Source organism: Coffea arabica, chromosome 1c (assembly GCF_036785885.1).
Source record: "Coffea arabica cultivar ET-39 chromosome 1c, Coffea Arabica ET-39 HiFi, whole genome shotgun sequence".
Taxonomy (NCBI): domain Eukaryota; kingdom Viridiplantae; phylum Streptophyta; class Magnoliopsida; order Gentianales; family Rubiaceae; genus Coffea; species Coffea arabica.
This window is the reverse complement of record NC_092310.1, coordinates 599,799-661,047: the sequence shown is the minus strand read 5'-3', so window position 1 is coordinate 661,047 and position 61,249 is coordinate 599,799. Positions and strand designations below refer to the sequence as shown.

The window sequence follows — 61,249 nt, the reverse complement described above, 5'->3', positions numbered from 1 at the left end:
ATTACACTAGCAGAAGAAAGGTCCTTGGAATCAGATTATACTCAGATAATACTGCTTGAATAATTGAGCTACAATCACCTTCAAGAAGTACTCGAGAACTCCTAATACCAGCAACAAATGAAAAGGCTTCTTTACATGCAAGTGCCTTCGCGATAACTGGACAGCTATAACCAGGAATCAACTAGAAGAACCCACAAGAAATACACCCAAGTGATCGTGAATGACAACATCCAAACCTACAGCATTCAACTCTTTGAAAACTGCTCCATCAAAATTAACTTTGATGAAGCCCTATGAAGGAGGTTGCCAGTGTGCTAGAAAACTACGAGTATGGGATCCTTGAGTTATTAACCTAATCAGTCATAGCTAAAAGGAAACATCGTTTCTCCTCCTCTCATCCAAAAATACATCTCCTACCAAGTTAAATTTCAATAACTTTCAATAATTTCTACTATTTTAATTTTTAATATATATATTTTTTATTTTTTAAAATTAGACTTGTAATTATCACTACTTTTCAAATTCTGGGTTCAAGTTCTTAAGACATACCATGTTGGACTTGATATGCCTTCGAATCTCTTCACATATCAAGTTCTTAAGAACAGCATAAAGGAAGGCAATGGCTTTCTATTGAGAATAGCAGTCCGAGTGGAGTCAAACTCGTCAAGTAAGGCCATAAGAAACAAAATAACGCAATGAGAATCACGGTAGGTATAGAATTTTTTTGCTTTATTGGGGTAGTTCCAGCAGGGTTCTGATTCAGCAATCTCATCCCAAAAACAGACCATGTCGAAGTAGATATCCTAAACAGATTGACCAAACTGTTGTTTCATGGCTTGCAATCGAAGGAAAAGTTGGTACTATCGAGAGAGATCGATAGCAGTGTAACGATCAGTTAAGAAGTCCCAAACTACCTTTGCAATATCAAATCGCTGAAAAAGGCGATTAATGGCAGGCACAGAGGTATTGGTAAGTCAAGTGATAATTTTATGATTATCACTGTCCCATTCTTTGAAACGAGTGTTAAATTTTTTAGAAGATTCTCCTTCAACAGCAACAAGGATAGTGATATCACCAGTGATATATTTCCAAAGTTTACGATCACGGAGAAAATATAAATAGGTTGAGAAACATCATCTTGAGCCATTGGAGATGACAAATAACCAAAAATATACACAAAGGAGTGGACAAATAACAGTATAGTACTGATGAACTAGATAAAGCGAACTAGATTTGGTCAAATGACGATGACGTCAACAGATACAATTTGCAAGGTGTGGACCTGAGCAATACACGAACCGGAGCAAAAGAGTATTGATGTACAAGAACTAGAGATGCAATTAAACATCCAAGGACTAAATTGGCTTGTGGACCAGATTATCACAAGCACTATACTGATTAGAGAACTAAATTGACTTCAAAAGCAAAACATGAACATGCTTGGCATATGATAGAGATTGACAGACTGTGCATGCAAGATTGAAAAATTCTTGAAAAGCACTTGTTTATTGCTTATTTAAGTTAAAAATTTCTAACATTCTACTATTCAAATAAAAAAAATAAGTTAAAACCCAACAAGGTGTTATGGTAAATGTATGTTAGTTTACCTTGACAAATTCAACACCTGGAATAATCAACTGTTAGCAGAAGCGCATCATGAATCTCTCTTATTTTTGGGTGGAAATGTATAGTCCATTGTCCAATTGTGAAAGACATTGCATGATCTAGCGGCAGTGCTTCCTTGAACCTTTGAACGAGGGCTTAGAAACCCTTGCATGTGAATACATATTCTTGCAGCACATAATCTTTGAATTTCTGCCATCCCACTACATGCTTTGCTTTTGCTTTCCCAATGACTGTTACTGCTATCTTCAACATCTAGCTTCCATCATCAAATCTTCTCTTCTTCTTAACCAAATTACATTTCCAGAAGATAGATAAAGAAAAAAAAAAATCGAAACAGGCTAACAAAAAGTTTAGCCAAATCATTACCTTCATTTCTGCATTCCGAGCACTACAGAACCATAACACTTTCAGTTTTTCTACATGATGTTTGAGAAGCCTCCATCAATGCTAGTGCAAATTAATGAGCAAAATAACTATAATTGATGACCATCTTCATCTGCGAAACTTGCCTGCCGAGTGACAGTAATTTCTTCCTTTTGACATTCTCACAAAAACGACAGGGAACCATGTTGTTCTTTTTCCAACGAGATGATGTCTGCTTCCTAAATAGATTCAGGAAAAAAACACCACCATGTTAGCCACGTTGAACCATCAAAACTTATGAAGAATGTATTACAAAAATTTCTAAAGAGCAAATATTAAGCAGAATTACATCGATTCAGCCATAAAAAAACGCATACTAAATTCAGAGCATAGCTTTTGTATGTGATTCATTTGAAGTTAAGGCAACAGCAACAGAAACATTGTAGGCCTTCAAATTTAATTCATTGAGACTACATACCTCTTCATCTACTCTGTCACCTATTGCTTCCTAGAAGATTGATCTTCACTCCTTAAGAGAACAATTGTCTACCACATCACCATCCATACATTTTTGCTTGGAAATCACTGCTTTGTACATGTGCCAACATAGCCCATGAGACATTTGTCTAAAATGCTAAAATAGATATTTCTATAAATATTTTATCATGAGCAAGTCCTTATGCAAGTACGATGGAAAAATCACCAATCTACTAGATAACCAAAAATGAAAGGCTAAAAAACAGAGCATTAACAAACCCAGAAGGAAGTAATGGTAGCAAAAGTCAATCGAATTTGCATAAATTGTCCTTGTGATTCTTTCTGAAAAGAAAGTGATTATCAAAGCTAAATGTTTAACTAAATGTTAAAGGAAGAGTAAGATGATAATCTTTCGTCTCTTTCTAAAATGACGTTCTAAACTAGAGTTTGGCAAACTAATCTGAAGAACAAAAATGCAAAATTTATATTCATGTACTAGCATTCATAAATTCTCTTATTAACTTCTTTTAGCTTGACTGATTTCTCCTGACCGACTAAAATCTTTGGGCCAAACAAAAATCAGAAAAGGATAACCGTTTTCAGAAAGAAATGGGTAATGGATGTCAATAGCTTTTCAGTGTTGGGAAGTTGTTTCCTTCTTCCTTGAATTCTTAAGAGTAATTTATCAACTTCCATTGAATGGGCATGCTGAAACATGCTCATTTAACCTAACAAGCAGATACTTTATGGTAGAGTACCTCTAATTAGGTGAAACCATGTTGGAGAACTTCACGTGAAACATTTATCATTGATCTCCCACCTTCATTAGTCTTCTGAAATGTTACATATTCCAAGTGGTTTCTTAATAATTATAAATTATTTTTAGATTTGCTAGTCTTTCTTGGCTAAAACATAACAGATAGAATGCTACAATAACAAAACCTGTTTATTGATCATTCAAACTGCAATTTTTTGGATTGTGACTATTTATCTTGAAGTAGACATGTCAAAATAATTAAGTTAAGAACCAAGAAGGTACTTAGGGTACGTTATTTTACTAAAACAAATTCAACATTGAGCCTGGTACCTGGAATGACTAACTGTCAGCACAGTTGTATAATGAGTCTCTGTTGTTCTTGAGTGGAAAGGTATAACCTATTGTCCAATTTACAAAGGCCTTGCAAGATCTGGCGGGAACCTTTGAACGAGGATGTAGAAATTCTTGCCGCTGCAATTGCAGCACCAAAACTTTGAACTATTTCCATCCAAATGAACGACTGACACTGCAATCGCATGCTTCGTTTATGTCATCCAAACGATCACCAATGCTGTCTACAATGTCTAACTTCTTTCCATCAAATCTTGTCACCTCTGAAACTAAAGTATTAGCACGTCCAGTTTTCTTCAAGCAAGTCTTGTACCTTGATAACTCTCCAGTACCAGCTACCATGCTCTTCTCTAATTCTTCTCAATCCATACTGCTTTCTACAAGCCTGGCACAAGCCACTCTGTTTTCAGCATGCTACAATGAGAAAAGGTTCAACATTTGATTTATTTTGTTAAATACTTCCAGAAAATAGATAAAAAAAAAAACAAAAACGAAAAGCCATTGAAACAGGCCAATAGACATGCAGTCAACATTTTTTACCTTCATTTCCACATTCTGAGCAATATATGGCATTCTAGTGGGAAAAATCACAGATAACTACCTTCCATCTTCAAAACCTGACAGATAAGTGAAAATAACTCCTCCCTCCTGACATTCTCATAAGAACAACACGGGAACGTTGGTGTTCTTTGTCCAAAAAACATGTACTCTGCTTCCTAAACAAATTCTGGAAAAAAAATAACAATATTACATCACAGTTCTGCTTCAGTTATGACATTAAGCAGAAATATGAGCCATAGAAAGGTTGGGTCTGGTAACTCGTGCAACAATTTATCACTCAAAATCCTAAAGAGCAAAAATCAAGTTATATTCCATTGATTAAGCCATAAAGAACACTTACTAGTGCAGATACCAACCTGCATTTAGGCACAATTCCATGTCTCAAACATACTTGCAAACTTGGACCAATTCCCTTGTACTTCTAGTAAGTTGGGTGGAGAAATTTCCAAACCACATACCTCCTCATCTTTCTTCAAAAATGATTGGAAACCACAGCCTGATGATAAGAAAATCCAATTCACAAAATAGAAAAGTAGCTAGTTATAGTATCTGAATTTTAAAAATTTTAAAAGATGATAAGAATTTATAGTTTTAGCAGCAGCCTAATTTAATGGCAATCATAATGCAGAGTCTTACAGAGAGATAACAGTGAATATTAAGAACATATCCATCTATTAAATGCCAGCGGTAAAAACAAAAATTGTAATGTTCTCCCCAAATTGCTATTTCATTGGTTTTAATGTTGTTTGGAAATATCAGTGACAAAAAAAATAATAACATACCCCATTGAAGCTGAATGTTTACCAAGTTCATCCTTCGGATGGTTCAGAAAAGCAGATGAAATCCACAATTTTGTTATCTTTCAATTTGCTCGTAACTCTACTTTGTTAATGACATGAAAGAGAGAGTAATCTTTTGCCAGAAGAAGTAGAGGAATAGATATTTATGGAGAAAGAGAGTGAGGGACAAATACGGGGTAGAATAAGATGATCCAATAATGAGAAGGAATTAATTAAAATTTTGAGATGAGATCTTACCACATCAATTTCACGCTCCGGAATATTAGAGATCTTGGGCCACTCGGAGCCGCTTCGAGGAGTGCATCTTCGTTCTAATAGAGGACACCACCAAATTTTCAGACGTCTTAATTTGAGGCGTTCCATGGCATCTACGGAGGGTAAATATTCAAGCTTTGGGCAATTGAATAGGATTAGCTCATCAAGAGACGCAAGGTTCCCAAGCCAATCTGGTAAGGCTTCGATTGCTCCAAAGTAAAGTAGAGATAGTGATGTGATGGTAGTCGAGTCTTGAAGCTGATGTGGCAGAGATTTCGTGTCATGCATTCCATACAAAGACACGTGTTGCAGTGATGATGAAGATGCTAATCCAGCCCAATCAAATTCGATTATTGAGTCATCTGAGAAGGGACCAATCAGCACTTTCCCTAAGCTGGTAAGATAGCCAAATCCACTAGGCATCTCAGCAATCAAGTTGGGACACCACCATAACGAGAAGCTCTCGAGAGAAGGGGTCCGTCGCAAATCAAGGGGAAAGGAGACCAGACTGCGGCAATTGGACAAATTCAGCTCTCGGAGGGACGTACACGACTCGAACATCTCCACTGGTAACCTTGTTAATGCATGGCACCCTTCGACAGTAAGTCGCTCAAGAGACTTGAGGAGGCTTTTCTGTCCAAATGAATTTTAGGATTTGGATATCCAAATGAATCAATTCTTGGGCAAACCCGTATGCTCAAGTCCTCTAAAGCTTGAAATTGATAGAGATCTTCTGGCAACTCCCGTAAATTCTCACAATGACCGACTTCCAATCTCTCAAGACAAGCGGCGCAACTCATTCCTCTTAATGTTGTTACATTAGCGGCATCCCTCAATTCTACACGCTGAAGAGTTGGAAAAAGACAGAGTCGCTCAAGCATGTCAGTGGGTAGACTGTTACAGCCATCAATACTCAAGCTGCTCTCTGGTCGTCTCACTAATTTTAGAGACTCGATGCGTTGACCAAGACCACCACTTAATTTAAGGGACGAGAGATTGGCTATATTGGTCAAAACCTTTTCTGCCAGCAAAACGTGGCAATTCCTTGTTATTTGCAATACATCAAGACTTGGGAAACGACTTGGAGTTGGAATGGTGGTCAGTTGGGGGCAATCACTAATAGACAACTTTTCAAGCACGGGAAATGCATCCATCACATGTACTTCACCTGCGGTTGACCTCATTTCGCGTGCGTCCTTCCACTCTTCCAAGTTTTGCATGCTTTTAAGAGAGAGTTTTTTAAGGGCTGGAAAGAATGTGTCTGAACCTCCTGATCTGCCGTCCTCCTCAGCACTTGTACTGTAGAATGAAAGCCCAATGCTTCTTATGTTTTCCAATCCAGTCAAATAGAGGCTCTTGAGGAATGGCAGCTGTCCAAGTGCTGGGAGTTTTCTGCATCTTGTGCAATCCTTCACCTGCAACTCCACCAGTGATGGCAATGTCAAATTCATGAACCATTGTGGAAACTGATCACCCATGAACTTCAAAATTTGTAACTCTTTTAAATTTGGGTGAGGTTGGAGGCCTTCCAACACATTTTCATCGCATTTATTACTTTCCCGATCCCTATTGCCCCACTCAAATACCAACCGATGCAGATTTGGCTTTTTAGATAGGTTTGCCAGTTCAGCATCATCTTTGCCATTTACTAATTCAAGATTTCTGATCTCCAAGGAGCCTTTAAGATCTTCCAAGGTTCCAAGCTCTTGGATACCACGACCTTCCTCTTGACGACCTATATTAAAGAACTCTAATGTTTGAAGACAAGTCCATCGTCCAATCCCGGATGGCATTTGGATTTTGCGTCTTGTATCATCATGAAAATAGTGAAGATGTCTCATGCTAATCAAATTGCTCATCTCCTTTGGAAAACCTTCTTCAAGCTTGCCAATTCTCAGTGTTTGCAAACAGTAAAGTTTGCAAAGAGATTCTGGCAAAGTTGTAATACAAGAACGTGAAATGTCAAGTAAGTGTAAATGTATTAGTTTGCCAACGGATTTCGGCAGCTTTTTGGCATCTGCTCCAAACAATTTTAGGACGTGCAAGTATTTGAACTTTGATAACATTTCATCAGCTATGCCACCCTCCAGAAATAATGTGCGAAGTGATGCTGATTTTTTTTCGTTCATGTTTTCTACCATTCTTTCAGATGCCGCAAGGTAACGGTCCTGATTGCTGCTGTTACGATTCAAAATTGATTTTGCAAAATCATGCACAAGATCATGCATTTTATACCTTGTTCTCCTCCAATCTCTTACTTCTTCCAATAAGGAAGTTTGCAGCAAAATTCTGAAATACTCATATCCCATTCCCTCCATCGTTTGATTTTGGGAATCCGGTTGAAGAAAGCCTTCAGCCATCCAAAGCTCAACTAGTCGATCTTGTTCCAATTCAGTATCTTGATCAAAAATTGAGCAATATGCGAAGCATTTCTTAACCGGTGCAGGTGACAGATGATCAAAACTCACCTTAACCATTTGCTCGATCCCACCCTGACCTTGATTCAAGAGGCTCTCCTCCAAAATAGATAGCCACTCCTCTTTTCTCTTTTTAGATAACAATCCTCCAATTAACTTTGCTGCCAGAGGTAGACCATCACATCTTCTTAAAACTCGCTCCTTTTTGTCTTTTGGTACTTCTTCCCCTACATTTACCCATTTATTAATGATGGACCAGCAATCATTATCGCATAGCTTTCCCAGCTCATGGCGAGTAAAATTGATCTGCGGATGTCTAGACAGAACAATTGCCACTTCTTGCAGACGAGTGGTAACCAGACACCAGCTCCCTTTCTTCGGTTTGAGTGCCTTCAATGTGGTGAAAAAGTCATCCAACAATCCTTCTTGATCATTCCACAAATCGTCGAGAACAAGCAAATATCTTTTTTCCTTAAGTTCATTTTCAATTCCTTGAACTATTACTTGCCTATTATCCACTTCAGCCTTTTTTCCTGTTGACGATTCTAGAATCATTTGGAAGACCTTCTCGATTTTATCTACTTCTTCAGCCACACAAACCCAAATTTTTTTGTTAAAATGATTGTCAAATTGTGGAGTGTTGAAAACGGCTTTAGCTAGAGTTGTTTTGCCTAATCCTGGCGGGCCAGTTATGGAAATAACTGAAATACGATCACTTTCAGATTCGGCCAACAACTTCTTAACTATTTCTGATTCATCCTTATCTCTTCCAAGGACATCTCTTCGATCAATGGTAGAGTCGGTCTGTCGGCTTGTTGTGGCTCCAGGTGCTATAGTAGGGAATGCTTCTTCAACTTGGTGCTTGTAGGCCAGTCCCAAACCTTCTGCATCCCGATGGATCCTTTGAAGGTTCATGTTGATCTCCCTGATCATTGAACCCAACCTCCAACGAAAACCAATTTTATTAAAGAATGAAAAGCAGAAGAATACCTTCTTTTTCGTGAGTTGATTTTGATACTTCACCTTCCGACGAAGATTTTCATAGTTGAGCTCGTCCAGCACATTGTCGGCTTTGAAAACCTCTTCTTCCAGCTGCTCGAGCCAAATTTGCACCACTGGGCTATGCATTTGCTCGTCGGCACCAGCCAAGAAGCCTCCGATCATTTCAGCAGAATCGTTGAGTTTCTTCAGCTCCTCTGGGAATTCACGAGCCAGATTAACATGATCAGCGGCAAGGGAAACAACCGCCTGCAACGCAACCTGAATGGTAGCACTAACAGCAGCATCAGCCATTTTTTCTCGCTTGGGATTGGAATTAGGATGAAAGTGTTCTGCAACGGTGATGGGGGGATGCTTTCTGCGATGAGACAAGGAAGGATATGGTTCAACTTTGGCAACTAAGGGCAGCAAAATCTGTGGAGGCTAAAACTTGCGGGAATGAAAATTTTTCCACACAACTTTTTGCACTTCCAAAATTTTCCACTTTTTGCAATTTGCCCCCCGGCTTCACTCTGCAAAGCTACACTCCAAAGACGTCACCAACGAACTTTTCTTTTACCGCTTTACCCTGACTTCCTGAAAGTTGCCGACAATTCGTAGCCACACCTTCTTGCCGACAAATTGTCGCATCTGCAGCATATGGCCAACCTGCAACTTGCAGCTAAAACAGTGGGTGGAATAAAGCAGGTCTAACTCGTCATCTGCTTCTTACTGGCTTAATTATCGTCTAACTCATCATCTTGTAGTTTCTCTTTTATTCGTTTTATTTTTTTTTTACTCCTTCCCGATTTACTTTTTTATTTTAAAATGTCTTAAAATATTTATTATTTTATTAAACTCAAATTTACTTTTAATCACCTTTTTTCAATGCTATTTCCACATTAATCAATATTTGGCACTAAATTCAAGTTTAAAATTTTGAATTTTTGAAGATAATTTTAGAAACAAATTCACTAACATCACCGTCAAGTTATTTAATATTTTAAAAAAAATTTAATCTTGAAATGAAACAAATAATTTGAAGTGGAATGAAAGGTTCAACTTCAGCAGCTATCATAGGGAATGAAATTTGCAAGTCGACTTTGAAAATTGTCCGCCTTTGCAATATGCCGGGCTCCACTGCACACTCTAAAGACACAGCTTTAGACTCTAAAGACACAATGGACCACAGCGCCACTCTAAAGACACATAAAAGCTGTCCTGTTATCAAAGGAAGTTGCCGACAATTGCATGTGTGAGCCAGCCTGCAACTTGACTCTTCGGTCACATTTCTTATTGGCTCTCTGATTCCTCCTTATCACAATGCAGTAAGAGAGCAAATTGGCTTAACGTCTAACTCATCGTCTTGTAGTTTCTCTCTTATTCGTTTTATTTTTTTCACTCCTTCCCGATTTACTTTTTTATTTTAAAATGTCTTAAAATATTTATTATTTTATTAAACTCAAATTTACTTTTAATCTCTTTCTTTTTTCAATGTTATTTTCACATTAATCAATATTTGGCACTAAATCCAAGTTTAAAATTTTGAATTTTCGAGGATAATTTTGAAAACAAATCCACTAAAATCACCGTCAAATTACTTACTATTCTTTAAAAAATTTGAATCCTGAAATGAGACAAATAATTTGAAGCCGAGGGAGTATTATTTTAATTTCCACCAGTTTTGCATGTATACTTAAATATAATGATGATTTCTCCATAGAATTTTGGTACCTTGTATTGCATTTTGTTATTTTAAAATTAAAACACGTAGTTCTTTTCAACATTAAAAACTTTTGAAAGGTTTTTTTACTTTCATAATAGATTACTGCAAAATCATCACTGATTATTTCCCCCCACAAACTCAATAGTGCAAAATAGTCCTATTGAATTTTTATAATGAACAAAAAGGATTAATCACTAGAGGGAAAATTTTGTACAAAAGAACAATTACTAACAGCTAATGATATAAATACACACCAATTAACAAATGGCAAGTAATATGGACTTGACTCAATTAAAATACTCCCTTCGTTTTTCAGGTGGCCATGCGTTTTTGAATGATAATCACAAGATTGTGACAAAATATGTGGGACCCAAAAGCTTGAAATTTCTCCAAACCACTTTTGAGGGCTGTGGCTTGTTGGCATTTTCACTTGAAATGCCTTTGTTGCTGGGGCCTTCATGTTCTCTGATTCTCTGATTCTCTGATTGAATGTTTGCGCGGGCACTAATAGATCTCACACACGTTACAAATAATATATTATTTTTTATGTTATATATATTTAAAAGAATACCATCGTACTCTTTTTTAAAAAATTATTTCAAATAATCTACCATCTAAACACGTTCATAATATCCATCCAAGAGTGATAAGAAATTGCTTTTGTCTCCTCGCAATCAAATTGAAATAAAGCAAAGGGTCAGTTAGCACTAATCTCCAATGTAATTAGGGATAAGGTGCACTTTGCCCACTTGAATTTATTTTATCATCACTAAACAGAAACACACCTCTTCTTTTAAGGTTAGCTATTTCGCATCTTGGTTCAAAATAGAGACGCACAGTTATAGTCTCCTTAGCGTCTCAATAATCAAGCTCGTGATCTCAAATTAATTGAACTTTTATTTTTTGAAATAGATAATAATCATTGAATTATTAAAACTTCTACTCCCTCTTTCCATTGCTCATGTTATGTTTTTATGGATAATTTCAGAAACCTCCCTTGAGGTTTTTGACAATTTGATAGGGTGTAAATTGTTGGGTATTTTATTGTTAATTTCCCCTTTTATCCTTGCCAAATATTGTTTTAATTATTAATATTTACTTATATTTGGTATTGGACCCAATTTCAGGGATTGAAGCAGAAAATTACCAAAAAGGAGGGACTTGTATGAAAAAATGCAGACTTCTAAGGACTTCAACCTTTGGGTCCTTGAATTGGTGGGGACCACAAGCTAGTGCAAAGCATTTAGTCATTTGGGCTTTTCAAAGAAAGCAACGTAGGGAGACTTGGAACAACAAGTACTTTGGAGGTTTTGTCCACATGTGCGGGGACCACGGATAAGAAGCATGAGTCATTTGGACTCTAGGAAAAGAAACGTACAAGACTTTGAATTTGGTGTGGGGACCACTAGAGATAGCATTAGACTTCCTTTTGGCTTCAAAAAGGGAGAAACGTACGAGAGGTTTATCAATCAATAGTTTTAGTTTAGGTTTTTAGCATAGTTTTAGTTTGCTTTTCTTGGCTTTTTCGCATGGTTGTTCTCCATTAATGGAGGACTAACCTCTCAATTCTAGTCAAGGGGACAACTGAAGACTTGGTTCAACAATTACTGTGAAATCGAATTTATTTTAATTGTTTCCTCCATTTATTGGTATTCATATGTTTCCTGCTTTTAATTGTCATAGCCTTGTGTATGATTGGTTAGTGCGTAATAATTAATTATTCATATAGGCTATTTTGCTAAATAGGGGTAATTGAATCCGTAATTGTTCGTTATCTCTATCTCAGTAGCGACTGGTGTAATTGGGTTTATATCAGGGGAATATATGATCTAACTTAAACAAACCCTCGTAGCGTGTTTGTTAGTTAGGATTGGGTCTTTCTAAGGCTTCATGCAAACCAGAAATTAAATTCTACGGTCGTACCTAGGATTGTTTTTGGGTTAGGGAAATAGCTAACGGTCGTACCTTAGCTATCGATAAATTAAGGAAGGGTTGGTTGTTTATCGCGTGCATGACAACTATAACCAATCTATTAATAAATGTTGGGATTATTTTTGCATCAATGATCAGTGCATGAACCATTTCTGAAGTATACCCTTGACTAGAGTTTCTCTTAGTTATTTCTTTTAATTAATTATTTTCTGCATTTAATTTGTTCAGTTGGTTTTTGATACCAAAACCCCCCATTAATCTTGATTTGAAAAGAAACAAATATCTCTCCAGTCCCTGAGGAGACGACCCTGCTTACCACTGTCTACTAGTTAGGAAATTCAGTTAAATAATTAATTCAGGTATATCGGATTAAGCAAACTCTTCGGGAACAGGGTGAATCAAGTAACCCATTGCACACCTAGAGTCCCTGCTCCAGTACTGGAATTGATTACTGACTGTTTCAGGTGGTAGTTAGGATTTATTTATTATTATTGCACAGGTTCGGCACCTGTCAATTTTTGGCGCCGTTGCCGGGGACTGGTGCCAGATTAATTTGTTTCTTTTTGAGTTCATTTTTTTTATTATTTATTTTTCTCTTATTTTTTTTTATATAGTTTATGGCTTCTAACACTCCGTATTTTGGTGAAATTTTGTTTCCGGGGAAGGCGATGAGACTAGTTTTTTTTTCTAAGTTTGCACATGCAGAGGCAGTAAACTCTATTAGAAAAAGAATGGCTACTGCAACCTGTAAAATTTGTTATGCCAGGGATCATTCAACCAGTATGTGCCCCGAATATCAAGATAATCTGAGTGTCCCACTCAATAATTATGGAGATTTTTCACCCTGGTCTCAAACGTGGTATAACCCTACTCCATACGGGTATGATCAAGGAGGGTGGGATAACTCCAATTATAATTATACAACAGGGCCAATGAATTTTCAGCAGTATGAGTCTCAAGAATCGTCATCTATGTCAGGTATATCTCTTGAAGAGATAGTTGAACCAATAACTACTAATACATACCAATTCCAACAGGAGACACAAATGAGGAATGAGATGATGAAGGATGCAATGAATTATCTAGCAGATCAACTATGTCTATTGACATCCAGAATAAATCGATTGGTTTCTCAAAGTGAAGAATTGCCCTCACAAACTATTATCGACCATGAGGAAGATGGGAGTGCAATTATCCTGACGAATGACATGGTGCTGCGAGAATCTCAAGAAGAAGGATCTAAAAATGCAGTTGAAAAGGAAGTTAAAGTGCAAGACATGAGACCCCAACATCAAATGGTTCAAGTGAATGAATCCAGTGAACAATCTCCAAATGCGGTGACATCTCCTCCATTTCTTGATCAATATTTTCCTGACTCATATTCTTTAATTCCTGTTAGTGAGATTGATTTTATCATACCAGACGATTTTGAGTTTCATGACAGGAATAAGTTAAGAGCTACGATGGTCAAATATCTTGAACCGATAAAGGCGTGTGATGGAGGAGAGAGTGGAGAATGCAAATTATCGTTGACTTGTTTGGCGCCATTTACTAGTCCATGGAAGCCCGTAGCTCGTGTGCTCAAGAATTACTCTATTTACGAGGGCTATCAGGATTATATAGAGGATAAAGCACTGAAACGAGCCACAAGATTTTATCCTCCGTGAATAAATATGGCAATGTCTAGCCAAAGAAATTAAAGAAAGGCGCTGCTTGGGAGGCAACCCAAGACTCTTTATTTTAGTTTTCTTATGCTTTTTGGAATTTTTGTTAAGTGTTAGTTGCATTTAGTGATTTGTTGCTTTTGTGGCAGGAAGCTAACAGTTAGACGTGCCCTCGCCAGGTGGTCATGCCTGAGGGGAAGAAATTTTTGTGCAGGTTCTGCGGACTCTATAGCAGTTAGACCTGCCCACGCCAGGTGGTCACGCCTGAGGGAAAGAAATTTTCGTTCAGGATCTGCGGACTCTATAGCAGTTAGACGTGCCCACGCCTAAGCTAGAGGTTCTTTGAAAAAAAAAAATTTTATAAAAGTAATTTCCTTTTTCATTTTCAGTTTTGGTATTCAAAAATCGAATTTTCCAATCTCAATTCAATTTAGAACAAAAAATTATTCCAAAAAAAAAAAAGAAAAAAAAAAGAAAATTCTTTCTTCTTCTTTTCTTTCTTTCTTCTTCCCTATTTCCCTTTTCCTTCTTTTCTTCTTTCGGCCGCCGGCCATCCCACCCAAATCATCGATCTCCACCACCACATCAGCTCCAACTTCCTCGCCGCCACAAGCTCGCCAGGCCCAAGCCGCGGCCCAGAGCGCCACTGGCCAGTTGCCATCGCTGCCGCACTCCTCTTCCTCCCGCGCGGCAGCATCGCGCGACCGAGACCAGCGCACCGCCAGCTCGCCTCCACTCCAGCAGCTTCTATCGCCATCTCCAGCCCGCGGCAACTGCTGACTAGCCGCCATCCACCAGCGGCTACCCACTCGAGCTCCACCTCACTCCACCTGCGCTCGACCACCCCAGATCCTCTCGCGTCCATCCACAAAGCTCGCGCGCCGCCAGTAGCTCCAGCCAGAAGTCGCAGCCACGCGACAGTCGAGCGCCGCCCATCTCCTCCTTAGCTGACCAGCTGCGCGCCGCGACCTCCCAGCTTGCTCCAACCTCTGCAGCAGGCTCTTGCTCCATCGCGTGACTTTTCCTTCCTTCCACGGCCTGCCCTAAACGCTGCCGTGCTGCCCCAAGCGCTCGGTCTCGCTGCCAACAACGGTGTCCGGTCCCTTCTTCCCTCTGTGGTTTACCAGTACCTGTTGCTTTTTAGTGTATTCTTTATTCATGGTGGGCAATGGCTTTTGTTTGATCGATATCTGGCCCCTTTTTGTGTTTCTCTTTTGCTTTTGTTTGTCTGAATTACTTGTTGTTGATTGAATTTGGGTGCTCCTGCTATCGATCGATCATATTTGATTTAATTCTTCCTTGTGTGCCCACCAGTGGTACTGGTGGGGTCTTCTCACTATAGTTGTTGCTTATATTTGGAGATGCTTGCTTGTTTGAAAATTCGAGTTCTTGGGATTAATTTGTTGCTTCAATTCTGAACGGCTGTTGCTAGAACTTTTGGTTGGATTGAGTGTGCAATCAACTGTCCAATTGGCGATAGTTGTCGCGATATTGTGTCCGATTGTGTCTAATTGCTGAAAGTTGTTGATTTAGTAAGACATTAGCACAGTTCCTAGTTTGTTCGAGTTGCTGTTCTGTTGCATTATTGGGAGCTGTGCTCTAGTATTGTGGCTACTTTCCTGCATTTATTCGTTGAATTGGGATATGAATGTGCCGTTTGCATTTGCTTATTGAAGTCGGTTGCCTTTAATTGACTTGCTTGGGGTATTTGGAGCAGTTGTTGCACTTTGGACGGCCTTAATTCTGAATTTGACTACATGGGGTCCATGAGTACTTATTGATTGCATTTGCTATAAGTGTTGGGGTCTGGTTTAATCTATGGGAGATTGAATTGTGCATTTTGTTCATTGGGATGGCTTTAAAAATTGTTATTGCTTTGAATTTTTGGCTTCCATTATTTGTTGGCAATGGTAGTCTCTTGTTGTTTAGAGTGATATTTAGAGTTCATGGTAAAGCCACGAATGGCACCAGCTCCAGACGCGAGTTGAGAGACTAGAGACTCGGATGACCCATATTGACGTCACCATGCAAGTCTTGATCCACAATTTCCACCTGAACTGCCCCTGTTTTGATGACTTCAGGGAAGTACCGTTGCCCCTCTCCTTCCTTCTACTTTTACATTATCACATTGAGGGCAATGTGTGAATTAGGTGTGGGGGGGAATCATTGTGGTGCTAGTAATTTTGTTTTTAGTTTCTAGAGTTTTTTGTTTATCTTTATTTTTTTTTGTTTGTTTTTGTCCATCTTTCGTTTATTTTCTTTTCTTTTCTTTTTTCTAATGGTCAGTCTTCATATGAATACCAAGTTTTGATGTTGGATTGTTGTCTCTGATTCTGATGTTGCCAAGTTTATTAATAAAAGGTATCGAGTTGATGTGGTTGAATTCAGGAACATCTTTTTGGTGAATATCAATAATTGCTTGACTTTTCTAATTTTTAGTTAACTTTTCTAGGCATAGGGAATGATTGTTGGCATTTTTCTTGTGAATTGGTCCAATTATTAATTTTAGTTCTCCATGTTTGGAAATTTGAGGTTGGCTGCTGTTATTTTTGTGTTATTTTTAGTTATTGTGCTATATGGTTATAAATAAGAGTTGACTGTACTCCGCTAGTGATTACTACTGAGTAACCGGGAATCTTCACCTAAAGTGTTGATTTTCGCGTCAAAAGGTAGTAGTTGCTATGAGTGCGTGGTCCCGTAGCAATTAGAGCTGAGTAATCGGGCTCCTCCATCTGTCAAATGTTGGAGTTCGCGTCAAAAAGCTCTAAGGGCTATAGACTAAGTCTTTTGCTATTCAAAAAACAAAAAACAAAAAAAAAAAAAAAAAAGAAGTGAAGTAAAGATTGTGTTAGTATGTGAATAAATCAGCTTGCCGGTTTGTGATCTTAATGTCGAGATTTTGGTTAATAGTTGGACCATTTGCTGATAAATGTGAGCAACCATTCCTTTTTCTTAGATTAGTTTGCTTTAAATTGGAGAAGTTGGTGGTTCAGAGGCTAACCGGGTTGATTTTTCTTGGATATTGACCTGTGATACTTGATATTTATTTTTCTTGGGCATCTTGGCAATACGGTAGTTGGAGCAGTAGCCATTGTCAAATTTTGGTGTTCAATTGCTGTTCCCATGCTTGAGGGCAAGCATGATTCAGGTGTGGGGGGAATTGATAGGGTGTAAATTGTTGGGTATTTTATTGTTAATTTCCCCTTTTATTCTTGCCAAATATTGTTTTAATTATTAATATTTACTTATATTTGGTATTGGACCCAATTTCAGGGATTGAAGCAGAAAATTACCAAAAAGGAGGGACTTGTATGGAAAAATGCAGACTTCTAAGGACTTCAACCTTTGGGTCCTTGAATTGGTGGGGACCACAAGCTAGTGCAAAGCATTTAGTCATTTGGGCTTTTCAAAGAAAGCAACGTAGAGAGACTTGGAACAACAAGTACTTTGGAGGTTTTGTCCACATGTGCGGGGACCACGGATAAGAAGCATGAGTCATTTGGACTCTAGGAAAAGAAACGTACAAGACTTTGAATTTGGTGTGGGGACCACTAGAGATAGCATTAGACTTCCTTTTGGCTTCAAAAAGGGAGAAACGTACGAGAGGTTTATCAATCAATAGTTTTAGTTTAGGTTTTTAGCATAGTTTTAGTTTGCTTTTCTTGGCTTTTTCGCATGGTTGTTCTCCATTAATGGAGGACTAACCTCTCAATTCTAGTCAAGGGGACAACTGAAGACTTGGTTCAACAATTACTGTGAGATCGAATTTATTTTAATTGTTTCCTCCATTTATTGGTATTCATATGTTTCCTGCTTTTAATTGTCATAGCCTTGTGTATGATTGGTTAGTGCGCAATAATTAATTATTCATATAGGTTATTTTGCTAAATAGGGGTAATTGAATCCGTAATTGTTCGTTATCTCTATCTCAGTAGCGACTGGTGTAATTGGGTTTATATCAGGGGAATATATGATCTAACTTAAACAAACCCTCGTAGCGTGTTTGTTAGTTAGAATTGGGTCTTTCTAAGGCTTCATGCAAACCAGAAATTAAATTCTACGGTCGTACCTAGGATTGTTTTTGGGTTAGGGAAATAGCTAACGGTCGTACCTTAGCTATCGATAAATTAAGAAAGGGTTGGTTGTTTATCGCGTGCATGACAACTATAACCAATCTATTAATAAATGTTGGGATTATTTTTGCATCAATGATCAGTGCATGAACCATTTCTGAAGTATACCCTTGACTAGAGTTTCTCTTAGTTATTTCTTTTAATTAATTATTTTCTGCATTTAATTTGTTCAGTTGGTTTTTGATACCAAAACCCCCCATTAATCTTGATTTGAAAAGAAACAAATATCTCTCCAGTCCCTGAGGAGACGACCCTGCTTACCACTGTCTACTAGTTAGGAAATTCAGTTAAATAATTAATTCAGGTATATCGGATTAAGCAAACTCTTCGGGAACAGGGTGAATCAAGTAACCCATTGCACACCTAAAGTCCCTGCTCCAGTACTGGAATTGATTACTGACTGTTTCAGGTGGTAGTTAGGATTTATTTATTATTATTGCACAGGTTCGGCACCTGTCACAATTTCACTCGGTTCCTCTCAGGTTTAAAAAATTACACTTACCTCCCTTGGTATAGTAAAATACCTATAATGCCCTCTACTTGGTTGAAAATTTTAAATTTAAGGCAATAAATTTACAAAACTCAAAAAAAAATTATTTTTCTGTCTCTTGTCTATTTTCACTCATCTCTTTTTTAGTTAATATAACTTCTTTTTATTATCTTCAATTTTGTGGATATTAGCAAATTGAAATTTTAAAATCAACAGAAGGAGTAGATTATATGTCAAATTAGAAGGAAATGAAGAGAGTTGTAGTGATAGAAAAATAAATAATGAAATTGATGATTGAAATTAGGAAAAAGAATTAAAGATGTTGAATTTATCATATTTTGTTTATTGTTAAAATTTTTTTTATAAAATGTCAATAATTACATAAGGATTTCTTTCATTTGATTAGAAATTTTTTGTTATGATTTTATTGTGGACGTAGAATTTATTTTATATATTTGAGATATTAATATTTTTAAGGCCATAGAAGGGTTGTAATAGCAGTTCTAAGTGAGATTAATTTGTATTGAAAAGGTATTTGAGCATTGATATTTAATTCTGGGATATAAAATTGGTTGTCAATGGGGTATATGTGTGTGTTTTTTTTAGGTAGCAAGTATTGATACTATACATGTAATTTGGGATCTTTTGGACTGCTATTTAGTTTTAAAACTTATACTTGAATGATTGCTAAAAACTAGGTTTATTGATTTGTACAAAGTGTTGAAGAAAATAATTGAGTATACTATATTTTTCTTAGTTTAAAGGGCAATTTAGAAATTTTGTGAGAAAATCCATATTGTTGAACCTATATCATTACTAAAAAATAAAAATAGGGGAGGTATATGTAATTTTTAAAACCTAGAGAGAGCTCTCTGTAATTTTTAAAAACCTCAGGGAAGGCTTGCGAAATTATCCCTTTTTTTAAATGTCAAGAGTGTATAATATATTTGAAAGTTGATCAAAGTTTTTTGTAAGTTACAAAGATAATTGGGTCTGCCTGGGTTGGTTTTATCTGAATAATTATGTAAAAAAAAAAAAAAAAAACCTTACCCCACACGTTTTGATCCCAATCAAATTGATCGATTTATTTTGAGAACGTTCTAAAACCCATTTGGAATACTACTAGTACAATATAAAACATACAACATGTGGGACCCGTAAAGATCAGCATAATCTTAGGTTATGTTTGGATTGCATTTTCTATCATTTTTCATGGAAAAATTACTATAGCGATTTGATATATATGAAGGAAAAAGGTGATAGAGAAATGTGATCACGGAAAACGACAATATTTTCCGACTGAAACAAGCAATCCAAGCAAGGCCTTGCATTCACACATCGACCACTTCAGTCCGCTGCGCGGACCAATCATATATATATATATATATAATAAAGTCGTATCCTCATACTTATCCCTTCATATTTTCTCTTTTCTACGTGGCTTAACGAGACGGCAAGTAGTTTCCTACGTGGCTTGCTCCTTTTTTGATTGGATATATATCAATTCTTATTTCCTATAAAAATTCTTAATATTATATGATTCTTATTTCCTACCCAAAAAAGGAACTGGAAAGTAATGCGATATAAATAAAAGAGACATAAATCTCCTCTATTAGATATATAGGAATAAATGATAATATATTTTTTTATAGTATCCTATTCTTTTTTTTTTTAACAGCTTCATCATAGATCCTTTTTATTTTAAGATAATATACCTATATATAGAACAACATACAAACAATCTAGACATGAAAATTAAAGAAAGTTAGCCCAAGAAAATTTTTACAAGACTCACAGTCCCCATGTATAATTGATGTACAAAGAGAAATGGCACTTTATCTGATTGAAAAATTCTGGAAAAGTCCATAAAAAAAAATGGAGCGTCATCAACCAAAGAAATAAAATCTCATTATCATAGCTAAAGAAAGATGAGATAAAACATTAGATATTTGTTGAAGTTTTTGCACCCCGAAGGCCCCTACCCGACCCTCCGTCCGTAGTGTCCTCCAATCCAAGAGAAAGGCCTCCGTCTATAGTGTCCTCCGTCCGTCCTTTTTTTTAATATATTTTTGCTAATAATTCCTTAATCACAATGCATCTCTGCCTAGATGGTGGGAAGTATTTCGTGTGTGGACCCACATCATAGGAGTTCATGCACTTAAAGGACTCGATATAGTGGAGGTGGTCTTTTAAAGTCGGTAAAACCTATCTTGATAATGCATTTGTAAATTTATTACATACAGGTTTATATACGTGCATAGTACGGGTCACATAAGGTCTTATTTCCTACCCAAAGTTATTTGGATGATTATGGTTTTATTTCCTATAAGAATTCTTAATATTATACGATTCTTATTTCCTACCCAAAGTTACGTACTTTAAGCAACTTAAATTAAGATAAACATACTTTTAATGTTCTTATCAATATCTCTTTGTATTCTTATCAATTTTTATTTCCTATGCCTACACTACATATAGCCTATAATATATTGATTTCAAGCATCAAATTCATGGTTAGGTATTTCCAGTGCAAACGGTTGGCATATTAAAGTATCGATTTTGGGTTTCCACTTCTCTTGATTATCAGGTACATCTTCTTTCAATATATATATATATATATATATATATTAAAAAGGCATGTTGATCTTCAATTGTAAGAGCTTAGTAACATATCTTGAATTTTATTTTTTTTGTTTTATTTTCTATTTGTTTTGTATGAATACATAGAATTTAAACAAGTGCTTTCATCGTTATTTTTGTAGGATTTTTTCTAACATGTTTGTTAATTGATTTTGGTGATCATATACTACGATGTTTGTTAATTTGCCTTCAGAAAAAACAACAAAAAACAAAAGGTACTAGAAAGTAATGCGATATAAATATCTCTATTAGATATATCTGCAAATTCATTATTTAATTAAAAGACTCTGGCCATTTACTTAAATATAATCTTTACGTATTGTTATACACAAACTTGAATGCGATAAATCATTTATTTTTTTTATACTTAGTTATCCTACTTTGCTATCATGCATTAATAATAGAAAATCAATAAATGCTGATTTGCACGGACAAATCGAGGAGAATGTTCAAACAGAAAAAAAACAAAAACAAGTTTCTGAATATTAGAATATTATTTGATACTATTTACTGCACTTTTTATTTATTTTCAAGTTTTTGAATGTTATGGTATTGTTGAATGTTATTTTTTCTATTTTTAAATTATTATTCACTGAATTAGATATTCAAATTTATATTATAAGAATACTTTACATTACAATGCGCACATAGTATTATATTTAAGACAAGTTATAATAGATTATACATTAAATATGTATTTTATATCGATATTTTTATAAATTGACTAAAGTTTATTATTTTTCAATGATTCCCGTTCAACGAACGGGTACAAAACTAGTTACTTATAATATTGCTGAAAAAAAAATAGAAAGAGTAGTGCTCTGACAATTCCAAAGAGTAGTACTTTATAGTTGAAAGCAGAACTCCAAGCTAACAGAGCTGAGACTGGAAAAATGTGAAGCATTTATCAATTAGTATCATGGACAAAGAGAAACAAGTAACGAAATTTTTTTAAGAAAATCGCAATCCAAATGCAAATGACGTTTTCTCTACTTCAAATATATGTGTTTTGAGCTAATATATAAATCATTTACACATTTTTTTTATTTTTTTAATTTAGACGTCCAAATCGATGGTTTGACAACTAAAAAGATACAACATGCTAAAATTTATATATATAATTGTTTGTATTATTTTTAAGTTAGTGCAAAAGGTATTCTCCTGGTTATGAATTATTGCAAGTTATTTTTAAGAGTAGTGTAAATGACTCATAATTTTAAGTAATTTAACATTTTTTGTCCGAACAAATGATACAAAAATTATTAAAGAGTTTTTTTGATCTTGTTACCAACTCTTAGATTTTCATTAAAGAACTACATCAATCAATTTACAAAAGATAAGCAACAAATTTGGTGTGTTATGACAATTAAAAAATCGCAAGAAAGGACAAATTTGGAATGAAATTGTACTCTCTCTCTCTCTCTCAAAATGAGTTTTTTAATATTATATTTTGAAATGGATTTCAAATGTTACAAAACGCTTAAAACAAGAGAGCCAAATGAGATTTTTTAAAGTTTGAGGGCACTGAGTGAAATTGTCAGGTTTCTGAAATTATCCTTTTTAATTTGCTGATTTTTTTTTTTTGGTAAGTATTGCGAAACTAGTTGGAATGTTAAAAATGATTTCTACCTTCGTTTGGAACGATGTCGTCTGGGCATTTTTGTCTCAATGGGTCATTCCACAAAGTTGTTGAATAGCCATGGATTGACATTTCAATGAGCCCACAAGGGACCAATTCAGTAACTTCTAGCAGTTGGAGGTATAATTATGCAATTTATTGCTGCTACTCAACTCTAAATTCGTATAACTCTTTTATTTTGTGAAACAAAAGGTCACATAGATATAGTGGGGGAAGAGGGATTTGGCACCTAATGCAACCACATTACTTGAAACCTGTAAAAAACACACTGACCTATCTATCACGAAGCTTTTGAGTGTTTGGAGCATTATAGCATCTATAATAAGCAAAGAATCCAATTTTCTCCTTGTTACATTGCTAATAGTTGATATGCGTTGCATTAGGTGCATATCTTCCAGTCTGTATTGCTTAGTGATCCGCTTCAATTTAAGATGTCACTATGAAATTGCAGGGTTTGGGGTAGCTATGGTTAGCAATAGGTGCGGTTAGTGCGGTTGTTTTACTTTTTTTTTTTTTTAATGATTTGATGTACATTCACACAACTTTGATGTATTTTATATCATCTATTTTTTACTATATTAAAAAGTCTTGGCATTGTAAGTTGCATGCACTTTTTGATCTTAGTTTTGTTGTGCCCATATTATCTCTATCTTTCAATTAGAATTATTGCATTATAATTGTAGTAGTAATTAAAAATATGAAACATTCCAAATAACTAAATCTCAATAAAAAGGGTAATTAAAATGAAAAACTCCATATTAAAACTATTTAGTGACCCTTACACTTCATCTCCAATCCTTATGTGTGTTAAAGTTTCTTAGCCAAAATAATTTCTTATTCGAAATAGTGTGACCGATTGCATTAGCTATAATTTAAGATTGTAAAAAATATTTGTATCAAAAAAATAGATGCTCTTGAAGCAAAAGAGAAATATATAAGAAGAAAAGAGTCCATACTCATTTGGAGAATCTTGCTATGAATATCACAAGACAGATGTATAATTATGGGCTTTTTATTAGTGTGAAGAAATATTGAAAGAAAGAACACGTAAAAGGATCCAATTATTTCTATCAATTGAATGTCCATTGGCAATTAAATTACACAGTCTAAGATAATTAAGCAGTATAAATCATTTACATTCTTTACTAAACTCAATAATACTTAGAAAAAAAATGTAAACAATCCAAATTCAATAATGCACCTCACATTATTCAATTCAAATTCACAAAAGAAAAAATTGAAAAGTTGAGCTAAAAGATATAAAGCAGAGTAATTAAATGTTCATGCGAGGTTGGGCATAAGCATAGCTCATATATTTTATTCTTAAATAATTAATTCATTCTAATTGTACAATTCCATTTTGTTTGTCTTACCAAGGAAAAATAACATTCAAAATGTTATGGCAAATAGCATTCAAAATATTGATACAAATTTTTTTCATTTTTTAAATTTGTTGATTTCATTAGAAACTTAACTATGGGTTTTATTTTTAAGTGAAAAAAAGGCGGATCTAGATTCTGGCTGGTAAATGAACTTTCCAAGGGTAAAAGAAGGGATGAGTTTGGTGAAAATAATTAGAATGACAAAATCTAACAAGCCAATTTATTTACTCTGATACACTTCCAGAAATTGATTTTACAATTTTAGTCCTTACTTTGCTAATAATTACAAATTTTATTTACTAGGCTCACGCTTGACATGTATACATGCATTTCCGGTTTAACAACATCTTTTGTACAAAATTAAAAAATATTATTATGATTTAATGGTAAAAATATTGTGAGTACACAACATAACCATATTAAGAATTGTTGAATCCATAAATTACCAAAAAGCTCAAAATAAATTCAAAAATCAATGGATCAAAGAGTTCGTATTTACATAGTCTTTGTAACAATAATTGATTAAAGAAATAGAAAATAGAAAATATTCTATTATCATGTAAACAATCAAATTTCACAAAAAAAAAGTTTATATATAAGAGATGTTATGTTTATATTTAGGTTAATATAATTACATGCAAAGTACGTGAACTATTACTAGCACAATAAAAAGTTACATAAATGTACATCAAATCATGAAATACATCAAAATTATGTAAGTGTACACTAAATCATTAAAAAAGTAAAACAGCCGCACCTATTGCTAATTGTAGCTGCCCCATTCCCGAAATTGCTAACCCTATGGAATTGTGCATTTGTGGTCAATTTTGGTTTCTCGGTGACCATTTACGCCAGAGTTTGTGAAAACTTACGCTACAAATAGGTCTAATCTTGAATCTTGATATCTGAATTCCAGGTGTTTTTTCAAGTTTCATAGTATCTTGGAAGCATCTCGGGAAGCAAGCGTTTTGATATAGAACATTTTCAGTGCCTAGAAGGTCTTCTAGGAACTTGAGAGCTATTTATGAACCCCTTATTCAAGCTCATTTTGGGGATGCTATTATCAACAATTTGTTCAGCAAATTCTCCGCCAAAATCTCACAATATCATGGAAAGATCAAGGACTCGTCCATCAACAATTTGGTTGTTTCCCTTTCTAAAATATGAAAGAGGAAGAACATGTATACTATCTAATGTTATATTCAAATTAAGGAATATTGTTCCTTGCCTTATATCGCCTTATATTCACTTATTTTGTAATCTTTGCACACCGGAAGTCTAATGCTTGAAGAATAATGTTCTTGAATTCATACGAGCACTCTACTAAATTTCATTAATAATCTATGGTTCAAATAATATTTACCTATGAATTGTCCTACAAGGCCTGTGGAAGCTGAATTTTCTTCTTGTGAGGGATATCAATTAATTGGGTAGTCGTGTTACACCTTTTTTTCATTTCAATCGCTAATATCTAACTCTATTCCTACTCTTATCGTTAAGCTATTTTATATTAAGAGAATACTCAAGTGGACTATAGGAGGTAGGGACAGAAACTAACTTCTAAATTAAAGAGTCCCACTACCATTTTAAAAGGGTTTGAATTCTTAACCTATTGTCAGAATTACATATTTGTTTATTGCTTTGTGGCCAAATCACCTAAGAGGATTTGGTTTGCACACGATTTTTTTCGATGGGCATTTATTGTTAAAACTATCAGTTAGTATTATGCAAGTGCAGTTGTTCCCGTGTAGGGAATAAAATCACACACAAAATACAATTACATCTCAGCTTTAGTATACAAATTTGTTGACCGTATAGTTTTGCGCAAAGGGAATGCTTCAGGCTTTATCATCCACTTCCTTCTACGTATCAATAAACAACGTACCAGTTTTTAATGACAGAATGTCAATAGGTTTTGCACCCTAAACAAAAGCGTGTCAAGGTAGTGTAGGAAATACTCTAAGATGATCGTTCAAGTCAAATCACTTTATCTCCTCCTTCTTGGGTCTCAATTATTGTCACAATAAACCAAATCGCCAGCACAAATGCACCTACGTAGCCAAGTTTAATCTAACTATTCGCGAGTTTTTGGTCAAAATTTAAGCTCGATTTCAAGCAGATCGAATAGTTTGAGAAGTTCAAACTCTATATGTGAGATTCAAAAGTTCATTAAGAATAATCGAACTCAATACTTGTTCAAGTATAACAATACATCTTAACTTGTATTCTTATATTTACTGCTATGTAAAGCATCTATCTTTTTTTTTTTTTTTTTATTTAAAAGTGTATAAAGTATCACTTCATATTACTTAAATCCAATTGAACTCAATTTGTCAAAATTTGAGCTTTGAGTTCAAGTTTTAAAAGCTTGATTGACGAGTTCAAACTCAAACATTTTAAATTAGCTCGAGTTTAAGTGATACACTGTTCAAACACGGCTCTTCTGATGGTTTGGTCATTGTCAGTGCACCATCACTATTGCTGCCAATCTGCGGGAGCAAAATCCAAATGATCGATAGGCAGAGACCCGCACAACCAGCTTGGGGTAGGGTGGATGCTCAGAGAAAGAAGTACTGGATCGTCTGTGCTGGACAACTTGGTGGCGATACAACTGGCTCTGTGTAAGCTAAAGGAACGGGACTTGCAAAACATACAGGTTCATATTTCATGCAACCACATTTTAAAGATGATACGCTGCCAAAGTCCAAGCAACTTTCTTATAGCAGGCCATCTCGAGTGCATCACTTATCTCAGCTTAATGTTTAGGACATGCTCATTTGTTTGCCTGCCTAGTAATGTTAGTACTAATACACTCAGTTATGAACTGAGTAAGCAAGCAACGCACATCTATTTTGATGAGGAGTTCGTTCATCCTCGGTGTCTCAGTACACCTTTGTAAACCAGAACTTGAGCCCTTGCTCATATATTGTATTTTCTCTATTCGTAGAAATAAATTAATCTATCGTTTCTGAAAAAAAAAAAAGAGACCCGCACAACCACTGGGCCAATGGCTCAGTGGCCACCAGGGAGGGACTTCAGTCCCTCTTTGGGCTGTTGGTGAGGGTTCAAACCTCATCAACAGCGAAAAAAATCTAAAGGTTGTGCCATAGTACTCCCTTGGTCTAGTTGGGTCTGTATATCCACTAGCCTCTACAACTGCTTCCTTAGGCTCCCCTTCCCCTAGATTAGGATAGAGTAGGTTATACAAAGATAGGCAGAGACCCGCACGCAGTCTCACCAATAGGCCAAAAAGGCAAAAACACAGATAAAACTAGAAATTAATCATGTGAAAAAGCAAATAAATCTGCTGACAAACAATGAAGCTGAGTCAACAAAGGCCTCATTCGGTAAATTCACACCCCACGCAAGGAAAGGTCCATTTATTTGTAGCAGACTTCAACGATACTGCACAATCCATCGCCCAAGTTTCAACCGGAAAACAACCTCTCTTATCTACTTTCCCGTTGATAGTAGAAGCGCTCTTTTGGATTTTCAGATAAAAGGATAGAATCATCAATGGAGGGTACTGTCAAATGCTCAGCAAATTATGTACCTCTGACGCCCATAAATTTCTTGGAGCGTTCGGCAATTGTATACAGAGACAGGATTTCAGTAGTGCATGGCGATTTAAAGTTCACTTGGGCAGAAACTCGTGACAGATGCGCCAGACTCGCTTCTGCTCTTCACTCCCTCGGAATCTCCCGTCATGATGTTGTAAGTTCCCATTTAATCCTTGAATTTTCTGGGCTTTCTTTGTTATTCACAATTTACCTGCATTTTCTTCTTGTCCAGTTCGTTTTGTTTTCTTTAATTTCTATGCTTCAATTTGTTCTGTAATTAAAAGTCCTTCAATTTGTTCTGTTGTTGGTTAATTATCACGATTGAATCTTTTTTTTTTTTTTGGGATTGTAATTTTCTTCTGATTACTTGGTTGTTGGGAGCTAGTTGGAATGTTAAAAATGATTTCTGCCTTTGTTTGGAATGATATCATCTGGGTATTTTTTGTCTCTATCAATCATTGCACGGGTTGTTGAATAGACATGCATTGACATCATTACTATAGATTGATTCCATTTCAATGAGCCGACAAGGGACCAACTGCCCCTTATATATATTTTTTTGGTGGGTCATTTTCATGCCTCAATTCAGTGACTTTGTAGTAGTCGGAGGTTTAATTATGCAATTTATTGCTGTTACCCAACTCTAAATTCTTTCAACCTTTTTCTTTTTTATTTTGTTAAAAAAAAAAAAGAAAGGTCGCATGGATATGGTGGGGGAAGGGGAATTTGGCACCTAATGGAACCAGATTACTTGAAACCTGTAAAAGACATGCTAACCTATCAAGAAGCTTTTGAGTGTCTGGAGCATTATAGTAAAGATATCACTATGAAATTGCTAACTTATGGAATTGTGCATTTGAGGGTCAATTTTGGTTTCTCAGCAGCCATTTACGACAGAGTTTGTCGAAAACTACTTTCCTAGCAAGTACGCTACAAAAATGTTGACCTTTTGTATTTGAATAGGTCTAATCTTGATATCTGAATTTCAGGTGCTTTTTCAAGTTTGAATGTAGCTTCAAGCATGACAGGTGTCGAACCTGTGCAATAATAAATATAGAATCTAGCTACCACTAAAAGCAGCCAATAATTAATCTTAGGTACTGGAGCAGGGACTCTAGGTGTGCAATGGGTTACTTGATTCACCATGTTCCCGAAGAGTTTGCTTAATCCGATATACCAGAATCAATTAGTTGACAAAGATTACTAAATAGTAGACAGTGGCAAGTAGGATCGTCTCCTCAGGGACTGGAGATATTCGTCTCTTTTAAATTTCAATTGGTAAGGGGGGATTTCACTGGAGTAAAACTAAAAAAACAATTAAACAATTCAACTAAGAATAAATAAATAACTAGCACAAGTAAAGCAGGAATTAAATCAAGAATAAATAAATTCTAGCCAAAGATACAACTACTCAGGCACAGTCCATTTATCCGATCATTGATGCAAGAGAGGTTCACTTAATTTATAAATAGGCTAGTTATAGCCATCGATGAACTCTAATGACCAATTTTTCCTTAATTTATAGATGACCAAGGTACGACCATTGATCACCCCTAACCAGAGAAGTACTCCTAGATACGACCGTAGGAATTAATTTTCCAATTGCATTAATAACCAGAAAAACCTAGCCCTAATCAATAACACGCTACGAGGGTTATTTAAATTAGATCGCACGTTCCCCTAATGTGTAAACACACCAGTTGCCACTAATATTAATCAATCAAACAATTACGGATTTAATTGACTAAATTGGCACGAGATTAATAAATCACATTGAACATCGGGCCCTTGACATCCAATTAATAAAATAATCCCATGAAAATTCAAGCAGACAACGTGCAAATATTAATAAATTAAGAAACGCGTGAAAACTAATTAGATCTCACAGATTTTCGGGACTGCGCCGTCGAGTTGACCCTTGACTAGATGGAAGACTTAGCCACGCCGCATAATTAAATCATCACACGAATTAATGGATTGCAAAGGCATAGCGTTTTTTACTAGAAAGCAAGGAATAAAAGATGTTTTTCTCGTTGGGAAATTTTGTCGAACACCTGGCGTGTGTCAGAGGCCAGTCAGAAGAAGGAAAAACTAAAGCTACCCTAAAAGACTAAAAACTAGAGATGTCCCTTTCCTCCCCTACGTTATCCCTATTTAACCAACAAAAGAAAGATGACTAAGGGCTATCTAGGTGGTCCCCACACATGTGGACAAAGCCTCCAAAGTAATTCTTGTTCCAAGTCTTTTTACGTAACTTTCTTTGAAGAGCCCAAATGACTCAATGCCTTTCACTAGCTTGTGGTCCCCACCAATTCAAGGGCCCAAGAATTGAACCCCTTAGAAGTCTCCATATTTTCCATAAAGTCCCTCCTTTTTGGTAATTTTTTGCTTCATTCCTGAAATTAAGTCCAGATACCAAATATGAGTAAATATCAGTAATTAACACAATATTTATCAGGGATAAAAGGGAAAATTAATAATAAAATTATTAACAAATTGTACCCTATCAATTCCCCTCACACCTGAATCATGCTTGCCCTCAAGCATGGGGAAAATTCAACTCAACAATGGCTAGCTTTCACATTATCATAGCCAGCTGTGCTTATACCCAAAATCAAGATCTAGTGACTAAGTGTCAAGACATATCTCTCCCGGTTAACTCCTAAGTTCATAGACCTGTCCAATTCATAGCTAATTCGCTTAGGGAATCCAAATATTAACTAGCAACAGTCAGTAATTAAGTCAACTGGCAACCGAAATCTCAACATTACGAACCAAGGATCGGCAGGCCAATATGATCATAAACTCACACATTGTCCACATCTGATTTTGTCTTTCTTTCTTTTTTTTTTCTTTTCCGTTTTCTTCTCTTTTTTTTTATTGCACGAATAAGGCTAAGTCCCAAGCTATTCAAGTCTTTTGACATGAACTCTGACATTTTTAGATGAAAGAGCCCAGTTACTCAACTTTTCACAGCTCCAGGACCACTTACTCATAGATATCGCCACTTTTTGACGCGAGAGCCGACACTTGTGGTGAAAACTCCCGGTTACTGGGTGGCGACACTAGCGGAGTATAGCCATACGTTATTCACCAATAAACACCAAAATATCAAGTAATTACTGATCATAGCCTGCGTCATGTCCCAAATATGGAGAACTAAGGTAAACAGGAGACCAATCTACACAACAATGCCAGCAAAATATTTATATTGCCTAAACAAGTCAGCCATAAATTGCACCAAGTCGTTAAACTCAAAATATTCACCAAGACAACATGCTCTTACTTGCCACTGTAACTCAACTCATAGTACAAACCACAACTAACAAGAAAAAGTGAGCTGCCAAAAATATTCACCAAGATAGAAGCAAGGGAAAGACACCCAAAAGGGATAAAGGAACAACACCTAAACAGAAAACAAGAGGAAAAATAATAAAGAAACGAGAACTGGGAATAACTAGCACCCAAACTGACCCCCCCACACTTAAGTCACACATTGCCCTCAATGTGAAAATACAATAGCAGAAAAAGGGGCGGGGCAACGGTACTTCTCTGAAGTCGTCAAGACAAGGGAGGGTTAGGCGGAAACTGAGGAGGGAACCCGACTTGCTGCATAAAAGCCGCTAGATTCTGCGCCATATTGTGCACGTTAACGTCCATGTGTTTCTACCGCATCTCAAGCCGCTCAACCGTGTTTCGGAGATGGTGCCATTCTTCGGTCATTGGGCCGGGAGGGGGTGGAGCGGAGGACGATGGGCCAGGCTTGCCGCCCTCAGTGGAAGCTCGGGCAAAAGATGACCGAGGGGGAGGGCGTAGCGGACCCGGGGGAACTACCTCCCAACCATTGGCGCCCTCCCGAACTAAGCCCATTTTCTCTAAGCACGGGATATCCAAAGGCTCCATTTGACAGGCTATATGCAAGTTATGGTTAGAAATATCAAGTACATGCAAATTAATAGCCAAGTGAATAATGTAAGACCCAAGAATCAAGGGGCGCTTCTTTTTAGGCAAAATGGACTTGAACTGAGAAGCGAGCCAACACCCAATGTTAACCTTAATATTGTTATGCATGCACCATATAAAGAAAAATTCAGGCTTAGACAGAATGCCCGAACTATCTCGCCTACTCGAGAAACTGTAAGCCAAAAAATGGTGGATATAGCGAGAGGCCGGGTCCTTCAGATAAGAACCCTTAGATAGACGAGGGTCATAGTTATCCCTGTCTACGGACATCTCATCCCAAATAAAGCGATAGCGGGAGAAAAACGGCTGGACATAGTCACAGGCACTCTCGGCATACTCCCTAGACTCAGCATAGGCATGATCAATGAAACCAAGGGCAAGGTTGAAGTCAGTTATGGAAAGGTGGAACTCCTGACCCATTAAACGGAAACGGATGACATCAGGGGTGGAAACTGTGTAACCAGTGGGAAGGTTGAATTCAAATGTGGCATAGAATTCCCTAACTAACTCAACAAAGGCTGGGAGGTCAGTAATACGAGAATAGGGGAGCCACCCTATGGCCTCAATCAAATCGTGGAAGGGGACGCTAATATTTAGAAGGCCCAAGGTGGCGGCGTCCCGATAACAATAAGGAATAATCCGTCGTTCACAAGCCGCTTCATAGCGCCGCTTGTCGGCTGCCCTGGTGAAGTCCAAATGACCCCCAAAATGTGCAGGGTCAGAGATATGGACGCCTCTTTGTCGCCCAAGACGAGCCCGCCTCCCAGAGGAGGAAGGATCGTGCGAGGGGTCAGAGGCGGGAATGGAATGCTGGGGTGGAGGGGGTTGAGGGGTCCTAGGGGTCCTAGACTTAGAAGAAGATCGAGACTTCACCATGGTGACCAACAGACAAATCAAACCAACCGAGTAGCAAATATAAGCGTCACGGGCGCCCCCAATAAGCAAATATAAGCGTCACGGGCGCCCCCAATAAGCAGATATAAGCGTCACGGGCGCCCCCAAATTTAACCAGCAATCGCAGCAATTCACCCACAATTGGACACCAAATATATGAATCAAACACACGTGGACCTAAAACCGGCGTCACTGTCCCTAAATGGACAGTCTATTACCCCAAAAAGGTTACTAAAATCAGCAATTAACCCAAAGAGCTAGCAAATCCAGCAACAGAAGTAATCGACTAAAAAATATATATATAGCGCCACAAAATTCCCTAGTAGTCAATGAAGCCCAAATCTGTCTAAAATTACCATAGAAATTACCCAAATCAACACCCCCTTCTATCCAACCAGAAATTCCAGTAATTGATACTAATAGGAGAAGGGTGTACAATACCTCCACCTGTCAATTGGGACAGGTGGTGACGCGCGGCTGTCTGCGAGGAGGAGGAGATGGCGCGCGGCCTGGCGTCGCAGCGAAGAGGGGGCAGCGAGGGCGTAGTCCTCTGGAGAGAGAGGGAGAGAGGCGCGTGAGGGCAGTGGTGGCGCTGGACAGCAGCGGCAGTGGAGGAGATGCGTGCGCAGGTGAAGCTGATTGAGAGGGCCGCGCGCGAGGGCGACTGGGCTGCGCGCGGAGCTTGGCGAGCTCGTGAGGTGGTGGCTGAGGTGGAGCGAGCTGGTGCAGGCGCGGCGCGCTGGTGGTAGCGGCAGGCGGCGCGCGGGCCTTGGCCACGAGCTGGCCACTTGCGGGCTGCAGACGGAGCTCAGGAGACACAAACACCGCGTGGGCACGCCAAGATTGGTCTTCGTCCTCTGATCTCAGGAGGCACAAACACCGCGTGGGCACGCCAAGATTGGCCTTCGTCCTCTGATCTCAGGAGACACCAACACCGCGTGGGCACGCCAAGATCTCACTTCCTGATTGCAGTGAAGGCAATATTAATACTGATACTACCCAACGAGGAAACGACAAAGTGAAAGAAATGAAACACTAAAAACAATAAAATCAATATTTGGGTTGCCTCCCAAAAGCGCCTTTCTTTAACGTCTTTGGCTAGACATTGAACACCACTCTTCAATCTGGGTGTAACTCAATTTTCCTGGAAATGGGTAGCCCTCCTCCAGGATCCAAATAGCCTTTAAGGGCAACCTCCTTTCTGAGTTTTCTACTCCTTTTCACCTCATACAGTGCTTTCATCCCCTTATACTTGTTCTCAATAAGTTTGAATTTATCCCTACAAGCAAACTCAGAAAATTCTTGCACAGAGGGATTAATAGCATGAATAGCAAACACAGGGTGAGAGTTAACAGGATGTTCTATTGTATCGAAAATATTAAAGTGGACTAGTTCTCCATCAAATTCCATGGACAATGTACCCTTATTAACGTCAATTTTTGTCTGTGCTGTGCTCAAAAAGGGTCTACCTAGTAGCAAAGGTGAGGGGTCAGGGGAATTATCATCATCCATGTCAAGTACATAAAAGTCAGCCGGGAATATCAATTCATTAACTTTAACCAGCACATCCTCGACCAACCCATCAGGGTATGCATTTGTTCTGTCAACAAATTGAATTATTATCTCGGTTTCTTTTAATGGACCGAGATTCAGAGAAGCATACATAGATTTTGGCATTACGTTGATCGATGCTCCTAAGTCCAGCAAGGTATTTCTAATCAGAGTATTACCTATCTTGCATGGGACAGTAAACCTACCTGGATCCCCACACTTTGGTGGTAGCTTTCTTTGGAGAACTGCTGACACATTCTCCCCAACAATGACTCTTTCATCTCCCCTCAGCCTCCTTCGATTGACACATAGGTCCCTCAGAAATTTTGTATACTTCGGCACTTGCTTGATGGCGTCTAGTAGGGGGATATTGATCTCTACCTTGCGAAACACCTCCAGGATCTCTTTCTCCTTGTCCTGCTTCTTCGATTTTTCCAACCTGCAAGGAAATGGAGGGGGATTAGTTTTAACTGTAATTATTGGGTCTGGAAGTACCTTTAGATCTGCACCATTGCTGTCCTCCCTCTCAAGTTCATTTTCAATCTTTTCCTCATCCTTATCCTTAGGGATCATAGGTTCAGGCCCCTGAATTTCCTTCCCGCTCCTTAAAGTCATTGCACTTACGTTCTTCAGGTTCAGTTCAGGTTGGGATGGCAATCTTCCATTTACTTGGGACTCCAAACGGTTGATTTTTGTGGCCATTTGACTTATTTGATTTCTTATTGCCTGCATTTCGGAGTCCGTCCTTTGCTGATTTTGCGTAATGGTTGCTTCCGTCCTTTGCTGATTTTGTGTAATGGTTGCCATCATCTGTTTCATCATCTCCTCCAAAGATGGACCAGAGCTTGGGGGCGGAGGTGGTCGGGGTTGGTATTGCTGCTGGTACCCTGGTTGTTTATTTGGTACGAAATTGGACTGCCTGTTCCCTCCATAACTGAGGTTGGGGTGGTCCCTCCAACCAGGATTGTAGGTGTTCGAATATGGGTCATATTGATTCCTTGGCGCGGGCGCGTAACCAGCCATGTTCACTTGCTCCACAGTTTCTTCCTGAATCATTGGGCACATGTCTGCAGAGTGACCTATACCAGTGCAAATCCCGCATACCCTGGCTTGTGATGCATTTCTCATAGCCAGTTGCCTAACAAACGCGGTCAACTCAGTTTGCTGCTGCTGCATAGAGGGTGTCTCTACCTCATTCACCCTGCGTATTGGAATATCCTTTCTCGTACCAAATTGTTGTGAATTTTCTGCCATCCCCTCTATTAGCTCCCGTGCTTCCTGAGGGGTTTTGTTCACCAGCGCCCCTCCACTTGCAGCATCAATTATGCTCCTGTCTCTGAAAAGGAGCCCCTCATAAAAATACTGTATGATCAACTGCTCACTTATTTGGTGTTGGGGGCACCTGTGCAACAAGTTCTTGAACCGTTCCCAATACTCATAGATTGACTCCCCTGGATGCTGCTTGATCCCACAAATTTCTTTCCTTAGACTTGCAGCCTTGGACGCAGGAAAATATTTATCCAAAATTTTTTTCTTCAATTGGTCCCACGTGGTGATGCTACCTGGTGACAGGTAGTACAGCCAGTCCTTCGCAGAATCTTTCAAGGAGAAGGGGAACGCCCTCATTTTTATCTGCTCTTCTGTGATTCCCGGGGGTTTCATACTATTGCACACGACATCAAACTCCTGCAGATGCTTATACGGCTCCTCACCTGGTAAGCCATGAAAAGAAGGTAAAAGATGAATTAGACCTGATTTCAATTCAAATGAAGTGTTATCACTCAAACTCGGGAAAGTAATGCATAAAGGCTGTTGAGTTAAATCAGGAGCAGCCAACTCCCTTAATGTTCGTGCATTAGCCATGGTGCCTTCCTCCTGGTCAGAGTCACTCGAAGTGTTACCAAACGAATCTGTTGGTTCAACTTCTGACTCGGGTCTCTGAGATGTAGCACTGGAGTGCTCTTCTCTGAGCTGTCTGGTTTCCTTTCTCGTTCTACGCGCGGTCTTCTCTATCTCAGGGTCAAAAATCAAATCACTTGTACGAGAAGATCGAGACATACACTAGAAGAAAACCAGAAAATTAGGACAAAAAATGAATTTAAAAAGAAACAAATAATAACGCCAGTCCCCGGCAACGGCGCCAAAAATTGACAGGTGCCGAACCTGTGCAATAATAAATATAGAACCTAACTACCACTAAAAGCAGCCAATAATTAATCCTAGGTACTGGAGCAGGGACTCTAGGTATGCAATGGGTTACTTGATTCACCATGTTCCCGAAGAGTTTGCTTAATCCGATATACCAGAATCAATTAGTTGACAAAGATTACTAAATAGTAGACAGTGGCAAGTAGGGTCGTCTCCTCAGGGACTGGAGATATTCGTCTCTTTTAAATTTCAATTGGTAAGGGGGGATTTCACTGGAGTAAAACTAAAAAAACAATTAAACAATTCAACTAAGAATAAATAAATAACTAGCACAAGTAAAGCAGGAATTAAATCAAGAATAAATAAATTCTAGCCAAGGATACAACTACTCAGGCACAGTCCATTTATCCGATCATTGATGCAAGAGAGGTTCACTTAATTTATAAATAGGCTAGTTATAGCCATCGATGAACTCTAATGACCAATTTTTCCTTAATTTATAGATGACCAAGGTACGACCATTGATCACCCCTAACCAGAGAAGTACTCCTAGATACGACCGTAGGAATTAATTTTCCAATTGCATTAATAACCAGAAAAACCTAGCCCTAATCAATAACACGCTACGAGGGTTATTTAAATTAGATCGCACGTTCCCCTAATGTGTAAATACACCAGTTGCCACTAATATTAATCAATCAAACAATTACGGATTTAATTGACTAAATTGGCACGAGATTAATAAATCACATTGAACATCGGGCCCTTGACATCCAATTAATAAAATAATCCCATGAAAATTCAAGCAGACAACGTGCAAATATTAATAAATTAAGGAACGCGTGAAAACTAATTAGATTTCACAGATTTTCGGGACTGCGCCGTCGAGTTGACCCTTGACTAGATGGAAGACTTAGCCACGCCGCATAATTAAATCATCACACGAATTAATGGATTGCAAAGGCATAGCGTTTTTTTACTAGAAAGCAAGGAATAAAAGATGTTTTTCCCGTTGGGGAATTTTGTCGAACACCTGGCGTGTGTCAGAAGCCAGTCAGAAGAAAGAAAAACTAAAGCTACCCTAAAAGACTAAAAACTAGAGATGTCCCTTTCCTCCCCTACGTTAGAGCAGATCCTCTGTCCAATATTTTGTGTCCAATTTCCTGTCCAATGTAAAACTACGTAGTTTCACTTATTATATCTGCTGATGTGACAACTAAAAATAGGTGGCTGTTTGACTGCCTTCTACTTCTTTTCTTTCTTCTTTTTTGGGTTTCCTTTGTTTACATAACTTTGTTACAATTCTCATTTTTTTAAAACAAAGTATTAAAGATTTCAAATACAAAAGAATATTTAAAAAAGATGGGAATTTGTTGTGTAAACAAAAGAAACCCAAAAAAGAAAAAAGAAAAAAAAGTATAAGGCAGCCAAACAGCCACCTATTTTTAGTTGTCACATCAGCAGATATAATAAGTGAAACTACGTAGTTTCACATTGGACAGGAAATTGGACACAAAATATTGGACAGAGGATCTGCTCTCTACGTTATCCCTATTTAACCAACAAAAGAAAGATGACTAAGGGCTATCTAGGTGGTCCCCACACATGTGGACAAAGCCTCCAAAGTACTTCTTGTTCCAAGTCTTTCTACGTAACTTTCTTTGAAGAGCCCAAATGACTCAATGCCTTTCATTAGCTTGTGGTCCCCACCAATTCAAGGGCCCAAGAATTGAAGCCCTTAGAAGTCTCCATATTTTTCATAAAATCCCTCCTTTTTGGTAGTTTTCTGCTTCATTCCTGAAATTAAGTCCAGATACCAAATATGAGTAAATATCAGCAATTAACACAATATTTATCAGGGATAAAAGGGAAAATTAATAATAAAATTACTAACAAATTGTACCCTATCAAAGCATCTCTGGTGCTAATATCTGTGTGCTTTAACCATTGGAATGTTTTGGCAAAGTTCTTTGAATCCTGCAGTCTAGCTATGTCTTGCTGTTCAGTTATGGTACAATGATGAGGTTCCTTTCTTGATAAGTATACCAGAAATTCCATCTGCTGGTTAATGATACTTCTGATAGAGGACTTGATGAGCTGGAAGTAATACTTCTGCTGGCTGAAAATATTTCTGCTGGTTTGTGATGAGGCTAAAAGTAAACGTTTTGATATAGAACATTGAGTGCCTAGAAGATCTTCTAAATCAAGTCTTGTCACATGCTTAAATTTGAAAGTAAGGTTGAGTTTCCTAAGATATAGGTACACTGAATTAGCTAGACCAGAGGGCTTGAGCTTTATGAAAAGTTTGAAACTTTGAATCCAACTTGTCCATGGCCTATTGAATGGACTCCTCCACATTTCTCCCTAAAATATTGTCAAGTTATACACAGAGCACACTAGAACTCGTCAAGTGTAGCTGAAAAACATGAACTACCTCAGAACCTTAAAACTTTTCTTTCCTTTCATAGATTTCCCTGTATTTCATGGATTACAAGTCAAACAGTTTGCGTGGATATGCAACAGAAGACTGTGTTCTCTTGTCTAAACCACCTGATGTGATGTGTCTCTTCTGATACCTTGTATTTAAGCTTTTGATTACATGTGTAGGTCGCTGTCCTGGCCCCAAATATTCCTGCAATCTACGAGCTGCACTTTGGAGTTCCAATGGCAGGAGCAGTTCTCTGTACTCTCAATATACGTCATGATTCAGCAATGGTGTCGACATTGCTAAAACACTCAGGTGCAAAAGTCATTTTTGTTGATTATCAGTTACTTCATATTGCAGAAGGGGCATTAGGAATTCTACTAAAGACAAGCAGCAAGACGCCTAAATTAGTTGTGATTCCTGACCAAGCTAGCTCATCTTCCAGGGTTAGTGACATGTATTTCAATAATGACAATTTAGAGTACGAATCTTTCTTGGCATCAGGAAGACCAGACTTTGAGGTTATAAGGCCACATGATAAGTGGGATCCTATTGCTTTGAATTACACTTCAGGTACAACATCAAGCCCCAAAGGTGTTGTCTACAGTCACAGAGGAGCCTACCTCAATTCTCTGGCTGCTGCTCTTTTAAACGAAATGCCATCCATGCCTGTTTATTTGTGGACTGTTCCAATGTTCCATTGCAATGGCTGGTGCCTTACTTGGGCCGTTGCAGCTCTAAGAAATGTAACTGCAAAAGGTATTTTTGAGTGCATAGCTAAGCACCAAGTGAGCCACATGGGTGGTGCACCTACAGTATTAAATATGATAATTAATGCACCGTCTGTTGATCGGAGACTGCTTCTAGGAAAAGTGATAGTGATGACAGGCGCTGCCCCCCCTCCTCCTCATGTACTTTTCAAGATGGAGGAGCTGGGATTCAATGTTACTCATTCCTATGGCTTGACCGAAACATATGGTCCTGGAACAGTTTGCACTTGGAAACCCGAGTGGAATTCACTACCACCTGATGCACAGGCCAAGGTCAAGGCTCGTCAAGGGTTGCACCACCTTGGCATGGAAGAACTCGATATTAAAGATCCAGAAACAATGCAAAGCATACCACCGGACACAAAAACAAGGGGTGAGGTGATGTTCAAAGGCAACACCGTCATGAATGGATACTTTAAGGATAGTAAAGCAACAGTTGATGCTTTTAAAGGTGGATGGTTTCGAAGTGGGGACGTGGGGGTGAGACACCCTGATGGATACATAGAATTAAAAGATCGATCCAAAGACATTATCATCTCAGGAGGGGAGAATATTAGCTCGATTGAGGTGGAATCTGTGATTTATAGCCATCCCGCAGTTCTGGAAGCTGCAGTTGTTGGAAGACCAGATGATTATTGGGGTGAAACACCTTGTGCATTTGTCAAATTGAAGGATGATTGTAATGCAAATGCAGATGAAATTATCAAGTATTGCCGTGATCATTTGCCACATTATATGGCTCCACGAACTGTTGTTTTTAGGGAATTGCCAAAAACTTCAACAGGAAAAATACAAAAATTTGTTCTCCGCCAGAAAGCCAAAGACATGGGAAGTCTTTCAAGGACCAGCAGATTATAGCATTTCCGTCATCTGCAAACTAACAATGTAAACTTCCACCACCTGGTTCTGTTTTTAAGACTGTTGTCACATCACAATTGATCCCTCACCAAGAACTTGATCCTGTTGGCTTTTTGGAGTGAAGGTGGAATATTGAGGATTTGATCCGGTACAAGGAAGTGAAAGGCATTTAATATCTTCTTAATCTATTCCAAGGCGAGATTATAATGAGTTAAATGTCAAGACTTGAGTTGTATTTGATCAACCATATAATGTGCTTTAGTTTAATATGAGATCAGCATTCCATCAGAGGAGAAATTTACGACTGTATTAAGGCAAACTTGTCTAACATAGTTTTGATGCAAGCTTGGGGCATATTAAAGGATTAAATTCGTCAATCAGTCTGAATGAACAAATCTTGTTTATTCTTTGACAACATCTACTACGAAGACTTCAACTAAAAAGTGTAAGTGTTAAAATGAAGTTGTCTCAGGTAATTTAAGATTATAGACTTGCTGCAGCAGCTTTACCAATGATTTGCTAGTCAGTAAATCAAGAATCGAGGAGACAATGGTCCAATCACGTCTCAAAGGACTTCAGCTTGTGTGAATTACAAATGACCTAAAACATATAGGAGACTCTTTCAGTTTTACAAGTAGTTATTGAACAAACGTGCAGCTCTCTTCACATTTTCCAGCTAGTTTAGTCGCATATCATGACACAGCAGACAAATATCTGTTTTCTAAATTGATTACCAGTTTTGACAGAAGTTCATAGATATGGGAACCGCTTAACTACAGAAACTGTTCAGCAACTGGAACATAACATATATCCTTGTTGAATAACTCAAAAGATGAAGGGTACAGGAGTATCAAGTTTCATCTATCAAACAACAAAACAAGGCTAACAATTTCATTAGGTTGCGAAATCTTTTAGCTTTTGATTTGAGTGGTTTATATTTCAACTGCTGGAATGCTATTCCTCTGTTGATTGTTGCTCTCTTTTTCTGCTTGCAGTTCCATATTCTAGTATTGCATACGTTCAATGGTATGTTCAGATATGTACCACTTTGTTCTGTAGTTCAAGTTTTTGCCTCTCTATTTCATTCTGAGCCTCCCATTTCTCCAATTCTTTCTTACGCTCAATCAGCTTTTGTTTCCATGCCTCTAGCTGCATCCTCTGAAGATACCTTTTCAACTGATTGGCATGCTATCCAGCATCTTTCTATCTCTGATTCATGTGAAATGGAAGAAGTGAGGGAAAATCAATGCAGATATTGTCACTTGTGAAAAGAGTGAAAGCAAAAAACACTGCATCAAATCATTTAACAACTAAAGATATCATTCTCTGGATGTGAGGAATGAGTACACACCTTCATTATGGAATCGATCCATCTCATCCTTTCAAGTCATCAAATCGAATGACAGTATAATACTTTCATTGTATTTACGCTCACAAACCCTGAGGGACCTGCTGTTATCTTGTATTTCCTTGGTAAGATTGTCAATAAGCCGTGAAGTTATTTGCTTCACTTCTGCTTTAATATCAGCAATAGTCTTCAAATCTGCCTTCTCTTGAAGATATTCTCCAATTAATTCCGATGAATGATAATCATCAGCACAGGCAACCCATCTATACCACTTATCACCCACAAGCATGGTTCAAAGTCTCAGCTGAGACCGAGACGACTCGGCCGAGTCGTTAGTGAAACGACCCCTCCGATATGATACCAAGACGAGATGATTCCGAGATATTTGACTCGTCGAGAACTCGATTGAGAAGTCTCTGATACGGATAGTCTCGGCCGGATCTGCCCGAGTCAGCTTGCAAATTTATATTTTACAGATTTTATTTTACTAATTTTTTAATTATTTTTGTTTAGCATATTTTTGAATATTGTTTATAATTTTTAGAATATTAAATACTTCAAAATTTGCATCTCACCGAGACCGTGACCGTGACCGATATGCCGAGACTGATGTGGAACGGTCCGAGCCGCGACCATGACTTTGAACCATGCTTATCACCCGTTATATGCTTCATAGTAATCCCTCCTATCAAGATGCTCTGCTTCAAAATATGAATGTATTCATGTATATGGGAATTATTGAATGAAAGGATAGATTCATGTTTTGATCTAATGATCATGAGATGCATGAATTAAAGTGCATGAATGTGTACACAATACTTTGAATCTATTCATACACAATACTTTGAATCTGTTCATACAAGTGTTTAATGAGATCCTTTGTTTCCCAAACAATCTTCCTATATAAAGAGGTCAAGTAGAGAGTGGTTTGCTGCAGAAAATCACTTTCCTACTATCATTACTCTCTCAAAAGCACTCCTTAGTTCACAAAGGGTTTGTCTTGCTTTGTGCAAGAGTTTAAGACAAACAAAACTTCATCTTATCCTAAAGGATATTTGTCCAAGGTTATTGCACTTTATATCGGACAAATAAAGCCTAAAGGAAAGTGATTTCTATCACGATTTGAAGCCAATTCTTGTCACAATATTTGCCAATTCTTTGCTTCCTTTCATTCAATAATTCCCATATACTTTCCTTTAGGCTTTATTTGTCCGATATAAAGTGCAATACCTTGGACAAATATCCTTCAGGATAAGATGAAGTTTTGTTTGTCTTATACTCTTGCACAAAGCAAGACAAACCCTTTGTGAACTAAGGAGTGCTTTTGAGAGAGTAAGGATAGTAGGAAAGTGATTTTCTACAGCAAACCACTCTCTACTTGACCTCTTTATATAGGAAGATTGTTTGGGAAACAAAAGATCTCATTAAACACTTGTATGAACAGATTCAAATTATTGTGTACACATTCATGCACTTTAATTCATGCATCTCATGATCATTAGATCAAAACATGAATCTATCCTTTCATTCAATAATTCCCATATACTTTCCTTTAGGCTTTATTTGTCCGATATAAAGTGCAATACCTTGGACAAATATCCTTCAGGATAAGATAAAGTTTTGTTTGTCTTATACTCTTGCACAAAGCAAGACAAACCCTTTGTGAACTAAGGAGTGCTTTTGAGAGAGTAAGGATAGTAGGAAAGTGATTTTCTGCAGCAAACCACTCTCTACTTGACCTCTTTATATAGGAAGATTGTTTGGGAAACAAAAGATCTCATTAAACACTTGTATGAACAGATTCAAAGTATTGTGTACACATTGGCAAATATTGTGACAAGAATTGGCTTCAAATCGTGATAGAAATCACTTTCTTTTAAGCTTTATTTGTCCGATATAAAGTGCAATAACCTTGGACAAATATCCTTTAGGATAAGATGAAGTTTTGTTTGTCTTAAACTCTTGCACAAAGCAAGACAAACCCTTTGTGAACTAAGGAGTGCTTTTGAGAGAGTAATGATAGTAGGAAAGTGATTTTCTGCAGCAAACCACTCTCTACTTGACCTCTTTATATAGGAAGATTGTTTGGGAAACAAAAGATCTCATTAAACACTTGTATGAACAGATTCAAAGTATTGTGTACACATTCATGCACTTTAATTCATGCATCTCATGATCATTAGATCAAAACATGAATCTATCCTTTCATTCAATAATTCCCATATAAATGAATACATTCATAAATGAATGTACATTTTAGGAACATTCACAATACTATACATATACCAAAAATCAATGAATATACATTAATTTCATGTATGTACATCATACAAATTTTGAAAAGTTTCCAACAATCCCCCGCCATTTTCAAAATTTAGAAAATGGATTTCTAAAAGGTCACCAAGTAATCTGACACTCATATGCATAAATAATGGTGTCTTTTGATTGAACCACTATGTTAGTGAAGGTTCTTTGAAATCAATCCTTCAAGATGGTAGACAAGCTTTGAACCACTTGGACATTGGACCAACCTCATAAACACATCACACACTGAGCAATGCACAACCATAAGTTCTTCAACGATACATTTTACGGCCTTGTATCACTATCCTTTCATGAATGTTTACAAAGTAAAGTCCTTAACTTTGTGGTTTGCCGAAAACCAACATTCATATAGGCGACATCTTAGTGCCCCCGCCATAAATAGCACTTTTAAGATTCGTTAAGAGTCCAATGACTCATCCTTACATTTGCACTGGCGAGAATAACATGCACTATTCAACATTGGGATGACTAAACTTCATATAGTGCACCAACCACTAGAATGATGTACTTTCACTCATTGAATTCAGGACCAGACGTTGTATCTAGCGTTGAATTGAGGTTCCACCATTAGTGATCAAGAATTTTGGACTTTAAACCCATCCCCCTCGATGTCTTTGACACCAAATTTCTTGATAATCCTTTTGTCAAAGGATCACTTAAATTTTCATTTGATCTCACAAAGTCAATTGATATGACTCCATTTGTAATCAAATCTTTGACATAACTATGTCTCAAACCGATATGTCTTGATTTACCATTATACACTTGACTATATGCTTTAGCAAGTGTAGCTGCACTATCACAATGGATTGAGATAGGCGACAAAGGTGTTGGCCACAATGGTATATCACAAAGTAAAATACGTAGCCATTCAGCTTCTTTACAGGCCGAAGCAAGTGCTACAAACTCTGCTGCCATTGTTGAATCGGTGATACAAGTCTGTTTCTTAGAACCCCAAGAAATTGCACCTCCACCAAGCATAAAGATCCAACCACTTGTCGACGAGTGATCATCTTTATTGGTGATCCAACTAGCATCTGAAAATCCTTCTAAAACTGAAGGATAACCGGTATAACATATACCATAGTCCTTAGTGGCCTTTAAATACTTTAAAATTCTGGTTACACCTTGCCAATGTAACCTACCAGGATTGCTTGTATATCTGCTCAATATACCAACTGCATATGCAATATCAGGTCTAGTACAAGTCATTGCATACATTAAACACCCTATAACCTTGGCATATTCCATTTGAGATTTTGGACCCCCCTCATTTTTCACAAAATTTATTTTGGGATCCAATGGTGTTGAGACTGGAATACAATCACTTTGATTGAATTTGTTAAGAATCTTTTCAATATAATGTGTTTGAGACAACATTATATTGTTATCATATTTGAAGATTCTCATACCAAGAATGACATCTGCCTCACCCATGTCTTTCATGTCAAATTTGCTTGAAAGCAAAGTTTTTGTGACTTCAACTTGTTCCAAGTCAGTCCCAAAAATCAACATGTCATCAACATATAAACAAATTATGACACCTTTGCCATCATCAAACTTGCTATAAATACATTTATCAGATTCATTTATTTTGAACCCACTAGCAAGAATAACTTGGTCAAATTTCTGATGCCATTGTTTCGGTGCTTGTTTTAGTCCATATAAAAACTTTACAAGTTTACACACCTTATGCTCTTGACCAGGTATCACAAACCCTTCGGGTTGCTCCATAGATACTTCTTCATCCAAATCACCATTCAAGAATGCTGTTTTAACATCCATTTGGTGAATGACTAGATTTTGGATAGAAGTTATAGCAAGTAGCACTCTAATTGTAGCAATTCTAGCTACTGGTGAATATGTGTCAAAATAGTCCACACCATACTTTTGTGTGAACCCTTTGGCAACCAACCTGGCCTTGAACTTATCAATAGTTCCGTCGATCTTCATTTTCTTCTTGAAGATCCACTTACAACCAATTGGTTTTGAACCAGGTGGTAAGTCTACTAATTTCCAGGTTTTATTACCCATGATTGAGTCCATCTCATCATTAATAGCTTCCTTCCAAAAGGGAGCATCTTGTGAGTTCATTGCTTCTTCATAGGTCTTGGGATCAACCTCAATATTGAAGCAATATGAGATTTGGTTGCTCACTGTATCTCTAGTTCCTTCAACTAGATACATATAAAAGTCCGAACCGAAGTCTTTTGACTTTCTAACTCTTTTGCTCCTTCTCAATTCGATGGTTTCATTTTCACCATCTTTTGTCAATTCACTTGATTTTGGAATAACATCTTTTATAGAGGTGAACCTATTCTCTTCAAAAATAGCATCTCTAGACTCAATTATGGTATTAACCGAAATTGAATCATTAGATTCAATTACCATGAACCTATATGTTTTGCTATTTTGTGCATATCCTAAGAATATACACTCCACACCTCTTTCTCCCAATTTCCTTTTTTTAGGTTCTGGGAGTTTTACGACAGCTCTACAACCCCAAACTTTCAAATAGTTTAGATTGGACTTTCTTTTATTCCAAAATTCATAAGGGGTTATAGAACTCCTTTTATTAGGAACTCTATTTAGGATATGACAAGCCGTTAACAAGGCTTCACCCCAAAATCCTTGACTTAAACCAGATTTTGACAAAAGTGCATTAACCATTTCGGTCAATACACGATTTTTCCTTTCGGCTACACCATTTTGTTGTGGTGTGTAAGGAGCAGTCACCTCATGTTTTATCCCAACAGACTCAAAATAGGTAATATCATAATATTCCCCACCTCTATCTGTCCTTAGACATTTGATAAAGGATTCACAGTGAAGTACAACTTCTGATTTGTATGCCTTAAATTTTTGCAAAGCTTCACTTTTTGAGTGTAACAAGAAAACATGACAGTATCTACTATAATCATCAATAAAAGTCACAAAGTACTTTTTACCACCCAAAGTAGGAGTACCATGCAAATCACATACATCACTATGAATAAGATCCAAGATTTTAGATGATCTTTCAACTTTAGGAAACGAATTTCTTGTGATTTTCGTTAGCATGCATGTATTGCATTTTCCTTCAATCTTATCACAAAATGGCAGCAAATCAAGTCTCATCATTTCATGCATTCTTTTGTAATTAACATGACCAATGCTATTATGCCACAATTCAAAAGAAGACTCAACCAAATACGCAGAAATAATATCACTCTTATTATTTCTAATAGCAAGTACATTCAATTTAAACATCCCATTGCAAAGATAACCCTTGCCCACAAACATACCACCTTTAGACAAAATAAATTTGTCAGACTCAAACACAAGTCTAAAGCCAAATTTATTTAACAGCCCAGCCGACACCAAGTTCTTCCTAACTTCCGGAACATAAAACACATTTGTCAAGGTTACAACATTTCCGGAAGTAAATTTTAATTCTACTTCTCCAATGCCTTGAACTGGAATTGTAGCAGAATTTCCCATGTAAACAACGGTGCTTTCATCCACCGGTTTCATGGACTTGAAGAACGTTCTATTGTTGCACACGTGTCGCGTAGCTCCAGAATCAACCCACCAAGCAAAATCATTTTCAATCATATTGATTTCAGATATCATTGCTATAAGATTTTTGCTTGTGTTTTGGGAAGACTCTTGCTTCTTCTTCTTGTTTTGAAGAATCTTGCACTCGGACTTGTAGTGTCCCTCTTTCTTACAATAGAAGCATTGTCCCTTCTTTCTTTTTTTGGATTGATTCTTGGGTTGTTGGCCCTTCTTGCTTCCTTGAGACTTTTCAGTTTGTCTCTCTTCAATCACATGCACTTTTGAAATAGAATCTTTGTTCTCTTCAAGGATTTGACTATCCTTCTTTTCTTGCATGCGAATTTCCTCTTCTACTCGAAGAGATTTAGCAAGAATCTCAAGAGAGATATCCTCTTTCTTATGTTTGAGGTCTCTTTTGAAATCTTTCCAAGAAGGTGGTAATTTATCTATTATAGAGCAAACAATAATGGATTCATCCATGTGTAGATTGTGTTGTGTGAAGTGATTAAGAAGCCTTTCAATCTCACTAAATTGCTCCATAACAGACTTATTATCTACCATTTTATAGTTATTAAAAGACGAGACAAGAAACTTCTTACTTGTAGCATCTTCTTGCATGTACTTGGACTCCAATCGATCCCAAAGTTCCTTGGCGGTAGCAATTGAATGGTAGACATCGAACAGGTTGTCACTCATGGTATTGAGGATGTGACCACGGCATATTTCATCGTCGTTCTCCCATTTCTGACGGTTTCGGATGTCTTCAAGAGTTTCTTCATCGGGATTGATCAATGGTTTTGGTGTGGTCAAAACATAGACCACTTTGAGTGCAGTGAGAAGGAAACGAACACGTTTTTGCCAACGAATGAAATTCCCTCCATCAAACCTCTCGAGCTTGACAATATTGGATGCCAAATCTTTCAAGGTACCGGCCATTGTAGAGTATAAATAAAGCCTAAAGATTGTTGGGTAAAAAACAAAGAATTGGCAAATATTGTGACAAGAATTGGCTTCAAATCGTGATAGAAATCACTTTCTTTTAAGCTTTATTTGTCCGATATAAAGTGCAATAACCTTGGACAAATATCCTTTAGGATAAGATGAAGTTTTGTTTGTCTTAAACTCTTGCACAAAGCAAGACAAACCCTTTGTGAACTAAGGAGTGCTTTTGAGAGAGTAATGATAGTAGGAAAGTGATTTTCTGCAGCAAACCACTCTCTACTTGACCTCTTTATATAGGATGATTGTTTGGGAAACAAAGGATTTCATTAAACACTTGTATGAACAGATTCAAAGTATTGTGTATGAATAGATTCAAAGTATTGTGTACACATTCATGCACTTTAATTCATGCATCTCATGATCATTAGATCAAAACATGAATCTATCCTTTCATTCAATAATTCCCATATACATGAATACATTCATTTTAGAAATCCATTTTCTAAATTTTGAAAATGGCGGGGGATTGTTGGAAACTTTTCAAAATTTGTATGATGTACATACATGAAATTAATGTATATTTATTGATTTTTGGTATATGTATAGTATTGTGAATGTTCCTAAAATGTACATTCATTTATGAATGTATTCATGTATATGGGAATTATTGAATGAAAGGATAGATTCATGTTTTGATCTAATGATCATGAGATGCATGAATTAAAGTGCATGAATGTGTACACAATACTTTGAATCTGTTCATACAAGTGTTTAATGAGATCTTTTGTTTCCCAAACAATCTTCCTATATAAAGAGGTCAAGTAGAGAGTGGTTTGCTGCAGAAAATCACTTTCCTACTATCCTTACTCTCTCAAAAGCACTCCTTAGTTCACAAAGGGTTTGTCTTGCTTTGTGCAAGAGTATAAGACAAACAAAACTTCATCTTATCCTGAAGGATATTTGTCCAAGGTATTGCACTTTATATCGGACAAATGCTCAGTGTGTGATGTGTTTATGAGATTGGTCCAATGTCCAAGTGGTTCAAAACTTGTCTACCATCTTGAAGGATTGATTTCAAAGAACCTTCACTAAAATAGTGGTTCAATCGAAAGACACCATTATTTATGCATATGAGTGTCAGATTACTTGGTGACCTTTTAGAAATTCATTTTCTAATTTTGAAAATGGCGGGGGATTGTTGGAAACTTTTCAAAATTTGTATGATGTACATACATGTAATTAATGTAAATTCATTAATTTTTGGTACATGTATAGTATTGTGAATGTTTCTAAAATGTACATTCATTTATGAATGTATTCATGTATATGGGAATTATTGGTTTTCGGCAAACCACAAAGTTAAGGACTTTACTTTGTAAACATTCATGAAAGGATAGTGATACAAGGCCGTAAAATGTATCGTTGAAGAATTTATGGTTGTGCATTGCTCAGTGTGTGATGGGTTTATGAGGTTGGTCCAATGTCCAAATGGTTCAAAGCTTGTCTACCATCTTGAAGGATTGATTTCAAAGAACCTTCACTAAGATAGTGGTTCAATCGAAAGACACCATTATTTATGCATATGAGTGTCAGATTAATTGGTGACCTTTTTGAAATCTATTTTCTAAATTTTGAAAGTGTCGGGGAATTGTTGGAAACTTTTCAAAATTTGTATGATGTACATACATGAAATTAATGTATATTCATTGATTTTTGGTACATGTATAGTATTGTCTTGCTTCTTCTTCTTGTTTTGAAGAATCTTCCACTCGAACTTGTAGTGTCCCTCTTTCTTGCAATAGAAGCATTGTCCCTTCTTTCTTTTCTTGGATTGATTCTTGGGTTGTTGGCCCTTCTTGCTTCCTTGAGACTTTTCAGTTTGTCTCTCTTCAATCACATGCACCTTTGAAGTAGAATTTTTGTTCTCTTCAAGGATTTGACTATCCTTCTTTTCTTGCATGCGAGTTTCCTCTTCTACTCGAAGAGATTTAGCAAGAATCTCAAGAGAGATATCCTCTTTCTTATGTTTGAGGTCTCTTTTGAAATCTTTCCAAGAAGGTGGTAACTTATCTATTATAGAGCAAACAATAATGGCTTTATCCATGTGTAGATTGTGTTGTGTGAAGTGATTAAGAAGCCTTTCAATCTCACTAAAATGCTCCATAACAGATTTATTATCTACCATTTTATAATTATTAAAAGACGAGACAAGAAACTTCTTACTTGTAGCATCTTCTTGCATGTACTTGGACTCCAATCTATCCCAAAGTTCCTTGGCAGTAGCAATTGAATGGTAGACATCGAACAGGTTGTCACTCATGGTATTGAGGATGTGACCACGACATATTTCATCGTCGTTCTCCCATTTCTGACGGTTTCGGATGTCTTCAAGAGTTTCTTCATCGGGATTGATCAATGGTTTTGGTGTGGTCAAAACATAGACCACTTCGAATGCAGTGAGAAGGAAACGAACACGTTTTTGCCAACAAATGAAATTCCCTCCATCAAACCTCTCGAGCTTGACAATATTGGATGCCAAATCTTTCAAGGTACCAGAATTGTAGAGTATAAATAAAGCCTAAAGATTGTTGGGTAAAAAGCAAAGAATTGGCAAATATTGTGACAAGAATTGGCTTCAAATCGTGATAGAAATCACTTTCCTTTAGGCTTTATTTGTCCGATATAAAGTGCAATAACCTTGGACAAATATCCTTTAGGATAAGATGAAGTTTTGTTTGTCTTAAACTCTTGCACAAAGCAAGACAAACCCTTTGTGAACTAAGGAGTGCTTTTGAGAGAGTAATGATAGTAGGAAAGTGATTTTCTGCAGCAAACCACTCTCTACTTGACCTCTTTATATAGGAAGATTGTTTGGGAAACAAAAGATCTCATTAAACACTTGTATGAACAGATTCAAAGTATTGTGTACACATTCATGCACTTTAATTCATGCATCTTATGATCATTAGATCAAAACATGAATCTATCCTTTCATTCAATAATTCCCATATACATGAATACATTCATAAATGAATGTACATTTTAGGAACATTCACAATACTATACATATACCAAAAATCAATGAATATACATTAATTTCATGTATGTACATCATACAAATTTTGAAAAGTTTCCAACAATCCCCCGCCATTTTCAAAATTTAGAAAATGGATTTCTAAAAGGTCACCAAGTAATCTGACACTCATATGCATAAATAATGGTGTCTTTCGATTGAACCACTATCTTAGTGAAGGTTCTTTGAAATCAATCCTTCAAGATGGTAGACAAGCTTTGAACCACTTGGACATTGGACCAACCTCATAAACACATCACACACTGAGCAATGCACAACCATAAGTTCTTCAACGATACATTTTACGGCCTTGTATCACTATCCTTTCATGAATGTTTACAAAGTAAAGTCCTTAACTTTGTGGTTTGCCGAAAACCAACATTCATATAGGCGACATCTTAGTGCCCCCGCCATAGATAGCACTTTAAAGATTCGTTAAGAGTCCAATGACTCATCCTTACATTTGCACTGGCGAGAATAACATGCACTATTCAACATTGGGATGACTAAACTTCATATAGTGCACCAACCACTAGAATGATGTACTTTCACTCATTGAATTCAGGACCAGACGTTGTATCTAGCGTTGAATTGAGGTTCCACCATTAGTGATCAAGAATTTTGGACTTTAAACCCATTCCCCTCGATGTCTTTGACACCAAATTTCTTGATAATCCTTTTGTCAAAGGATCACTTAAATTTTCATTTGATCTCACAAAGTCAATTGATATGACTCCATTTGTAATCAAATCTTTGACATAACTATGTCTCAAACCGATATGTCTTGATTTACCATTATACACTTGACTATATGCTTTAGCAAGTGTAGCTGCACTATCACAATGGATTGAGATAGGCGACAAAGGTGTTGGCCACAATGGTATATCACAAAGTAAAATACGTAGCCATTCAGCTTCTTTACAGGCCGAAGCAAGTGCTACAAACTCTGCTGCCATTGTTGAATCGGTGATACAAGTCTGTTTCTTAGAACCCCAAGATATTGCACCTCCACCAAGCATAAAGATCCAACCACTTGTTGACGAGTGATCATCTTTATTGGTGATCCAACTAGCATCTGAAAATCCTTCTAAAACTGAAGGATAACCGGTATAACATATACCATAGTCCTTAGTGGCCTTTAAATACTTTAAAATTCTGGTTACACCTTGCCAATGTAACCTACCAGGATTGCTTGTATATCTGCTCAATATACCAACTGCATATGCAATATCAGGTCTAGTACAAGTCATTGCATATATTAAACACCCTATAACTTTGGCATATTCCATTTGAGATTTTGGACCCCCCTCATTTTTCACAAAATTTATTTTGGGATCCAATGGTGTTGAGACTGGAATACAATCACTTTGATTGAATTTGTTAAGAATCTTTTCAATATAATGTGTTTGAGACAACATTATATTGTTATCATGTTTGAAGATTCTCATACCAAGAATGACATCTGTCTCACCCATGTCTTTCATGTCAAATTTGCTTGAAAGCAAAGTTTTTGTGACTTCAACTTGTTCCAAGTCAGTCCCAAAAATCAACATGTCATCAACATATAAACAAATTATGACACCTTTGCCATCATCAAACTTGCTATAAATACATTTATCAGATTCATTTATTTTGAACCCACTAGCAAGAATAACTTGGTCAAATTTCTGATGCCATTGCTTCGGTGCTTGTTTTAGTCCATATAAAGACTTTATAAGTTTATACACCTTATGCTCTTGACCAGGTATCACAAACCCTTCGGGTTGCTCCATATATACTTCTTCATCCAAATCACCATTCAAGAATGCTGTTTTAACATCCATTTGGTGAATGACTAGATTTTGGATAGAAGCTATAGCAAGTAGCACTCTAATTGTAGCAATTCTAGCTACTGGTGAATATGTGTCAAAATAGTCCACACCATACTTTTGTGTGAACCCTTTGGCAACCAACCTGGCCTTGAACTTATCAATAGTTCCGTCGATCTTCATTTTCTTCTTGAAGATCCACTTACAACCAATTGGTTTTGAACCAGGTGGTAAGTCTACTAATTTCCAGGTTTTATTACCCATGATTGAGTCCATCTCATCATTAATAGCTTCCTTCCAAAAGGGAGCATCTTGTGAGTTCATTGCTTCTTCATAGGTCTTGGGATCAACCTCAATATTGAAGCAATATGAGATTTGGTTGCTCACTGTATCTCTAGTTCCTTCAACTAGATACATATAAAAGTCCGAACCGAAGTCTTTTGACTTTCTAACTCTTTTGCTCCTTCTCAATTCGATGGTTTCATTTTCACCATCTTTTGTCAATTCACTTGATTTTGGAATAACATCTTTTATAGAGGTGAACCTATTCTCTTCAAAAATAGCATCTCTAGACTCAATTATGGTATTAACCGAAATTGAATCATTAGATTCAATTACCATGAACCTATATGTTTTGCTATTTTGTGCATATCCTAAGAATATACACTCCACACCTCTTTCTCCCAATTTCCTTTTTTTAGGTTCTGGGAGTTTTACGACAGCTCTACAACCCCAAACTTTCAAATAGTTTAGATTGGACTTTCTTTTATTCCAAAATTCATAAGGGGTTATAGAACTCCTTTTATTAGGAACTCTATTTAGGATATGACAAGCCGTTAACAAGGCTTCACCCCAAAATCCTTGACTTAAACCAGATTTTGACAAAAGTGCATTAACCATTTCGGTCAATACACGATTTTTCCTTTCGGCTACACCATTTTGTTGTGGTGTGTAAGGAGCAGTAACCTCATGTTTTATCCCAACAGACTCAAAATAGGTAATATCATAATATTCCCCACCTCTATCTGTCCTTAGACATTTGATAAAGGATTCACAGTGAAGTACAACTTCTGATTTGTATGCCTTAAATTTTTGCAAAGCTTCACTTTTTGAGTGTAACAAGAAAACATGACAGTATCTACTATAATCATCAATAAAAGTCACAAAGTACTTTTTACCACCCAAAGTAGGAGTACCATGCAAATCACATACATCACTATGAATAAGATCCAAGATTTTAGATGATCTTTCAACTTTAGGAAACGAATTTCTTGTGATTTTCGTTAGCATGCATGTATTGCATTTTCCTTCAATCTTATCACAATATGGCAGCAAATCAAGTCTCATCATTTCATGCATTCTTTTGTAATTAACATGACCAATCCTATTATGCCACAATTCAAAAGAAGACTCAACCAAATACGCAGAAATAATATCACTCTTATTATTTCTAATAGCAAGTACATTCAACTTAAACATCCCATTGCAAAGATAACCATTGCCTACAAACATACCACCTTTAGACAAAATAAATTTGTCAGACTCAAACACAAGTCTAAAGCCAAATTTATTTAACAGCCCAGCCGACACCAAGTTCTTCCTAACTTCCGGTACATAAAACACATTTGTCAAGGTTACAACATTTTCGGAAGTAAATTTTAATTCTATTTCTCCAATGCCTTGAACCGGAATTGTAGCAGAATTTCCCATGTAAACAACGGTGCTTTCATCCACCGGTTTCGTGGACTTGAAGAACGTTCTATTGTTGCACACATGTCGCGTAGCTCCAGAATCAACCCACCAAGCAAAATCATCTTCAATCATATTGATTTCAGATATCATTGCTACAAGATTTTTGCTTGTGTTTTGGGAAGTCTCTTGCTTCTTCTTCTTGTTTTGAAGAATCTTGCACTCGGACTTGTAGTGTCCCTCTTTCTTGCAATAGAAGCATTGTCCCTTCTTTCTTTTCTTGGATTGATTCTTGGGTTGTTGGCCCTTCTTGCTTCCTTGAGACTTTTCAGTTTGCCTCTCTTCAATCACATGCACTTTTGAAGTAGAATCTTTGTTCTCTTCAAGGATTTGACTATCCTTCTTTTCTTGCATGCGAATTTCCTCTTCTACTCGAAGAGATTTAGCAAGAATCTCAAGAGAGATATCCTCTTTCTTATGTTTGAGGTCTCTTTTGAAATCTTTCCAAGAAGGTGGTAACTTATCTATTATAGAGCAAACAATAATGGCTTCATCCATGTGTAGATTGTGTTGTGTGAAGTGATTCAGAAGCCTTTCAATCTCACTAAATTGCTCCATAACAGACTTATTATCTACCATTTTATAATTATTAAAAAACGAGACAAGAAACTTCTTACTTGTAGCATCTTCTTGCATGTACTTGGACTCCAATCGATCCCAAAGTTCCTTGGCGGTAGCAATTGAATGGTAGACATCGAACAGGTTGTCACTCATGGTATTGAGGATGTGACCACGGCATATTTCATCGTCGTTCTCCCATTTCTGACGGTTTCGGATGTCTTCAAGAGTTTCTTCATCGGGATTGATCAATGATTTTGGTGTGGTCAAAACATAGACCACTTTGAGTGCAGTGAGAAGGAAACGAACACGTTTTTGCCAACGAATGAAATTCCCTCCATCAAACCTCTCGAGCTTGACAATATTGGATGCCAAATCTTTCATGGTACTGGCCATTGTATAGTATAAATAAAGCCTAAAGATTGTTGGGTAAAAAGCAAAGAATTGGCAAATATTGTGACAAGAATTGGCTTCAAATCGTGATAGAAATCACTTTCCTTTAGGCTTTATTTGTCCGATATAAAGTGCAATAACCTTGGACAAATATCCTTTAGGATAAGATGAAGTTTTGTTTGTCTTAAACTCTTGCACAAAGCAAGACAAACCCTTTGTGAACTAAGGAGTGCTTTTGAGAGAGTAATGATAGTAGGAAAGTGATTTTCTGCAGCAAACCACTCTCTACTTGACCTCTTTATATAGGATGATTGTTTGGGAAACAAAAGATCTCATTAAACACTTGTATGAACAGATTCAAAGTATTGTGTACACATTCATACACTTTAATTCATGCATCTCATGATCATTAGATCAAAACATGAATCTATCCTTTCATTCAATAATTCCCATATACATGAATACATTCATAAATGAATGTACATTTTAGGAACATTCACAATACTATACATATACCAAAAATCAATGAATATACATTAATTTCATGTATGTACATCATACAAATTTTGAAAAGTTTCCAACAATATTGTTGGGAAAAAAGCAAAGAAGTGGCAAATATTGTGACAAGAATTGGCTTCAAATCGTGATAGAAATCACTTTCCTTTAGGCTTTATTTGTCCGATATAAAGTGCAATAACCTTGGACAAATATCCTTTAGGATAAGATGAAGTTTTGTTTGTCTTAAACTCTTGCACAAAGCAAGACAAACCCTTTGTGAACTAAGGAGTGCTTTTGAGAGAGTAATGATAGTAGGAAAGTGATTTTCTGCCGCAAACCACTCTCTACTTGACCTCTTTATATAGGAAAATTGTTTGGGAAACAAAGGATCTCATTAAACACTTGTATGAACAGATTCAAAGTATTGTGTATGAATAGATTCAAAGTATTGTGTACACATTCATGCACTTTAATTCATGCATCTCATGATCATTAGATCAAAACATGAATCTATCCTTTCATTCAATAATTCCCATATACATGAATACATTCATAAATGAATGTATATTTTAGAACCATTCACAATACTATACATGTACCAAAAATCAATGAATATACATTAATTTCATGTATGTACATCATACAAATTTTGAAAAGTTTCCAACAATCCCCCGCCATTTTCAAAATTTAGAAAATGGATTTCAAAAAGGTCACCAAGTAATCTGACACTCATATGCATAAATAATGGTGTCTTTCGATTGAACCACTATCTTAGTGAAGGTTCTTTGAAATCAATCCTTCAAGATGGTAGACAAGCTTTGAACCACTTGGACATTGGACCAACCTCATAAACACATCACACACTGAGCAATGCACAACCATAAGTTCTTCAACGATACATTTTACGGCCTTGTATCACTATCCTTTCATGAATGTTTACAAAGTAAAGTCCTTAACTTTGTGGTTTGCCGAAAACCAACATTCATATAGGCGACATCTTAGTGCCCCCGCCATAGATAGCACTTTAAAGATTCGTTAAGAGTCCAATGACTCATCCTTACATTTGCACTGGCGAGAATAACATGCACTATTCAACATTGGGATGACTCAACTTCACATAGTGCACCAACCACTAGAATGGTGTACTTTCACTCATTGAATTCAATACTAGACGTTGTATCTAGCGTTGAATTGAGGTTCCACCATTAGTGATCAAGAATTTTGGACTTTAAACCCATCTCCCTTGATGTTTTTGAAACCAAATTTCTTGATAATCCTTTTGTCAAAGAATCACTTAAATTTTCATTTGATCTCACAAAGTCAATTGATATGACTCCATTTGTAATCAAATCTTTGACATAACTATGTCTCAAACTGATATGTCTTGATTTACCATTATACACTTGACTATATGCTTTAGCAAGTGTAGCTGCACTATCACAATGGATTGAGATAGGCGACAAAGGTGTTGGCCATAATGGTATATCACAAAGCAAATTACGTAGCCATTCAGCTTCTTTACAGGCCGAAGCAAGTGCTACAAACTCTGCTGCCATTGTTGAATCGGTGATACAAGTCTGTTTCTTAGAACCCCAAGAAATTGCACCTCCACCAAGCATAAAGATCCAACCACTTGTTGACGAGTGATCATCTTTATCGGTGATCCAACTAGCATCTGAAAATCCTTCTAAAACTGAAGGATAACCGGTATAACATATACCATAGTCCTTAGTGGCCTTTAAATACTTTAAAATTCTGGTTACACCTTGCCAATGTAACCTACCAGGATAGCTTGTATATCTGCTCAATATACCAACTGCATATGCAATATCAGGTCTAGTACAAGTCATTGCATACATTAAACACCCTATAACCTTGGCATATTCCATTTGAGATTTTGGATCCCCCTCATTTTTCACAAAATTTATTTTGGGATCCAATGGTGTTGAGACTGGAATACAATCACTTTGATTGAATTTGTTAAGAATCTTTTCAATATAATGTGTTTGAGACAACATTATATTGTTATTACGTTTGAAGATTCTCATATGAAGAATGACATTTGCCTCACCCATGTCTTTCATGTCAAATTTGCTTGAAAGTAAAGTTTTTGTGACTTCAACTTGTTCCAAGTCAGTCCCAAAAATCAACATGTCATCAACATATAAACAAATTATGACACATTTGCCATCATCAAACTTGCTATAAATACATTTATTAGATTCATTTATTTTGAACCCACTACCAAGAATAATTTGGTCAAATTTCTGATGCCATTGCTTCGGTGCTTGTTTTAGTCCATATAAAGACTTTACAAGTTTACACACCTTATGCTCTTGACCAGGTATCACAAACCCTTCGGGTTGCTCCATATATACTTCTTCATCCAAATCACCATTCAAGAATGCTGTTTTAACATCCATTTGGTGAATGACTAGATTTTGGATAGAAGCTATAGCAAGTAGCACTCTAATCGTAGCAATTCTAGCTACTGGTGAATATGTGTCAAAATAGTCCACACCATACTTTTGTGTGAACCCTTTGGCAACCAACTTGGCCTTGAACTTATCAATAGTTCCGTCGATCTTCATTTTCTTCTTGAAGATCCACTTACAACCAATTGGTTTTGAACCAGGTGGTAAGTCTACTAATTTCCAGGTTTTATTACCCATGATTGAGTCCATCTCATCATTAATAGCTTCCTTCCAAAAGGGAGCATCTTGTGAGTTCATTGCTTCTTCATAGGTCTTGGGATCAGCCTCAATATTGAAACAATATGAGATTTGGTTGCTCACTGTATCTCTAGTTCCTTCAACTAGATACATATAAAAGTTCGAACCGAAGTCTTTTGACTTTCTAGCTCTTTTGCTCCTTCTCAATTCAATGGTTTCATTTCCACCATCTTTTGTCAATTTACTTGATTTTGGAATAACATCTTTTATAGAGGTGAACCTATTCTCTTCAAAAATAGCATCTCTAGACTCAATTATGGTATTAACCGAAATTGAATCATTAGGTTCAATTACCATGAACCTGTATGCTTTGCTATTTTGTGCATATCCTAAGAATATACACTCCACACCTCTTTCTCCCAATTTCCTTTTTTGAGATTCTGGGAGTTTTACAATAGCTCTACAACCCCAAACTTTCAAATAGTTTAGGTTGGGCTTCCTTTTATTCCAAAATTCATAAGGGGTTATAGAACTCCTTTTATTAGGAACTCTATTTAGGATATGACAAGCCGTTAACAAGGCTTCACCCCAAAATCCTTGACTTAAACCAGATTTTGACAAAAGTGCATTAACAATTTCTGTCAATACACAATTTTTCCTTTCGGCTACACCATTTTGTTGTGGTGTGTAAGGAGCAGTCACCTCATGTTTTATCCCAACAGACTCAAAATAGGTAATATCATAATATTCCCCACCTCTATCTGTCCTTAGACATTTGATAAAGGATTCACAATGAAGTTCAACTTCTGATTTGTATACCTTAAATTTTTGCAAAGCTTCACCTTTTGAGTGTAACAAGAAAACATGACAGTATCTACTATAATCATCAATAAAAGTCACAAAGTACTTTTTACCACCCAAATTAGGAGTACCATGCAAATCACATACATCACTATGAATAAAATCCAAGATTTTAGATGATCTTTCAACTTTAGGAAACGAATTTCTTGTGATATTCGTTAGCATGCATGTATTGCATTTTCCTTCAATCTTATCACAATATGGCAGCAAATCAAGTCTCATCATTTCATGCATTCTTTTGTAATTAACATGACCAATCCTATTATACCACAATTCAAAAGAAGACTCAACCAAATACGCAGAAATAATATCACTCTTATTATTTCTAATAGCAAGTACATTCAACTTAAACATCCCATTGCAAAGATAACCCTTGCCCACAAACATACCACCTTTAGACAAAATAAATTTGTCAGACTCAACCACAAGTCTAAAGTCAAATTTATTTAATAGCCCAGTCGACACCAAGTTCTTCCTTACTTCCGGTACATAGAACACATTTGTCAAGGTTACAACATTTCCGGAAGTAAATTTTAATTCTATTTCTCCAATGCCTTGACTCGGAATTGTAGCATAATTTTCCATGTAAACAACGGTGCTTTCATCCACCGGTTTCATGGACTTGAAGAACGTTCTATTGTTGCACACGTGTCGCGTAGCTCCAGAATCAACCCACCAAGCAAAATCATCTTCAATCATATTGATTTCAGATATCATTGCTACAAGATTTTTGCTTGTGTTTTGGGAAGTCTCTTGCTTCTTCTTCTTGTTTTGAAGAATCTTGCACTCGGACTTGTAGTGTCCCTCTTTCTTGCAATAGAAGCATTGTCCCTTCTTTCTTTTCTTGGATTGATTCTTGGGTTGTTGGCCCTTCTTGCTTCCTTGAGACTTTTCAGTTTGCCTCTCTTCAATCACATGCACTTTTGAAGTAGAATCTTTGTTCTCTTCAAGGATTTGACTATCCTTCTTTTCTTGCATGCGAATTTCCTCTTCTACTCGAAGAGATTTAGCAAGAATCTCAAGAGAGATATCCTCTTTCTTATGTTTGAGGTCTCTTTTGAAATCTTTCCAAGAAGGTGGTAACTTATCTATTATAGAGCAAACAATAATGGCTTCATCCATGTG

At 36.8% G+C, this 61,249-nt stretch overlaps 2 protein-coding genes and 1 non-coding gene across 17 annotated transcripts; 2 read left to right on the top strand and 1 right to left on the bottom strand.

Annotated features, from left to right (window-relative positions):
- Positions 1 to 1,487: 1,487 nt before the first annotated feature.
- LOC113743773 (putative disease resistance protein RGA3) lies at positions 1,488 to 9,316 on the bottom strand. Of its 14 annotated transcripts, XM_072061105.1 has the most exons (8): positions 5,173 to 9,316; positions 4,492 to 4,631; positions 4,115 to 4,301; positions 3,554 to 3,988; positions 2,468 to 2,574; positions 2,136 to 2,228; positions 1,993 to 2,042; positions 1,488 to 1,908 (listed from the first exon to the last, which is right to left on the bottom strand). In XM_072061105.1, the coding sequence occupies exon 1, from the start codon at positions 8,898 to 8,900 to the stop codon at positions 5,769 to 5,771; it is 3,132 nt and encodes a 1,043-aa protein (XP_071917206.1). In that variant the 5' UTR covers positions 8,901 to 9,316; the 3' UTR covers positions 1,488 to 1,908; positions 1,993 to 2,042; positions 2,136 to 2,228; positions 2,468 to 2,574; positions 3,554 to 3,988; positions 4,115 to 4,301; positions 4,492 to 4,631; positions 5,173 to 5,768. The 14 variants fall into 14 exon arrangements, with proteins under 14 accessions (XP_071917206.1, XP_071914080.1, XP_071916610.1 ...); XM_072057979.1 differs by having other exon boundaries at positions 1,993 to 2,228; XM_072060509.1 differs by having other exon boundaries at positions 1,488 to 2,042.
- An 18,233-nt stretch (positions 9,317 to 27,549) lies between these two features.
- On the top strand, positions 27,550 to 40,657 carry LOC113733721 (butanoate--CoA ligase AAE1-like). 2 transcript variants are annotated; one of them, XM_072057282.1, is made up of 3 exons: positions 27,550 to 27,905; positions 38,915 to 39,047; positions 39,306 to 40,657. In XM_072057282.1, the coding sequence occupies exons 1-3, from the start codon at positions 27,708 to 27,710 to the stop codon at positions 40,358 to 40,360; spliced, it is 1,386 nt and encodes a 461-aa protein (XP_071913383.1). In that variant the 5' UTR covers positions 27,550 to 27,707; the 3' UTR covers positions 40,361 to 40,657. The 2 variants fall into 2 exon arrangements, with proteins under 2 accessions (XP_071913383.1, XP_071912975.1); XM_072056874.1 differs by having other exon boundaries at positions 27,552 to 27,905; positions 38,915 to 40,657.
- On the top strand, positions 35,544 to 35,650 carry LOC113743951 (small nucleolar RNA R71). Its single transcript, XR_003461243.1, has one exon. It is a non-coding gene; the product is annotated as a small nucleolar RNA R71 (small nucleolar RNA).
- Positions 40,658 to 61,249: the final 20,592 nt, after the last annotated feature.

What these genes read in the sequence shown, in the direction of transcription:
- LOC113743773 (XM_072058293.1), bottom strand. Translation starts at nt 8,900, where the DNA reads ATGGCTGATGCTGCTGTTAGTGCTACCATTCAGGTTGCGTTGCAGGCG.
- LOC113733721 (XM_072056874.1), top strand. Translation starts at nt 27,708, where the DNA reads ATGGAGGGTACTGTCAAATGCTCAGCAAATTATGTACCTCTGACGCCC. An exon ending in GAATCTCCCGTCATGATGTT is followed by an intron (nt 27,906 to 38,914) that starts GTAAGTTCCCAT and finishes TTACATGTGTAG; the next exon opens with GTCGCTGTCCTGGCCCCAAA.